Genomic DNA, 72,089 nt, shown 5'->3' with positions numbered 1-72,089 from the left:
GCATTATTTTTTGCCTTGATCTTATTATTCTTGGACCTTTTCAGATTCATCTTAAAGCTTTGAAATGACTTAATGATTTCATCAATATTCATTGTATCAATATACTTAGGGTTCTCTATAATAATCACTTTGATAAAAAATCATTTAGGCACCTTGTAAACCATCTTGACATTTGAATACTCCTCGTTAAGAGCAAATGCTTAGTTAGAAATATTACACAGTTTTGCAAAAAACTCATATAGTGACTCATCCTTAAGCATTCTAATAGTTTTGAGCATGGTTGTTAATATTTGTAGTTTGGACTATTTGATGGTGGAAATCCCTTTGTGTTGTCTCAAAGATTATCTAAGCTTCTAGAGTTGTAGTAAATTTGGATATCCTCTTAAACTCTAGAGAATCCACACTATTAAAGATGCCATTAAGAGCTTTTGATTTTGTATTAGCTAGTTTATCTTCCTCACACACAACTCTCTAAGCTTTACATCCAAAGACTTGATAAATGCCCTCATTTGGGCTTTCTAGTAGGCATTGTTGAAACCATCGAGAATATGAGATCTCGAGATTAAGCATCCTTCTATCTTTAATCAAATAAATAATAAGATCTTCACCTAATACGTCAAGTGACTACCTCTGATACCAATTGTTAGTGTTGAATTGCTTTCATGTTGTAAGTTAAATTGCGACTAAAAAAACAATTGAAAAAGTAAAACAACAGAGATGGATACAAGAATTGATTACACAATTTGAAACCTTTTCCTACATTTGTGAGGCCTTTCTTAGAGAGTAATCCACTGTAAATCAACATTATAAATTTTGATTTAAGTTCAACTCACTTATCAAGTTGCAACCTTACTCCACTATTTCAACTATGAGCATTCTCACATTAAGACTTTCCCCTTGAAAGCTTTGTTACAAATTGAATATCAGAACAATTTGTTTTCAAATATTTTTCACTAAAAGAAATTCCTGTAATGAATAGAATAAGTGCTCTTTAATTTGTACATAAACACACCAAACAAGTTTTCAATATATGAGTTTTTTACTCGTAATCTTCAGCTAGTGTGAGCTAAAAATACCATTGAAATTGTGCTTCAATTGATCTTATGTAAGACATAAAGTAAGTAGAGATCTTCCCAATTTGAACTTCTCTTTAAACATAATCTCTTTAAAGATAGTAAATGGATCACACTAGTGCTCTTGAAATAGTATCATTGTTTGATTGGTCTTTATCATAATCCTATGCAATTACCTGTTGCTCAAAATCCTCAAAGATATTTAAGAATTCAAAACAAAAAATTCTAATAAAAGATATACCAATATATAAGACAAGTTTGCACTATATCTAGTTGTAAAGTGAGTTGCAGTTGATGTTGCATTAGGCACTAACAATTTCACCCCTTTACAAAATTTGAGAAGATAGTCTTTCTACTTTAATTTGTCAAAATTTTTTATTAATGGGCATTTGGAACCTGATGTCAACAAGGATTTAAGCACAAAAAAAAAATCATTTGCTACTACATCAGTGGCTAGTTAATAATTTGTTTGAATTTTGTCATCATACTTTATCAAAACTAAGAAGTTAGTTTAGTTGTTGGTAAACACGTAAACTTGGATTGCTAATTTTTGCTAATTTTTTTCATTTATACTTCTCGCTTCCTAAAGTGAAGAAACTAAAATTTGATAAATTAAAGAGACTAAATATTCAATTTTCATAAACTATATGGATGAAATTTATAATGAAACTAATTTGAAAAATATATAAAAGGTAAATTCAAAATGAAATCTATAATTTTTTGAAGTTAGAACTTTACGAGCATATAAATAATAACAATGTAATCATTATCACAAGGATTAAATAGAATAACTAAATAAATTAACTAAACTCATTTAAAAAAGCTTCAACTCACATTAACTCACCTTATTATGAAAAGAAAAAAAAGAATTAACTCACCCACACATAATTTACACATTTGAAATTTAAGGGTGGGTTGAATATATATTGGGTGTGCATTTGGTTCAGTGGTAGTATAAATTTTTCACTCCACATGCAAACCTATAAATTTTCCATGAGTCTTTTTTACATATTTTTTAATTTTTTTACTCTACCCCATGTACATTTTTCATCAACCCAACCCTGCTTGTGAAATTTTAAATTCCACTAGCATTGAACCAAATAATTTCCCACATATATTATACAATGTATAAAATTAAATCTATTAAAATATTTTTACAAATGAGATATATAGGATTAATCCATATATACAACAACTAGTTTGCATATATTTTGCAATGCACCATGCACCAGTTTGATTGTTTGTAGCAACATTTCAAAACACATGCACCAGTTCGAATTTATGTTTCGAATCCAACATGAAAATTATACATCAAGAAATTTCACTTTATTAAATTCATTATTAATACTTTTAAAACAATTTAGACACATTTTAAAATGATTCATTGGTTTTTGAAGGTGATTGGGATTGGGTAAGAGTCTCTGGGGGTTGAAACAACTCAAAATAGGGAAGGGACCCTGTTCTGTCATAGTTGTATTGGTGAAACCTTGGAATTATATTGATAAAAGTCCCTAATACTATTGAAATTTTATTATAGACTTACACTCATTGAAACAACATGCCACTTGTTCTGAAACAACTATGCCTAGACACAAAAATCACCTCAAAGCCCACCTAATTTGACCATTAACATTCTCAAACCAAAATCATGACTTATAAAACTCATATATAAAGTGCAATACACTATTAAAACTCATATTAACACATTAAAACCTAATGGACCCTATTGTAACACCCCTAACCCGTATCTATCGTCAAATTAGGGTTACAGAGCATTACCGTACAATTAAGAACATTTAAGCTTAAAATCATTCAATAATATAGTTACATCATAAACCAATCATATACATACCTTCCCTAAATTGAACCCTCGACACCTTAAAAACATCTTAGAAGTAAATTTGGACCAATTTGAAACAATTTGGAAAGCTTAGGAAAAACATGCAAAATTTGCAAAACAAGGGTCACACGACCATGTGGCTAGGCCGTGTGCCTCACACGGTTGAGACACACGCTTGTGTCTAAGGCCGTGTAACCTTTTAACTAGTGACACATGGCCATGTCCCGGCTCGTGTCCTCACCCGTGTAACTCTCTGAAGAGGGTCACACTGCTGTGTCACACTCCTGTGTGCCAGACCATGTAACTATTTGAGTTGCCCCACACGCTCATGTGCCAGGCTGTGTGTTAAGCCGTGTAACTCACTAACTTGCAACATAAGAAATCAACAGATGACACACGGCCGTGTCACCAAGCCGTATGTCTCATACGGCTGAGTCACATGCCCGTGTGGACCCAAATCTATCTAATATCATGCCATTTCCTAGACCATTTCATACATAAACAATTAAACCAAATATGCACACTTTCAGAGCACCAAAACATGATCTAAGCAAACATAGATTTATCATTTCAAGATCCTAACTCAACTAACCAATATGGCATTCAAAGGCAACATAATTAACAACCAAACATTACCAATCTAGATATGTTCAAATGCCAAATTCCATGCATACAATTCTAAATCATTTAGGTATTAAAACATACCTCATTTAGCCATTCCCTAAACATACAAAACATACCATAAAGACTATTATCAAGCCATTAAAAACTTACCAAAAGAACCATATATACATACACTTTTAAGTGACCAAAATGACTTATCTAAGCAAGCATTGTAAGTTCATCAACAATCCATAAGCATCCAAGCACAAACATAACAAGTTACACTTTTACATATTCATCAAAAACATCACATTAAGCTACCCTATACATACCATTATAAACTTTGGCCAAAATGTACAAAAACTACCGAATTGACTTCTGGATAGTGTGATAGATCTTCGATGAGCTTTCAAACAAATCAAGCTTCCGATAATCTATAAAACATAAGAAAGAAACTACGTAAGCAATTAATGCTTAGTAAGCTCGTATAAACCAAACTTAACATACCATTTCATTTCCATAGTATAAAGCATAAGCATAAAATCAACCATAACCATAAGCTTGACATAAGCCTAAACAACATCATTAATCTACAAGTTAGTACACTTGTTCATATATATATGAAATCATCTATAGAACATATGTTCATCATATATAAACATAACATTTTGCACCTTTAATGTTCCATAATGTCATGATTCAGTACAATTTCATACTTGCCTTTCCGTTCCCTTTCTTACCTGTTGAACCATCTAGAATTTCATTGGATACTCAGGAAAGCTCACACGAAGTGTGCCTTTACATATAACCGTAACTTTTCCTTTACATCATTGCTCACACAAGTTGTGGGTCAGAATGTAAGCTACACGTTGCTGTTCACATGAGTTGTGGAGAATCCACAATAAATGCAGGACCTCAGCCATTGGTAGGGCATTCAAGACTAGCACCCGAAACATAAAATCCCTAATGACATGTCATTTGTATCCTAAGAGTTCTTAAGGTTCAATTGGGACTTAATATTCGTCAATTCATCATATCTTTGATATATTTATACATCAATCCATTTACATTAAAAATAACATAGTAAAAATTCAAATTAAGCAACATTAATACGATAACCGTTCATACGAACTTACCTCGATGACTAAGGGCGTGGAAGTTAAATCGAGCTAATCCAAAGTTTTTACTTTTCTTTGATCTAGGTCTGTACGTGGTTTATCTTGATCTAAATAGGTAATTTCAATCAATTAAATAGTTCTAGTATTCAATTTAATCCACATTTCATATTTATGCAAAATTACCAATTTGCCCCTAACAGTTTAACTTTTCACAATCTAGTCATTAAGCTTATAACTTAAAATCTAACCATGTTAATAAAATATGCAAGGGACCTTGAAACAACCCATATTTATCATCATTTCACAATAAAACCCTATAATTTGTACCTTTAACAAATTAGTCCCTAATTTCTAAAATTTATCAAAATCACTTTACAAAACTTAATCATTTCTCAACCAAGATTCATAATCTACCATTTAACATAAAAAAACCATTCAAGAACATTCATTGTATAACTCTCAACCTTGAATAGTTTTATAAATTGACCCCCGAGTTAGCTAGATTAAGTTAAAATAGACTCAAAAACATAAAAATAACTAAAAACTGGCCACAATCATATACCATGCAAATGCTTGAACTAGTCGAAACCTAAAAGTATGAAAATGGCTTCTTATTTCCATAATTTTTGTGGAGAAACAACACTAAATAAGATGATACTAATTTTACATTATTTTAGTTTTACTTAATTTATTAAATTACCTTTTTAACCCTACTTATTAACTTCAAAATTAACTAAATCATGTCTATATTTTTCCACTTACCTTATGAATGGTATAATTACCATTTAAGGCCATTTAATTTCATTTACATAGTCATTTAGCCCTTTTAACTAATAGAACTCCATTTTTCACTTTTTACGATTTAGTCCTTTTCACCTAGTTAACTATGTAAAGATCAAAATTTCTTAACGAAATTTTAACACGAGCTTAATATATTCCCTTAGAAATTAAAATAAATAGAAAATAATAATTTACTCGTCAAAATTGTGGTCCTGGAACCACTGTTCCGATATCGTTAAAAATGGGCTGTTACACCTATAATGCTCATAAGTTACCAAACTTAAACATCAAGTTAGCATACTAGGCAAGTAAGTAACTCATCAATGATATGATTGATATTCATATCTCTTTTTTATACATTAACCATATATTGAAAAATATATTAACATATCTTGATACGATCAACACACATCCATATAATACGCATACAACTTCAACAATGCCAACTATTTGAATCAGCAAAAGGGACTCCTTTAACTACTAATAACTTAGGTACATGCCAAGACACTTCTAATATTTAGAATGAAATAAAAAAACTTTAATGGAGCTGAGCTATAAAACTTAGGATGCCTTCGAGTTGTACGAACAAGATGTCACATCCTAAAAATCAAGCTAGAAGGAATTGAGTTAGTGAACTGAAAGTTGTCACACCTTGAATCTTAAGGTTATGTTTGTCCATTTATAACAAGAATGACTTATTGGCTTAAAGGTTAAGAGTGAGTTAGGAGATAGTGTAATTGGCTTTGAGACTCAAGTTTGATTCCTCTCGCTCACATTTATTTTTCAACTGATCTTTGTGCCGTCCATATTCTAGCAAATTTGTTCAGATTTCAATTTGACTCAAACACTGAAAATCTCCTGATTAACTTGAATATAAAAATATTTTATCTGATTGATCAAAAAGACTATCATATATTTTTTAAAAAATTAAACTAAATTTTTGTTGAGGCTTTCTCTTTTTTCACTTTTTTTCTCTTCTTTGTTGAAAATCACTGTTTGACCGAACCCTATATGGGTGTTCTAAGGCTGATTTTGATTGTGTTTAATTGTATTAAGTGCAAATCTGATCCGAGGTTATCTAGATCTATAGTGGGGAAGTGTAGACTTTTTTTGGATTAGTGCTACGTATTTACAAATTTAAGGTGCAGGACTTTATTATTTGTATATGTTCTAATCGTGATGCTTATGGTAGCCGAAAACATGGTGGCTATTTTAGGGCATGGTCGAATGTAAATGTGGTTTTTTTAATTAGAAAATTGGGAAATTTTGGTTGTGTTTACTTGCATCCCGAATAGGTTTGCATGTATTTTACTAAGTTGGATGACTTGTGTATTGGCTTGTTCTTTATGTTTGGACATGCATAAACTGCTAATGTATATCGCTTTAATGACCTCACATGTTTTATTGAATGCATGAGGACATGCCTACTGTTCTGCCTCATTGTATGCCTGATAATCATGTTGTTATTTTCTGTATCTTTTGTTTGCATGATTGTAAAACATGCCACTATTCTGAATTAACCGTATTTGATTCATCTATTATGATAAAAATGACATTATGCATTACATCGAGATTGGGTTGATCGAAGATAGAGGAGATTTGTGGAGTTCTAGCGGTATATTCGCGATTTATTGGAGTTTCAGTGGTAAACCCACAATTTTGGAGTTTTGTTCGGAGTTGTAGCAATTCATCTGCATATTTTTCTAGAGGTTCGTCCGTAACACTGTTTTGGCGGTTTAACCATAAAATCTAACTAGTAGTTTAACTGCAATTATTTTTCGTTACCGGTGGTTTAACCATAATGAGCTAAGGCTCCTTCCGATATTGTGTGTATGGTTGGATATGGTGTATAGTGGATGGATGGGTTGGAAAACTACATTGAAATTCATGTACGTATGCAAAAATTTTGGGATATGGTATACTATGTTCATAAATGCTTTTATGGTATTTGGTACACTATTTATTTTTTATTAGTCTCACACTGAGCTTCGTAGCTCACCCCATTAGTTTAGCATCTTCCAGGTAACCCACAAGGTTAGGGCTCGGACTCAGCATTGAGAGGTCTCGTCTCAGTTTTTGCTAAATAAAGTATCTTTAATTTTATAATTTTATAATTGTTTAGGACTGTAATTATTTGTATATAAACTATGGCATGGGGTTTGATTTTGGGATATTTTTAGTATTTTCATGCATGGACGTTAAACAATTGGACTGATTTAATAACTGATCACATTTAAATTATAAAATATGGTTTTACTAACAAATTAAACATGCCATATTTTCCACTACAAAACTAGTTTTCGAAACTATGAACAACAAATTAATAATCAAATATGTTTGTAAAATTAATAACTTTTTAATTGGACTTTAATTAAACTTGGAAAAAACTAATGTTCTTATAAAATAAAGAGAAGCAAAAATATTTTAAGAATTAATTTTCTAAGAATCTGATCATTTTTGTTACTGTGACATTTCGATGGTCCATGTTGCCTTCAAAATCGGACCATAACTTCTGGGTCGGGTTAGGGTGGTAGATCTATAGTTACTTGATACCTGCACACAAAACAAACATGCCTACACACTGAAGATTAGATGCTTAGTGGTGCTAGTATAATTTGAATTCATTATATAAATGTATGTAATATATATCATGCTATTAATTCATCATGGCATGTCATCTAATAAAGTCCATTATAACAAGTTATATTCTTAATAGCATTGCCTTAACTGTTATTAAGAACCTCATAGTTTCAAGGTATTTCTTGTATGCTAACTTATTGATGCACCCTTAGGGCTTTGCATCTTATTTTCATATATAGAATAATTCAGTTCATTTACGTAGTATCATATTCCCCCCGGGGCTCTTAGTTTATAATACGCATGGTCTTTCACATGCTTTTCATATGTCTTATTCTTGTTATCGATTATAATGAAACAACCATAGGGCTTTACATTTTGATTTCAAGTATCAAACATCTTGATTCATTTCATAACATCATTCATGTATATATATTTCATACTCAATCATATGCCATTTTCATATCTAAATTTTCATACACACTTTGTACTTTATCCATATTACATTTTTTCCCTTATTAACTGTGTCGCATTCGATTATCTTTTATGTCCCAAAATTAAGGAAAGTTATGATTAAATTGAATGGATTGGAAAATTGATAGGCTTTATTGGGAAATTCAAAAATTTTAGTGACCGAATTGTAATTAGTTAGATCTCAATTCTAGTTTAGTTAGTTTGGAACCAGCTATCTCTGTAGTGGGAGGCAAAATAATTAGCAATGAATGACTTAAATGGACTAAAGAGACGATGTAAACTTTGGATATATATATGTGTGTAGAGAGGAAAGAATTCTCCTGCATTAACTTGTAATATCCCTCTCATCTGCAATGTCTTCATTGGTTACTATGAGGAGGAAGAAAAAGAAATTTAAGAAGGCTTTACATGAGGCAGTAAATATGAGATTTGAGTCCAGGAAGAAGAGAATTGGATAAGCTGGTAAGCCCTAAGCCTCCTTGTACCCCATGGATTAGAGGGAAGAGAAGTGAGAATTCTTGACAAGTTTCTATATAATTATGGATTTTGGGTTTTGAAGATTGAAATACCTTCGAACTGACAGGTAAATGGTTGTTATGCTTAGCTGCCAAAAGGAAGGAGGCTCTGGCATTTGGACAAGTGAAGCTGTCGAGGATAAAGGAAACAATGTGAGTCTCTATACTTAACTTTTGGATGATTTCTCATGTTGTGTTGCTTACTTGAACCACATCTGTGTCTTGCTTGAGTTGTGTCTAAAACCATGGTTGTGTATGAATATGGAGGATAAGTAAGCTGTGTATACATAATGTTACAAGTGAAATTGCTTATTGTTATATGGTTGGGAATTATCGAATAGATGCATGATGTACTATATGTGATAATAACTAGAACAATGAATTATATGAAATACATTATTATATTATATGCGGTGTATGAAGGTAATTCATCTTGACGGGGTAGATGAATTTAGGAATAATTGGCAGAATGCAGAAATGGATGGATTGTTAAATGATATAGAGGAGTATGTCAATTTCGTGGAATGTAATCAATTGGCTTGCTAGAGCGACATTGTGACGATGGTCTATCGACTCTATGGAGTGATATCGCGATGGCGATTATTGAATGGCTCATTAGAGCGACACCGCGATAACTGTGCATTGATTTTATGGAGTGACATTACGATGGTGGTATTATACAGGTCCTTCGAGGTGACACCGTAAAAATTATTATCAGATCCTTCGGGGTGACTCCTCGGAAGAGGTTTAGTGATTCACTAGAATCTGGAGTCTGCCAGGACATTAAACATGGGATTCACAATATGTAAGACATTAGTTATGCTATGGTAACATATGGAGTCCGCTAAGACATTAAACATGGGTTCATACTATGTAAGACCATAGCTGAGCTATGGCGTAAGATAAAGTTTAAGAAAATGTTTAACCAAAAAGCTGACAGGACAATAAAGGAGATAGTTGTATAACTCGTACGTAGAGTAGCATGATCGAACGAATATGGTGTGTTTAAGAACACAAGTAAACAGATTAGTCCAAGAATCCGCCAAATATTGAAGATAAGAAAATTGGATGGAAATGTCTAAGGATGCATGTAAGCTTGTTGACGAGGGGATTTATGAAATTTTTACGAAAAAGAAACTAGAATATGCGATTCTAGACAATGCAGAGGAAATAAGAGGGATAAATATGTTGAGGTATGAAGTATTCGTGGGTATGAGTCCGCAGGTTTTTGTGAGTAAACCAAATTTTGGGGGTGATAATAAGATGATCAAGCGAAACCTAAGCCTAAGGGTATGTGGGTAAAAAGGTAGCCAAAAATGTGTAAGTCCACCAAGGTTCACTTGGAGGTAATGATCGCTCGAACGGTTTGATTGGTAGTTTACCAGAAATCTATAGAGAGGAAGGAAGTTGACCATGATTATGTAACACAGGATATAACACATGGGCTAACAGAAGAAGAAGTCTGCCAAGGGCTACCTTAGGTGGACAGTCCATCGGAAAGTAGCAAATGGTATGGTTCGTTAGGAAATATCTATTAATTTCAAATTTTCAGAAGATTGGAACAAGGAAAACTAATATCTTAGGGCTAGATTGTAAAGTACGAATCCATTAGGAACATTAGGCGTTTATTCAATTAGCTTATCATCATGTTAAGAGTTGTGAATTTGGACTTGAGGAAGTGTTAAGGTGGAAAATCCTAAGTTTAATCTAGTATTGGATGAACGGATAAGGGTAAGGATTCAATTTTAAGGAGAATATAAGTGGAAGACAGCTATTGTTCCAAGTGTATGGTTAACTGTGAAAGTTAGGCTTGTTAAGGTACAAAAGAATATGGGATGAGGCGGAATCAGGCTAGAACAATAGAGAACCATTATCGTAAAGGACGCACTTAAGTCTAAGATAGAGAATAAGTCCGCCAACAGTGAGCTGCGAAAAAGGGCAGGGCATCAACCACGCCGATGAAATTTGCGAAAGGCAAATGATAGACAAGGAGTTTGAATTCTCTATTTTAAATTTTATTGCTTGAATTCTATGGAATATTTTTGTTGCACTGTTTCATAGAATATCATTAAGTTCATTTGAACTTATGAATTTACTGCTTGTTTGGAGGATATATGTTCTGACTTGGAAACCAAGTGGAGGGGTGCCAGGCACCTCCAAATTTGAGAATTAGGCGTGGAAGTTATTCATGTGTATTGAGGGGCTCCCTTAGAGGCCATGCCTTGGGGATTAAGTTGAATGTAACAATTTTAAAATTTTAATTTAGAATTGTAAACATCGCTAAGATTATTAAGGTAGTAAATTTTTAAAAGTTATATTTCTTAATATGGTAGAGTTAAAACACTTAAATAAATTGTTCGAGAAATTTTGGTAGGTTATTAGGTAGTTTGTGACATTTGATATCCAATCCCGTTGATAGGGTCGGGTATAGGGTGTTATAAACCAAACACGGACTAAAGAAAATACACAAATTATTCCACCATTACACCAATATACGTTCATTGACACTCATTGCTCAGGAGTTATGGATACGTTCCTATAGACACTCAGTGCTTAAGGGACATTATCGATATGTTCTCACAGACACCTAGTGTTCTGAAGAACTATCTACTAAAAGGCACTTAGTGCTAAGTGATACGTTCCCATAGCCATCTTGTTTGATCTAATGCCTTGAGTGTAGTATATTCGTTTGTAAACTTGTAATTTTTTTTCGAACAGATTTGTTAATAAAACATTTTATGGATTACATAAACATACTTCGTATAATTGTCCTCATGTGGTTTTTGCATGCATAGAAAAATAAAAGAAAATATTGGATCACTGGTTGTCTAATGTTTAAACTAATACTAAGCGATATTACATGATCAGATTGTAATCCGGAAAGAAAGTGTGGCCCCCTCAAACTGGTTGGGATGGACTGAACCAAATCCAGAACATCACATTAGCCACTTACGTGACTCTCGTTACCAATCACCAAACACACCATAAAACCACCTATCACACCAAGCAAATACATGCTTAGTGAAGAAATTTTAGATATACAAGCCTAAAACATGCTTTGTCTAACACAAAAACTGCATAATATAAACAAGGGTAAAATCATCATTTTGCATAACATCGACAAAAACTCGTAAATCATGTATTTAATCCAACAAGTTTATTGTATATTTTATTTTGAATCAGTTTTGAAAAATTTAGCTCAAGCCGTTAAAAGTCATTTTATTCCAAAACGATGTTTAAAGACTAAAACATAAATTTTACAAAATATCCAAACAAACTATTTTATGAGAAATTCATCATTTAAAAGAATGTCATGTAATTTTTCAAAACATTTTGTGGTGTTTAAGGCATCCAATTTTATTGTAGAAAAATCATGACTTAATTACAAAAATTACAAAACATGAGCAATTCACTCATCAGCCATGTTGAGACCACATACTTTTTGACGTCCCGACATTGCCTAGAGATGTGCCCTCTTCCCAACGTCAGTTCCATGACACGAAATCAGTAGACCTCGTCATGATGACACACTGCAGTTTATAGCAAAAAAATTGTAGCACTTACATATGACACTTTGACACTCAAATACACATACTGTTTCTGATTTCATGCCATTTTCCCTATTCTAACATGTCATATGGAAAACATAAATCATATAAATCATGTTCAAACATACAAAATCATAAGTAACATACTTTGGCAAACAAATCAATCACCTATGCTAGCATACTTATCTATAGTCTCAATTTAATTTACTCAACATATCAAATTTGCATATAAGGCCATTTAAAAGGCATAACAGGTGCATACCTTCTCATTGGTCATTTTGCTTCTGTCAAAGCATTCAACAAGTCATTTAAACCATTCTAACCAAAAATCACTATGGCACATTCATGCTATTCAACATAATATCCAATCACTCATCTAGCATACTTCATGTAATCATCCAAGCAATATAAACATGCAGAAAACAGTTAATAAAAGTCTTTAAACAGTTAGTGGAAATTCCATTTACAAACTCAAAACCAAAATAAAGTCTAATCCCTTAAAATAAACCCACATTGCAATCCCTTAAAAACCAAAAACCATCTTACACGCACAACCAATATGCTTTCGCCTTGGGATCACAAGCTTGCTCATTTCACCACTCCACACAAGCTATTTCTCTACAAAATAGACACAAGTGTGTGAGCTTAAACAAACATAGTGAGTGTTTAAGATGCTACAATAAGTCACAAAAATAAGAGTTAAAAACAAGCATGCTAAATACATTTATAACATAGCATCATCAACTATCACATCACATTAATACATTGACAACTGGTGAATATGAAAATGTATACAAATACTGCTCATTGGATACTCGAATCTCCATCACACCATGGTTCAAAAGAGTCTACATGTCCCAAGTAAGTGTAGCATGAAGCTAACATTCTCCAACACACTAACATATCCAAATGAATGAAGAATTGCTCTACATTACCTTATCCCTAAAAACATGTCCTAATATCAAACCAGATAAATGAGTACTCAAATCCTATGGCATGCTAACTATATCTAATGTTTTCAACAGTTCACAAGGCCAACATATCCATAACATATTCATTTTTTGGGTTATGCACACTTACACATATAATGGTTTTCATGGTCAAACACTTATCATATGTTCACATAATGCACTTCAAGTGCTAACACTTTACTCATTGATCCAAATACACTCTCATATTAGTTATTCACAAGGCATAATCAGACATATATTCACATTATACACTTAAAGACGTCACAACACATGTAGGTTGTTTGCAAAATAACAAAGCTCAAGTAAGAAAACTTACACTTTGGACTTAGATTAGATGATTATACCACCTAAGCCCCTTTAACTCACTGATTTGTGAGTTAATTATAGCACACCAAAACACTCACATTAGCAACTTGTTTCAATGACAAAGCTCAAGTAAGATTTTGTTTGCCTTTATCCTTGCCTGTAGAGGCTCCCAAATGAGTTGGCAGTTTACATACACATCAAATACAATACAAAGGCATTACAAATAGTAGGAAACACAATTAAATCATTCTAAAATCACATATCAAAGCCTATCATCCTCTATACAAAAAACTTAGTTAGTTTTGCCGAAATAGCAATTTCGCCACTCAAACCTTATTTCTAAGACTTAATTTCGCTTTCGATCATCCTAAATATCATCTAATTACATATAGAAAACTTTAATTTTGTCTAATTACACGAATCTCACTTTTCCAGAAAAATCAAGCTTAATGAACTTTAAAGAGGGAAAATCGTCCAATTCCTTAAAATAACTTAAAGACTTGTTAAATTAGGTGTAAAAACCTTTTAATTGCATCAAAATAAGTTGAAAATAACTTTGAAATAGTAACTTAACTTATTGCGAAATCTACCATTTTCAAGCCAAAAATTAACTTAAATTAAGTGATCTTTTGAAATCTTGATTTAATCAATTAAAATCAATTTGAAATAATAACATACTTAGTTTAATCATAAAAAGTTAGAATGTTACCTCAATTTGACAAAATCGATGAGCTATGGAGTTAATTTTAGCTAAAACGTGTGAAGATCTTTTGAGAATTTGAGGATGAGCTAATTTCGGGAGAAAAACTTTAACTTGGTTTATAGGAAATTTTTGAATGAGAAGTCGAATGGGAGGGAAGGAGATGGTGGGGGTTGTTAAATAGGAAACCAATTTTTAAAAATTGCGCAATTGCCCATTTAACCACCTCGAGTTTCCTCCCTTTCCAAAGAGATCCTTAATTTTCAATTAAACTATTTTCTCAATTATTTTCAAATTCGATCTCATTTTAAAAATCTATTTTAACCAAATTAATTCCTGGAAATTTTATTTTAATTTCTAAAGTTAAATATAAAATTCTAATTATTTTAATATTTTATTTTATTTATTCCTAATGATTTTAATTATCTAACTTAATTACAGTTTTCGGTTCACTAACCCCCGATTTACTAACCTAATTCTACTAACCTGATTTTTGGGATGTGACAACTCTCTCCCACTAAAAACAATTTCACCCTCGAAATTACCTGAACCAAATACATAGGGATATTGATGTCTCATTGCGTCCTTAGCCTCCTAAGTAACTTCTTCAATTTTGTGATTACACCACAAAACCTTAACTAGATGTATGCTCTTATTCTACAATACCTTCATCTTACGTGCTAGAATCTTAATCGATTCTTCCTCATATGTCAAATCAGGTAGAACCTTCATCTTTTTAATAAGAACTACATGCGACTGATCAGATCGATATTTTCGCAACATGGACACTTGAAACACGTCATGTATACGCTCAAGTTTAGCCGGTAACCTGAGTCAATAAGCTATCGGTCCAATCCTCTCGATAACCTCATAAGGTCTAACTAGTCTTGGACTCAACTTACCTTTACGACTGAACCTTAAGACCTTCTTCCAAGTTGAAACCTTAAGGAACATTCTGTCCCCAACCTGAAACTCGATATCATAGCATTTTAGATCTACATAAGATTTTTTCCTATCAGAAGCAGCCATCAATCGATCACAAATCAGTTTCACCTTCTCTTCCGTCTTACGAATCAGATCCGGATGAACAATTTGTCTCTTATCCAACTTGGACCAACATAGCGGAGTTCGACACTTCCTATCATACAACGCCTCAAATGGTGTCATCTGAATACTTATATGATAGTTTTTATTGTAGGCGAACTCGACTAAAGGCAGATACCATTCCCAAAAACCACTGAACTTGATGACGTAACTGCACAACATGTCTTCGAGTATTTGAATTACCCTATCTGACTGACCATTGGTTGGAGCATGATAAGTCCTATTGAAACTAAGCGTCAACCCTAAAGCTTCTTGTAGACTCCTCCAAAACTTGAAGTAAAACACTAATCACTATCATAAATGATGGAAATTGGTACACCATGAAGTTGAACAATCTCAATTATGCACAACTTGACTAACTTTTGCAACGAATAATTTGTACGTACAACAAGGAAATGATACTCTTCAAAAACCGATCGAAAATCACCCAAACAAAGTCCTACTTAGTCGAGGTTAGAGGTAAACTTGAGACAAATTCTATCGTAGCTCTCTCTAATTTCTACTTCAGTATCTTAAGCGGCTGAAGCAAACCATAAAGATGTTGATGCTCCGCCTTAACCCTCTGAAAAACCAAACACCTCGCCACAAAATTTGTCACATCCTGCTTCAAACTAAGCCACCAATACAACTCCAATAGATCCCAATACATCTTATTACGACCGAGATACATAGCATATGGGCTAGTATGCTCCTCGGTAAGAATCACATGCCTAAGCTCCAAAACAATAGGCACACACAGTCACCTCAAAAACTCAAAATACGATCAGAATTCAACTCAAAGTTTCCACCACTACCTTCTTCAACCTGTCGACTCATCCTCACTGAACTGTCATCAACCAAGTACCTCTCATTGATATATTGCGAAAAGGTCAACTTCACTTGAGGTTCAACCAATAGGCCACCATCATCAGTCACACTAAGACATGCAAACATCTCTAGCAGCTCAACCATCGATTTCTGGCTCAAGGCATTAGCAACAACACTCGCTTTGCTGAGATGACACTCAATCACACAACCGTAGTCATTTAGTAGCTCAATCGAACGTCTCTGTCTCTAGTTCAACTCCTTTTGCATGAGGAAATGCTTAAGATTCTTCTAACCGGTGTAAAGGATACACCTCTCGTCATACAGATAATGCCACCAAATCTTTAACACAAAGACCACTGCAGCTAACTCAAAATCATAGGTTGGGTAATTACACTCATGTGGCTTCAACTGTCTCGAGACATATGCTAACCCCAAGAAACTTCAAACCTTTATGACGCTATTCAAATGTTTCCACTCAGAAGACACCACATGCCCTAACAACATCAACTCTCTCAACAATAATTCACACTTTCTCAACTTAGCATACAACTGCTTCTCTCACAAGATTTGAAGAACAATCCATAGATATGCATCATGATCATCCTCGGTTCGAGAATACACAAGAATTTCATCTATAAAGACAAGTACGAGCTGATTTAGATACGAGCAGAAGACACGGTTCATCAGATCCATGAACATTACTGGTTTGCAACGAAATGTCCAAGCATACACAATCATTATCAAGTAATAAGTAAAGAGAGTATCGTGTCCACAGGGATTGTGTTTAAATCGATAATTGTAAAATTAATGTTCACAAGTTGGTTAAGGAAAACACAATATTTATAAGGTGATGGATGTTAGAATTAAATTAATGCAAATGACAAGTTTTAATAACAATAACATGAATAAGCTAGAACAATTACAACACTTGAATCAATTCATTCTTTATCATGTTCAACAATATCGCGGAAAAATATTCCTTGGCAACTCAATCATTCATTAACTCTGAATATCATATAAGTTCTTTCGAAGTCTTATACTTAGAAAAACATGTATATATCTATGTTCATATTTAACTAAGGATTCCTTAGAATTTATTTGAAGTAATAGGGATGAGTTAGGTTTAAAACAATTTAATCACATAAACCTAAATTTATGCAAGGTAATAATGTTCTCTCGAATTATTACGAACATTTGATTTATTCTGGGTCGAATATAAATTAAGCATGCACCTTCCAATTATTGTGTCCATTAATCACCATCTGATTAGGAGTAAGCAATTGATTCTAATGCATCCAAACATATTTTAATGCATGAATAACATGAATGATTTTAATTAAACATGAATCAAATGAGTTTAATCAAATCATTATAATTATTCTAGCTAAAACAAATTAACTCATCATCATTGATGGAAAAAAATTAAACAATTTGCAATCATTTTGAATACATAAGAATAATTTAAAGATAAATAAAGAAGAATCTCTTGATGAATTCGGTGATTTCCTAAAGACTGATCGTGGTGGCGTCCTCCAATTCTTGTGGTTGCTCCTTTGCAAATCGCTCCTCAAGGTGGTCGAACAAGAGAGTTTTTCTCAAGGAAATTCTAGCTAAAAGAAATGGAAAGATGTAGAGCTTTAGGCGTGGAAGAGAGAAGAGAAAGATGAGAGAATGATTAGTGTTGAGGGATATGTGGGATGAGATGAAAGGTGAATGGAAGGGTTATTTATACTTGAGGGAGATCTTGGGAGTTTGAGAAAAATGGCATGCACATCCCTTGAGAATCTCCTAATCATAGCCGACCATGATTTGTGGGATGAGGGGTTGATGGTTACTTGACTTTTTGACAGATTCTTCCTTGATTCATGGCATGGGGTTGGATGGCAATCAAGGCATTTTTTGGGGGCTAATTTGTGATTTTTTATAAATGTAGGGACCTTCATTTTAATTATTCCAACGCTGATTTTGGGTTGCTCTTGATGTCTTGCTAAATTTGGGCTTCTCTTCCCCCTTTAGGACAGTTTGGCAAACCAATTAGAAAGCAAAATCATTCTCTTTAACAACCATCTTCCAAGTTAGGTCAAGGCAATTTTTATGAGCATAATTAATCAAATTTACTGTCCATAATATTGGATAGGTAGCTCACTTGCATGTGTTCCCTTGCTTACTCCCAACGTTAAGTAATTTTAATGGTCCAAACTGCAACATTTTCACAATGAATTTTCATGTAGCATAGTTCAGTTAAATTATGTAAAATTAACACCTAATTATGTAAAATTACAAAATTTACTTAAATTATGTCCAATGTTTCAATATGAACTAAAATTAAACAATTAGCTATCTACATGCTCATAATTTGCATAAATTTTAAGTAAAATGGTTCTAAATAAACCTATCTAATTTAGACTTATCAACTGCAAGGGCATTAGTCAACCCGAATGGCATGACCAAGAATTCATAGTGACCATACTGGATCCTAAACGCAATATTCATAATATTAGATTCCATCACATTGAGTTGATAATAACCGAATCTCAAATCAATCTTTGAAAACATAATTACACCTCTAAACTAATCAAACAAGTTGTCAATCCAGGACAAATGATACTTGTTCTTGATGGTCAACTTATTTAGTTGTCGTTAATTGATGCACTACCTCAAAGTACCATCCTTCTTCTTCAAAAACAATATCGATGCACCCTAAGGAGACACACTTTGTCGGATAAATCCTAGATCCAACAAATCTTGCAACTGGATCTTCAACTCATTGAGTTCTACTTCCCAATTTGGTGGCAAATTGGGTAGCTCTTTAGAAAATAACATCAGGAAAATTCCTTACGGTACAAATATCCTAAACTCTCAACTCACTGGTCCTCAAATTTAGCACATAAGCTACGTATGCTTATTCACTAAGTATCACATTGAAACCATGGAATGACAACTCTATCAGATCTACAGGAAAAACATACCCTTGAATCATCAGAAGACACCTATGGTATACCCTATTCACCAAAACATTTTCGCCCAACAAACTCATAACAGTCACACCTAAAATGATAATATCTACCAGAATACCCAACTCACTAGCTAGGTCACTCAGAATATATAAGTGTGTAGAACCAAAATCAATCAACGAAAATAAAGAATAGAACGTAGAGTGAAAGTACCTACGATCACATCTATTGTCTCTCGATCTTGTGGTTCCCTAATAGCATATAAACGAGTTAGACCTCTGGAGTCGGTCTGTACAATTATAATCTGGGCAACGGTCCTCTGTCCAATCAATCTCCCAGTACCTCTACAACCACGACCTCAACCTCTAGCAAATGTGAACATAAAACTCTATGTCTAGGACACGTAAGCCCTCTCCGGACAATCCCTCAACAGATGGTCCTTTGAACCAAATAAAAAACAAGATCTAGTCCTTTTCCAACACTCTCTCGGATGCCTACGATTACCGTGCCCACAAAACTGAAATCCTAAACCTCCCGTCAAACCTCCATCACTACCCTAGTTCCTGGATTGACCTGATCAGAATCCTTGTTGAGTACTCCTACCCAAACTCTATGACTCACAACCTCTCTTTGAAGGTCGTCCCGATGCTCCAGATTAATTAGAACCCCTCTTTTTGAACTCTGTCACAACTGATCTCGGTGGCTCAACCTGTGTTTCCTCTACTACCTTAGCCTTCTAGACCATATCATTGAAGGGTTCAACTTGTGCGCTACCAAGTAAGCACAAATGATTTAACATATTACATATCAACCTTTAAACACATTAAAGTTGCACCCTAAGACTTGAAATTCACCAACCCAAAATACCCTATATACATGCCACAAAATCAAAATAACGAGTCAAAATCTACCAAGAAAGAAGCTTGATAGTGTGAGCCTGGAAGTTGATCCGTCTGCCTAGTTCCTCACAACGTTAACTACATAAAACAAGAAATGAAGAAAGTAAGCTTATTTTGCTTAGTAAGTTCATAGTTAAATCTAAACCAACTTACCTCACTAAATTAATTTAATTTAAACACCTAACTTAAAGTAACCTGACATTCAATTTATGAAATAGGTGAGATTTGCATAAGATTAAATCATCACATAAATCATATTCACCGTGAATTCAATCAGGATAATATATATACACATTCTATCAAGATAGATGATGTTTACTCAATAAAAAATCCTTTGTATATACTCATTTAGTTTCATTCACCTTTTTTTATAATTAATCTCATTTTTATCTAACCCGATAAACTATAGTAACATCACTGGACACTCGGATAACTAAACCACATTAGAGAGCATCGTAATGCTATACAGAGACACTGTAGTTCTAAAAGAGGCACGATTGTGCAAATATGTGCACTGTAGTGCAACCAAAGACGCCAAAGTGTAAACAGAGGCACCAAAGTGCAATCCCGTAGAAGCGCGTATTCTAACCTTATTAGCATGCCAATCATATCCTAATCATTTACTATGTTCAAACGGGCATTTAGTAGAACTCATCACATTTACAAATCAGAGACAATTCTAGATAAGCAATGCATATATTGCAATAATTCATATTCATTCAGAAATCATATCATTCATATTTCACAATATTCAAAGTTCACGATTTAGTTCGTACTCACCTTAGCTTTCGTTTATAACAAATTGATCTCATCGCATAACATTTACAAATTATATTTTCAAGATTCTACGGCAAATAAAATCTACAAATGCATTTTAATACAATATGAACTTACCTAATATATTTGGTTAATGACCTGATTTCTAGCGACAATTCTGCAATTTTCCCTTTTCCCCGGTTTTTCTCTGTATGGTTCAATTCTTGATCTATATAATAGTTAAATTAAATTTATCAATTTCAAATACATTATCATACTCATTTTTATGCATATGACTCATAAATTTTATTTTATAAATGTTCCCTGAGCTTTTACACTTTGTTAATTTAGAAACTAAAACTGAAACTATTAAATTGTCACATTTAATCCCTAGTACACAAAATTAATTATAATATCATTCTAAATCAGCCTTCAAACACTTGGAATTTTATAGCATTTACATGCAAAATTTTACATATTTTCACATTAGTCCCTAAACTCAAAACTAACAAAAATTCCTTTACAAAATAGTCCTAATTAACAACAAGTTTACGAATTCATCATTTAACACCAAGAACATGTAAAAACCATTAATGGAAAGTTTCAAAACCTTAACAGTTTTATGGAATAGTCCCTAGGTTAGCTAGATTAAGCTACAACATCTCAAAAACATAAAAATCATGAAAATCGGGTTTCAACTACTCACCATGCAAGGTAAGGAAGAGTGACCAAATTCCTCAAGCTAACAATAATGGTGGTTGGATTAAGTGAGGAAGAAAAGATGATAAATCCAAATAGCCATCCACTTAAGTTTTATGTTTAATATATTTTAACTAATTTGTTAACTTAACCTTTAGCTAAATTATATTATAAAATTAAGTAGAAACCTTCCACTAATTTAAAAATGGAAAATTACCATTTCAATCCTTAAAAAACATTAATCATACATTTTAATTAATACTGATTAATGGTGATGAAGTTTTAGTCTTTACAATCTAGTAATTTTTCTTTAATTAATTATTCAATCACTAAAATTAATAGACAAAAACTTAATTTAACTCCATAATAGACTCGTAAATATTATTTACTGGCTCAATCATCGAAAATCAGGGTTTCAAAATCACCTTTTTTGGTACTATTGAAAAATGGGATGTTACACTTAAGACTTAGATTATATTATTAGACCACCTAATCCCCCTTTAACTCACTGATTTGTGCATTAATTATAGCACACCAGACCACTTACCTTAACAACTTGCTTCAACGGCAAGCTCAAGTAAGCTTTTGGTTGCCTTTATCCTTGCTTGTGGAGGCTCCCAAATGTGTTGGCACTCTACATAAACATCAAACACAATACGAAGGCATGATAAACAACAACAAAGACAATTAAATCATTCTAAAATCACATATCAAAGCCTTTCATCCTCTATACTAAAAACTTAGCAGTTTTCCTGAAATAGGAATTTCACCACTCAAATATCATTTCTAAGCCTTAATTTCTCTATCGATCATCCTAAATATCATCTAATTATAGATATAAACCTTTAATTTTTCCAATTATATGGATCTCACTTTTCAAAAAAATCAAGCTTAATGGATTTTAAAAAGGAAAATGACCGATTCCTTAAAATTACATAAAGACTTGTTAAATTAAGTGTAAAAAATTTTAATTGGTTCAAAATAAGTTGAAAATAACTTTGAAACAATATCTTAGCTTAGTATTATGAGTTCAATAATTTTCAAGCCAAAATTAACTTAAAATCAAGTGATTTATTGAAATCTTGATTTAATCAATTAAAACTCAATTTGAAATAATAACATGCTTAGTTTAATCATAAAAGTCAAAATGTTACCTCAATTTGAAAAACTGAAGAGCTATGTAGGTAATTAGAGCTAAAACGTGTGAAGATCTTTTTAGAATTTGAGGATGAAAACATGAACATTCTTTAAAATTGAAAGAAGATTTTGTGTTTGAAGAGCTTTAAAATAAAAAAGGATGAACTAATTTTGAGAGAAAAGTTTTAATTTGGTGTTAAATAGGCAACCAATTTTAAAAAATTGGGCAATTAGATAACACCTAGCTTTGGAGGGTTCTGAATTTATGTGTAAACCAAAATAATTTGAATGGATTAAACCTTTTCACCCAATTGATGCTCTTGGCGTATACATTGGGCGAATAGTTGACGTTGGAGTGGTAGGTAATAATTGTTATCTGAAGGTGCGTATATGTGAAGAAGAATTTTGGTAAGATCATCGATGGTTTTGGGGAATAGGTATCGTTAAATGAACAATACATCAAGTTTGCTTAGTTACTGTACTGGTCAAGTTCTAACAACATTGACAGGAGTGAATGAAGAGATTGGTTAAAAATATATTAAAAGATGGATTCTTGCATAAACTTCTCTACAACTATAAACCATTTATTGGGCAGATTAAAAGGGATTGCAACATGTGTGTGTTCCCCCATGAGAACATGAGATTTTATATATTGATAAAGGCTTGGGAAGGAAAAATGAGGAGTTATCTTTTTCCATCCATTCTTAGATACTAGAATTGATTTACCTTGGAGCCGAGGATAGATCTTCCTTGTTAAGATGAAATTAAGTATCGAAGTTCTAAAAGAAAGTTATTTCACATCCTGGGTAAGTATTATGATTTTTGCATGTTAACTTCTGTAATGATAAGTTGTTCAAAGGGTGAATAGGAAAATGGTGAAGTAAAGCTTTGCATGAGGATTTTCTAGCTATGAGATGATGATAAAGATAAAATTAATTAGTTCTTATGGTATTTTTATGCCTTGCAAGCATTGGATTGTTGAGGTTTTTGGATGGATGTTGAGATCTGGAAATTAAGTTGTTATTCGTGGGTACCAGGTGAGTCCCTAAGTCGACTCTTGCATGTATGTTGTTCATGTAAGTGCTTATATGAATGGTGATTGAACTATGTAATCGACTTGGAAAATTATGGTATGGTGATAATTTTATTGCATGTGTTTTTGAAGGATTTTGTATGTGTAGTATGTAGAAAATCTGAAGCGTGAGTTAGTGGTTTGAATCTTGAAAGTTAAAGTATGGTCGTATGGGTATGTTTGGAAAAATGTAATGAGATGTGAAACCATTTAGGTGTTTTTGTGAATCAAGTGTTGAGTAATGAATGATGCCAATGTATGAAGAGTTTGTTAAGTGAGTCTATGTCTATTCACCATGGTGGAGTCTAATGGGGTTCGACGAGACTAAAAACACGATCTCTGATATGAATGTCTGAAAGGAAAATTTCATGGCCATGACACCATATTATGTAAGACCATAGCTAGGCTATGAAATCATATGGAAAAGAACGAAATGAAGGTGATTACCCAAAAAGGGGTTCTCTGCGTGACCCAAGACAATGATGGGCAAACCTTACGAAATGTGAGTCTAGACGAGTCACTATCATGAACAACCCAAAAAAAGAAAGCCTTTGTGGCGATCTATGAAAAGGAAACTTTTATGGCAATAATTTGAAAGCAATGCCTCCATCGCGAACTCTGAAGAAGATCCCAACATGATGCACTCTAAAGTAATGGTACTCATAACAAACTCGGAAAGGAAACACTTGGTGTGTAAGGATGAGAATTTTAGTGGCAGACTCTATATCAAATGGTTTTGGCGTAAATAACATGGTTTACAAGTGCAATTGGATATATAAAGGAAGCGGGGACTTTTAAGGAGGATTCAAATAGAATAATTGAAAGATATATCTACCATTTGTATATGTGATCAATCATGAATTATCAAAGGAACAATGACTTAGAGTATGCATTCAAGAATAATTGTGGTTGTCTGTATGGGCCTCTGGAAAATAAATTGGCAAGGAATCATGAAACTTCATAACGACGAATGTGAGTGATGTAATGAAGACGAGAAGGGTAATACATGAGCTCAGAGTAGGATACGACAATTATGGCATGATGAACGGAGCTTTAGAAAATTATTTACCAAGAGACAAGATGAAAGATAAGCATAAAAGATGGCTATTTGAAATTTTAGATTCGATATGCAAACATGAACCAGGTAATTAGTGTTTATCTCACTAAGTTCTTATGAACTTACCTTCGTGTATTTTGTTACAGGTAAAATGGGATAGGTCTATACCAGGTGGGGCGATGCCAAGACTACGCCAAGGGCGTGGCATATTGGGCTATTATGCATATAGAACAAGTTGGTAGCATGAATGCAGTCAATAGCTTTGCACAAAAGTTTATGTATTGGAATGTTGTAAATAAGCTATGAGATTAGTTAGAATTTCCTTCTAATTAATTTACCTAGTACTACAATTATTATTAACTGATGTATAATCACATATGTTTCAATTTAGGCAGTATGTAAGTTGTATTTATTGAAATTTGTACAAGTAGATTGAGCCTATGTTTGTACTAGAGTGGTAACACCCAAGATCTGGGTCTTATTTATTGGATCAAATTTGGGGCATTACAAATTGTCCATTTAAACACCTCTAATTTCCTCCATTTTCCAAATAGATCCTTGTTTTTCAATTAAACACAATTTCTCAATTATTTTCAAATCCAATCTTATTTTAAAAATATATTTTAACCAAATTAATTCCTAAACACTCAATTTTAATTTCTAAAATTAAAATTTTAATTCTAATTATTATAACGTTTTCTTTTATTTATTCCTAATTATTTTAATTATCTAACCTAATTACGATTTTTGGTTCACTGACCCCCGATTTACTAACCCGGTTCTACTAATCTAATTTTTGGGATGTGACAGACAACACATATTAGTAGATGAATCTAAACATATCCTTAGTCTAATCGAAAATGAGCAAACTGATTGAAAGACTAATATGTCGTCTATCAAGTCCAATTGGGGAGATACTTTGTCTTGGGCATCGGAGTGGATGACTCCCAAAAGATAGTGACATAGATGTGACTGACTGGACTAAATGTACATCGAACTGGACCCAAGAAGAATAGATCCTGGATCTATTTATGGATTTATTCACTTATGACATCCATAGTGCGACATACTTAAATCATAAATGGATGATAGACTATGTATGTGTGACCCGTATACTTTGATGTAAGTAAAAGCCTGTGTTCAAATAGATAAAGAACCGAAAGCTGGTGCATTGGGTATACGAATTTTGCAGTATGTAGCTTAATTCACAATAATAGAATTCATTGCCCAAGACATGGTTAAATGATATCCTCTCATTGGCATTACATGGTTGATGAGAGTAAGCGTGGCCACAAGTCTTTCATCTTTGTGATGAATGAATTGATTATTATTTGATTGTAATTGAATTTTCATGAAAGAAGATGTAGTGGTTCTCATGAGATAAAATAGGATCATTCGGGAGAAAAAAAATTATCCCAAAGAGATTAAAGATATCTAATGAGAAGGTCATTGGACGAGCACTAATAGAGTTGCTTTTATAATGGTATGTCTTCAAGGAGAGCTCAGTCACGATACTATAGTGGAATGACTTTGTAACTATGTGAGTTTATAATTAATAGATGAAAAGTTGTAACTTAATTATAAATAATTTGATCCTTAATTGCATATGTCCAATCGATCCCTCCGCTAGCTCGTTCAAACCAAAAATGAATTGCATGTTGAATTAAATGAACAGAAATCGATAGAAATGGTAAAATTTGAGAAATGGGAAACATTTGGAAATGATTGTGGTTTTCTCCAATATAAAAATGACCTAGAAATGAATTTATAGTTTTCAATTAAATGAAGTTTGAAATTGAAAATAAATCATTTTGGTTATTGTAAATCTGTTGAGTGTAAAACTATTAAATATATTTTATCATAGATTCTTTTACGATAAAGTCATCATGATTTTAATGGAATTAGAATTGGGTTGAGAAAATTCTTTAATTGAGAAATTAATTGAAGATGTTTATTTTTGGAAATAGAAAAAGAAATATCGAGTTGGATCGAATTATAAATTACTAGGTTAAAAGTCTAAAAACTAATAATTTGTCTCGATATGGGAGAGACCTAAAATCCCCTCATGTTTAAGAAATGGATGGCGCACCCTAGTTTGTTTAACTAGGATTGTGACCCCACCTACTCCTAGTTAGACTAAGAGTATGTTTTTCTATTGAAATATACTTCAATAATTCAATAAGGCTTTTACTTCTTCTCCATATAAATAGATAACATAGGTAGCGATAAAAAATACAACTTTAAGATATCGTTACTCTGCCAAAAAATAGTGAGTGTTTAATCTCTAAGTATTAAATGGATTTTCCAAAATACTTATAACACCTTCACTCGACCCAATCTCCAAACCTAGGTATGGGGAGTCACAAATGGACCCGATCTGATTCACCAAATTTAAGCTTGACTATGTTCAATATAGATTTTCTTACTTATCAGCAATTAGTCTTACAACAAAAACTTTAATTAGAGTTAACTATCTCGAAATTTCTAATTCTAGAGAATCTACTTAGATACAATGTAATGGACCCCGAGGCGATGCCTCTTATAGTACCTCATTTCTACGCATGACACTATACTAACGGAGCTCCTTGATCTAACGTGGTTTGGCTTGGTCCCTCCTCGAGTTCCTTATTCTACAAATCTTGCAACCATAGGTCAAACCTCTGTAAGTCCCAAAGGAACACATGAGTCTCCTAACTGGAACACTTGTACTTAGACCTGTCTCGTAGGGGTAATAAAATAAAATAACTAAATGCAATTAACTCTCTGGTTGTGCAGATAAATTTCTCTCAATCTGACTCGACAGTTTCTGATTTATTTTTGAACTTATCCATTGGCAAATAGATCACTAAGCAATCTTCCCTTGAAACACCCTATCACCCTTTTGAACTTAATCAAAGGTTCCTTGGACGACTCCTCATTTCTATGGACTTTGTCCTTCCTTTAGTTGGTGTCACATCCCAAGTCTAGTGGGTCCAAGATTTAGATGTATTCTAGTAAAATAATTTGTTTGGCAAAGTGTGATCTGCCCAATTATTTCTTTCAGCTCATATCTGTGGGCATATAGCAACCATCATGTAAGTAATTGATTATTCAGATTATTTTGTTATCTAAAGAGAAATATTTTGTTGAGTGGAAAGGTAATTATGGTAAGGGTTAATGCTAAAGGCATAGTATGCCTTGTCTGTCTACAGTAATGTGCTAGTTAGGTTGTAAATGACTTGATTAGGAACCAGCTGGATAGACTGGTCTGATATCTATAATGCAAGATTCTCATTTATGTTTCTCTCGAATCTATAAGCCATTAAGAAAGAAAAATTCTAAAATATGTGACACTTGTTAAGTTCCACTAAATAGGATGGGTTATATTTATATGTGTGAGAAGGGTTCTATAAAAAGGATCGTCTCTCTTGGATATGTTACTCTCTGATTCTTTTTCTTAAGTCTAATTGTATCTCTTCCTCCCTAAGTTAGAAGCTAAGGCTCTTAGTTTAATCAGTGATCATTCCATCTCTGGTTGTTTCTACTAGTTCGCGAAGGGTGTCTATGTATGGAAGTTTGAACTATTGTAGATGAGTATCAGGTGAGCCTCCACCCTGACTCTTATATGTGAAATGTTCTAGTAGAAGTATATATATAAAAAGATGATGATATCTATGACAATTTGTAAGTATATGAGTATAGTAGAGATGAGATATGTGTCGTAATGATATGTATAAAGTTTTTTTAAATAGAATGTTGATTGGTGGGCATGCAGGTAAAGTTTGATATACGGAAAGTATGAATCAGTCAGGAATACGAACAAACCCGGTTAAGTGAATGCTGAGAAATGTCCCTTTATGATGCCTCTAGTAGAGCAAATATATTGCTAACCAGACTAGTAGATCATGATATGAAAACAAGTGTAAGACCATGGGGTTGAGACTCATGGCATCGTATGATATGAAAACATTCATGGTGTAGCCTCCAGAAAGATTAAGACTAGACTGGCATATCACGGTACATTAAAGTATGCAGATCCATGTCGCTGAGACCCATGGCAATACATAATTTAATGAATGCTCATGGTGTAGCCTTCTATAATACGTAGATTGAATGGTTAGATCTCGATACATGAACTTATGCGTAAGTCCATGAAGGAGAACCCCATGGCACCTTCTGTGAAAGTCTGTCGGGACAGTAAACACGTGATTCTATATGTTGCCCTTGTGGTGTATTCTATTTGGCCCTTGTGGTGTACTCTAATAAGTCTATATGGTAGAATGGGATTATTCGCCCTTAACGTAAGATCTTGATAAATTATAAGTATTCTATGATAGACGTTTCTCTAGTAAAGTTAGGATACGTTCGAAGATTAATTTGGTTGAATTGGATTTCAGAAGTAATCGAATAAGTTTTTTTTAAAAGAAATTATTGAAAAAGAAATGTGTATTTGCAAGTTGAAAAGGGTATCCGTCATGGTAATCTATTAATGTTGAATATGAGAGTGTTCATAGTTATGAAAAAAGATAAGGAGATGTCAATTTGAGTTTTTCTATGTTATATAGTGCTGAAATTTGAGTATCTAGTATCCACCATATCTGAACAGTATCATATCTTCTTTTAAAATCTTATGGAACCTGAGTTATTGTATTTCTGAGTATATGAAGTTTTGTAATAAAGATTGTGTGGAATTTATCTGGATGACCTGTATAGTTCATTATCAGTGTGAGCTTGTAGGGTACCAAACAAGAATATAATCTGATTAGTAAACTGATGGTATTCAAATCTACGTGAGTATCCACCAAGTGTATATGTATCTATTAATGAACAGTATCCGTGATTAACCATTCTAAAATAATTTTATGTATAAAAAGATGGTTTGAATGAGTAGACCCTGAAGACATATTCTTAGGAAAATTACTTCTGTAGTCTCAAGAGAGAAAGGAAATTTATAGAATGTTTTGGAAGAATTATAAGTCAATCAAGTAGATAAGAGAGAGCTAGTTTGCTAAGTATGGTAGTTGGCTTTTGAACGAGACCAAGATTATGAACGTGTTCGCCCAAAAATAATGAAACCAAACCTTTGATATGAGAAATGAAACTAAGAGCGTCTCCAAGTATTTTGTATTAAAACTCACTAAGTTCTCTTTAACTTACAATGTTTGTTATTGTTTCAGGTGATATGGTAAGAGAATGGGCCAGGAGCACGCCAAGGTAGTGATGAAGTGGGTTATTATGCATATAGTGAAAAAGTGGTGTATTGTAGTATCATAACCTAAGAGTCAGACTTTAATAATTGTTTGTATTGTAATGAGCTGTAATTGGTCTGATTTAATATTTTATTTCTAAAATACTTTCCTTTGTTTCTTTGATATTAAGTCTTTAAATGAAATGATAACGAAAAATGTAATAGCCCGAATTTGGGGCTAGTCGGAATAGTGGTTTCGGGACCACAAATTCGACGAGAAAAAAAATTATTTTCATTATATTTTTATGGTCTACGATTTCACAAAATGATTTCATGAAAATTTCTTTCGAAAATTTTGACGTTTGGGCACTCAGTTTAGTCAAAAGGACTAAATTGTAAAAAGTTCAAAAGTTGAGTTCTATATGTTAGAGGTGACCAATTGTTATGAAATTTTAAATTGGGGGTCTTTATATGGTAATTAGACCATTGGTTAAGTTGGTGGACAAAAATGGGTATGGTTAGGCATGTTTCCAAAGTTTTTCATTAAAGGCATTTTGGTCATTTAGTTATTAAAATGAATTAAAAACAAACTTAAAAGCCAAGTTTTGTCCATCTTCAACCCCTAGGCCGAAAATTGCTTGGAGAAACCATGAATAGGGTTTTTCAAGCTTCCAATCTCGATTGTAAGTCCGTTCTATCCCTGTTTTTAATGATTTTTACAATTTTGAAATCCTCGTAACAAGATTTACCTATTTTTACCATTGTTTTGAAATAGGGTTTGTGTTTAAAAATTTACCCATGAATGATATGCATGTATTTTGATGTTTTATAGAAGAATATAAATGTTTGGAGTGTGATAAACGATTTGTACTAAGTAATTTTCGATGAAAATGCCTAAAAGGATTAATTTGTAAAAGTTATAAAATATGTCACAAGTGTGTGAATAAGTGAGTATTGTGGACTGCTATAGTTATGAAAATGGTTCAGGTAGGCCTAAAATGCAAGGAAATTGAATAAAAATTATTTTACGAGCCTAGGGGAAAAATCATAATTGAAACTTTAGGGGCAAAAATATAATTTTGCCAAAATATAATTTTTGGACTGGAATGAATACTGTGAAGGTTATATAAGGTAAATGTATTGTTATAAATCAAGCAAGACGAGAAATTGAAATTGATCGATAAAAAGAAAAGTGAGAAAAAGTGAAAAATTCTCGAATAAACCTTTGGAATAAAAAGGGATGCGAATGAAGTGACAGAAATGATGACATGTGTGACACAGATTGTGTGTAGGCCACTATGTAAAAGTGAAAGTGATGGTTACGTGTGTAGTACTATGTGCAGGCTACTACGTGTACCGGAATGATAGGTCGCATGTGTAGTACTATGTGCAGGCTACTATGCGTACCAGATAGTTTCGGTCACGTGTGTAGTACTATGTGCAGGATACTATGTGTACCGGAATGATAGGTCGCATGTGTAGTACTATGTGCAGGCTACTATGTGAACTAAACATCATTGATTAGTAAGGTGGTTGCTATGTGCTGATTCCACCAGACATCATTGATTAATAAGGTGGTTGCTATGTGCTGAATCACTGAGTATCTGTTATTATTCCGAAGTGTTCATCAAGAAATTGACTAAGTGTAATTGAATAATGAATATATGTGTGGAATTGAATTGAATATTGGCTTAGAAATGGAAAAGTGAATTTTGAATTGAATTGTGATTGAAAGTGAAATAGTGAAATTATGAAAGAGTACATTTAGCAATAAAATAGTTTAGACAGCAACAGTTGTGTGACTTTGAAAAATCACAAAAAATGGTGGAGATTGAATTAGAGGCTAAATAATATATGAAATTGAAGCTAAATGAGTCTATTTTTCACATAAAAGAAACAGAGCAAGGAAAAGAGTTATATATTTTGAGATATTTGAAGTTTAGTTATACAGAGTCAGAATGAGTTCAGAATCCTCTATTTTGACTTTGGAAAATTGTAAAAAAAATTACAAAAATAATTATGGTATAAAGTTTATATTTTTAGAATCATCAATTAATTTATTTTCAAGAGAAACAAACAGAAACAATATCCGAATTCTGTACAATGAGATGATTAATTTTTTGTGAAGAGAGGTCAGAACTATCGAGCAGTGAAACAGGGAAAACTTTAAAGAATAAAATGTTCTATTTTGCTAAACCAAAAATTCTGAAACTTTTATGGGAAGAAGATATATGAATCTAGTTTCAGGGGAAATTTATGGATCTTAATTTGGAGTTTTGTATCTCCAGGTAAAAATAATTTAGTGACTCTGACTCGAATAGACAGCTTAGAATATACATGTGAATGAATAGTAAAATTGTAGTTAATGTTGTTTAAGTGTGTTATACACATTAAGGATGTGGAATGGAGAGGAGGAGGAGGAAAATTGGAAGAACATATGAATTATTTGTGTATAATTGGCCATATGCTCGATTATAATCGATAAACGATTGAAAATAAATGATGTTTATAATTGTGCATTATTAGTTATAGTTAAAGTTCATGTGAGAAAATAAAGTTTCATAGTATGTGTTTGTGGTATACTTGGTATATGATTTGGTATGTAGAAATGTCAGAAATGATTTATGAATTAAATCATGTTGATAAGTTTGATACATAAATAAATATGGTGCTTATCCATGCTTATAATGCTTATATTATATGTTTATTTGGCTAGCATGTTTGGTGTGTATGCTTAGGCTTTGGCCAAGTTGTGGCTGGAGTATGCCACATTAAATTTATAAAATTATGCATTGAGATGGTAAATGTCTAGATGGAAATATGCTTGTGATCATAAAAGGGTGGTAAGGTTTAAAGTTTGTAATCTTTATTAAAATGGTTTATCATGTGGTTAGTCTTCAAAAAGACTAGAGTGCGACTATGGTTGAGTGTAATGTTTATATCTTGTGTGATATGCATAGGAAACGGGAGTGGAAAGAAAATGAAATACTAGGTTCATGCTTGAAGTGTAAAATGATGCAAAAAGGGGACGTTAAGTTAAACGATAAATATGTATTAGTATTGAACTTAATGAAATTGAATTGTACGTGAATTAAATGGAAATTGCAAATGATATTATTTGAATTAAATGAATTATTGTGGTATTGAAATGTATATTGGATTGAGAAATTGAATTGAATCGTGAACATGAGAATCGTGAATTAAATGAAATGGAAATGAAGTATTGAATTGCATAAGTATGTATTGGGTCTTAGAAGCCCTATTTGTTACAAATATAGTATTTTGAAGTTATAACGTGAAGATTTATAAAAGCATGTTAAAAATTTGAAGAGTTTAAATTTGAATGAAATTTTATAACTCAGTTTAACATGTTTATAAGTGTATGTGTTCTGGTAATGCCTCGTACCCTATTCCGGCGTCGAATATGGGTAAGGGGTGTTACAATGTGACATTACCAGATTCGGTCATAACGTTTAGACCGGATTTGGGATGTTACAAAAAATGTTTTGAGTAATGAGTGTATGTATACGATTTTGAATATTTTGTTAAGTATTATCTGTAGTAACACTCGAGATTTAGACCCGGTGAATCAGGTCGGGTTGAGGGCATTACACTTAGATTCTTTCTTTCATCCCTACCTAGTGTGGATTCTTTTTCCCACCATATGCTTATAAGGTGATCCTCTGGCCTACGTTCTTAGTGGCCCTTCTGGTTATGTCCACTTTGGTGAACATTCCACACCTAGTTAGCGCTTAGCGGACTCCTTTCTCTTCTCGTAGTCTTGAAGGACTTTCTTTCATTTTAGCCGATGGGTATCTAGCAAGGGCCCACGCCACTCTGGCGAACTAAGTCTCACTTGGGTTAAATAAGGTTTGAATTCATCCTTATAACCTGTCTTATTTGCGCTACCTTGCTCTTAAACGTATCACAACTTCTACTATGGACCGTTTCGGCCTACTGTACTCAGCAGATTGTCACCAGAGTGACCATCTGAGTTCACAATTTCCCTTACTTGCTAATTTCCCACGAAACTAGCCATTAGACTAGTAATTCCTCAATTGTTTCCACTTAAAGAAGAATGGTCCTCACAGACAAATCTATCTCCCAATATTTCCTTTTTTGGTGACTCTATCTAACATTGGGTTCTAACTAAACCCTCATTTCCTTATAGACTAGGCGACGTACTCTCGATCAACCACCAGCATGGTGGGTTCCCTGAGCACCCTTTGGAGAATCTTAATGGCAAATCCTTATTAGTGATCCTCGATTAAACCTTCTTTTGTTTTTTTGTACACCAATAACCAGTAGTGCGTCATTTCTTATGATTGATTCTTCCTAAGTTACCTCCCGTATGCCTTACCAGCTTTCAAGATTGTTGTTTCTGGAAAACTACTTCCACTGGGTAACCATCATTTCATCAACACTTACACTTTTTTTTGAATTTCCTTTTTCCTTCGTCCGCGTGACTTCCCCCAGTTCTCATCTTGGAAGAATATCCTATTTTAGTGTCCTGGTGGACTACCGTGTTTACTATCTAGGTGAACTACCCCATGTTTGTTATCTCGGTGGACTATCTCATGTTTATTGTCCCGATGTACTATACTAGTTTCCAAAGCCTAGCTACGGTCTTACACCATATAACCCCATGTTTAATGCCTAACAAACTTCATTGGTCTCCATAGCCAATCTATAGTCTTACACCTTAAACCTCTTGGAGGTGTCGCCTCGAAGGACTCTACCACCGTTGCAGTGTCACCCCATAGAGCCTATTGACCATCGTCGTGGTGGTAATCTATGGAACCTAAATACCTTGATCATGGTGTCTTCCCAAATTACCAATCGATATCATTTCTTTTCACATTTTACTTTGATGCTTGAACACCAAAGTGTCCCCAACGCAAGGCCCAAGCTTCACACATCACATTTTGCTCCCAGCAATCCTAGATGGAAAAATATTAATGGAATTCCAATTTCCCTATTCCTCCATCCATTCATCCATTTTTTTCATTCCTAACATTAATGTTCGAACACTGCAGTGTCCCCTCTACAAGGCCCAAAGCTTCACTCATTACAGTTTGCACATAGTAACACCATATGGAGGTATCTAACAAAAAATCCCCATTTCCATTTCCTATCTTCATCTATCCCGTCAATAATTTTCTGTTGTACCCCACTGTTATGATCATGCAATACACGCATTTTAGTTATATACTAGCATGGAGTACGCTATCCCTTTAAACATGGATTTCTAGGTATTTCATGCATATGGAACTACGTGGAGGATACTATACATATCAAAAAATTTTATGCATGCTTGGCATTCGAAGTTAGCAAAATTCGTGCATCATTACAGAATCATGTCAGCCACACAATATTCCAATGATGGAGTATAAAAACTCATCTGATGCTTCTTCACCTTACCAGCTTAACTTTTTCGAACACCATAGCTTTCATCGTCCTGGCAGCTAAGCATGATAACCAAATCATGAGTTAAGCTTAGAATATTCGACTTCATCTAATGTACTTTTATCTGGGCCGAGTTTGGGCAAAATTATGATAGTTTTCTGTTCGGCCCGACCCTGCGCATGGACACCTCTAGTGTATTAATCTTTGCCATACACTTTATTTTAGTACATTAGATTTATACATATATGCATAATTGATAACTAATCATTTTCTTTGTAAATTCTTTTCTTAATATTAGCACATATATAACAAAATAAACTATCATAATTTTAATCATTACCAATCAACTCTTCCATGAACAATTTCAACATGAGATAAATATCATATTCATGCTATAATTTATAACTAATACTTCTATATGTTGGATCCGGTGTCCTAAGTGTATTATATTCATTTGTAAACTTTTAATTTTTTTCGAACAGATTGATTAATAAAACAAATTCATTGATTACATTAATATGCTTTTTATGACTGTCCTCATATTATATTTTCACGCAAAGAAAAATGGAAGTAAATGTTACTAATTGGTTGTCTAATGTTTAAACTAATAATAAGTGGTATTACGTGGTCAGATTGTAATACGAAAAGACAACTTATATTAGTAGACAAACCTAAACATGTCCTTAGTCTAATCGAAAATGAGCAAACTGATTGAAAGACTAATATGTTGTCTATCAAGTCCAATTGGGGAGATATTTTGTCTTAGGCATCGGGGTGGGTGACTCCCAAAAGATAGAGACATAGATGTGACTGATTGGACTGGCAGTACATCGAACTGGACCTAAGAAGAATAGATCTTGGATCTATATATGAATTTATTCACTTTTGACGTCCATAGTGCGACATAATTAAATCTTAGGTGGATGATAGACTATGTATGTGTGACTCGTATGCTTTGATATAAGTAAAAGCCTGAGTTCAAATAGATAAGGAATCGAAAGCTGGTGCATTGGGTATATGAATTTTGCAGTATGTAGCGTCATTCACAATAATGGAATTCATTGCCTGAGACATTGGTAAATGATATCCTTTCCTTGGCATTACATGGTTGATGAGAGTAAGCCTGGCCACGAGTCTTTCATTTTTGTGATGAATGACTTAATTATTATTTGATAGTAATTGACTTGTCATGAAGAAAGATGTAATGGTTAGCATGAAATGAAATGGGATCATATTAGGAGAATAGATTTATCCCAAAGAGATTAAAAATATCTTATGAGGGTAACACACTAATGATAAGGTCATTGGACGAGCACTAATCAAGTTGCTTTTGTAATGGTATGACGTTTGAGAGAGCTCAGTCATGATACTATAGTTGAATGACTTTGTGACGAAATTAGTTTATAATTAATAGGCGAAAAGTCGAAACTTAATTATAAATCATTTGAGCCTCAATTGTATATGTCCAATTGGTCCTTTCGCTAGCTTGTTGAAACCATAAATGAATTCCATGTTGAATGAAATGAGCCTAAATGAATAATTATGGTGAAACGGAGAAATAGGTAACATTTGGAAATAATTATGATTTTCTCCAAAATGAAAATTAAAAATGAAAATAATTGAAAAAGAATTTATGTTTTTTGAATTAAATAAAGTTTGTAAATGGAAATCAATCATTTGGTCATAGTGAGTCATTGAATGCAGAAGTATTAAATATATTTTCTTATAAATTCTTTTCCGTAAAGTCCTCATGATTTTAACGGAAATAGTATTAGTTTGAGAAAATTATTTAATTGGAGATACATTGAAGTTTATTTTTGGGAAATAAAAAAACAAATATTAGGTTGGATCAAATTATAATGTATTGGGTTAAAAGCCTAGGAAGTACTTGTAATTGGACCCAATATGGAAGACGTCCAAAAGCCCCTTATGCTATAAGGTGGGACGACATGTAACACCCTTAACCCGACCCAAATCACCAAGTCTAAATATTGGATGTTACAATATAAACACACTTAGCATAATTTTTAACTAGTTTGCTTATAATCCTTTTCAACATACTTCATACTATTTTAAGAAAGGTGTCTAAACAAAAGAAATAAGGAAAACTTTCAGGAATACATATTATAATACATTACAACACAAAAGTTCGTTAAAGACAGACTTTTCTTAGCATAATGTACTATACGCCATATTTCTAAACTGGCTTGTATGCATTATAACTTAACTCGTCATTTCCTAGACGCATTTCTGGCTTGGTCCATCCTGGTGTACTTATTCTCACAGTAAGGCCTGAAACAAGAACAAACACTTTGTAAGTTCACGTGAACTTAGTGAGTTTTTAACACATAATACCTTCAAATCTTTCTAATTGAATTCCTCAACTTGCAAATTCTGGATGACATCTCTATCTTTGGCAGATACTTTCATAATATCTAATATATACCTATACGCCAACTATCATACTTAATGTATCAACTCTCACTTCACACCTTCACTGACTCCAGATCTTACCAAATGATGTAGATATATATCTTCTTTTCTCGTAGAACAACAAAGGTACTTCTCAAAAGAATTTCTATACAGAGTCCACTTTCAATGGATTTCGTCTTCAAACAAACCTTTAACATTTTTCCCTAGAATGGTTGTTCAGAGATACTATTCCTTGGTGGATACTTTCAAACTGACCTTACATTTGGCGGGTTCCCATACTCAGTTTGATAACTATCAGACTACCAATCAGATCATATCCTGATTCAACCCCATAACAAACACATACTAATGATTAAACTTTTCAGATCATTTAGAAGAATTCCAAATGTCTACGTTACATAACACAAGAGCACCTAAATTGAAAAATGGCTAAGACCCCAGAACAAGACATGATACTATTTAGATATGTCATATACCAGATAACTCAGATTTCAACGCTACATAGCGTAGACGAACTCAGACCAACGAACACTTACACATTTCATAACTACAAATACGCCCACATCCTATATTGGCAGAGTATTATGGAAGATTCCTTATTTAGAAATACAAATACATGCTTTGTTTCAGGTAACATCCCTTAAGACTCATTCAATTTGAAACACCTCTAACTCGTATCCATTGCCAAAAAAGGGTTTCGAAGCATTACCGAGTAACCATAATCTAATTCATTCATTTCAAAAAAATTCAAAAATCACAATATAATTCATCATTAACATGCATAAAGTCCCTTATTTAAGCCTTTGAGGGCCTAAAATCCCTTTAAAAACGACTTCGGACTAAATCGGGAACATTTGAAAATTTTGAGAAAAGGTTAGAAAATTTTCACTACAGGGGTCACACGGCTGTGTGTCTAGGCCGTGTGGGAATTCGAAGTAGGGACACACGGTCGTATCCTAGCCCATGTCCGTGCCCATGTAACTCATTGACTTGGGTCACACGACCAAGCCATACGCTCGTGTGTAGGCTATGTAACCCTTAAAATGGCCTCTCACGCCCATGTGTCTAGCCCCGTGGACCTAAAATATGCCTTAAACCACAAGTTTACCATTTCCTACTTTCTTGGACATTAGGAAACTCAAAAATCATTCATTTAATCTATTCAAAACAAGATCAAACACACTCAAAACATGTCAAAACAATCATCCTGGGTGTCTAACTAATGTACCCTCATTGGTACCACATTTATATCATCAAAACATATCATCAATGCATCATTCAAACCAAAATTTTAAACATACCAAATTCCATCAATTTGGCCTAACTCATATCCACCTAAAACATCGACTTATATTCACATACACATAACAAGTATTGGTTCAAACAACATGCCAAATTATGGCTTCAAACACAAACATACATTTATATACTCAAACCAACATTACACTTATAACTTCATTTATAATTCATCCATAAAATAACTATCAACTAGACATCTTAGGTACATGGCAACACAAAAAGATAAACATCACCACATTTGAGATTGGGATCATTGCTAGATGCTGAATCGATAATCAAAAAAGAAGTACCTAACCTGCGCACGAAAAATAAAACCGTACGCTAAGTAAAACTCAGTGATAATTCTATAATCCGAACAATTAAAGACATAACAATATATGAATGCTAAAACCAAATTATTCAATCAAATTATAACTAAGCATATCATTACAAGATATCATCCTTTCAAATTCATACATATTATCGCATCATTCCATATTGTATTCAATTTTTCACATGATTTCATTCTTAATTTGGCTTTAACAATAATTTAAATTCCCATCACGATCTATATAAATAGCTTCCACATATCAATTAACATTTCATTTATACAATGGCACAACTCATTCCATATTCAATTCATGAGCACATAACTCATATTTTTCTTTTGTTCACAACAATTTCACATTTCATTTTTCCATCTAATATCTCATTTCCATTACACATATTATGTCATTTTAATATCAAATATAGAACTTTATTATTTATTTACCCCTCTTAACACGACTCAGACTCTGACAGATACACGGATCCAACCAACACACTAGTTTGACACCCAGTGCCTCATTGGATAAATCTAAAGTAATAACTGCGCCCAGCGCTATATAAATTGACACCCAGTGTCTCATTAGTTAAACTGAAGAAAATTGGCACCTAGTGCCTCATGGACATGAATTCAAAGAAATCCCTAAACTCTTCCTATCCTATGGCATGCCATCTATATCCGACTCAGTCCGATACAGTTAATAGGGTTTAATTTCACATTTCAAATACAACCTATATCCAATTCTCATATTTGCACATATATTCATTTCAATTCAAATAAATCAATACATTCATAATGTATATACCAATTCAATCCATTTCAATCAACTATCAAAATGTCAAATACTCACCTCAATCACTTACCATATGCATTAAATCAAATTACAATAATTAACAACTAGGTTCGGATTTATAGAAATAAAAATCGTGGATTCCGAGCTATTCGACGTCGATTTTATCCTTCCCCTTTTTAGTCGAGGATTCCAGTACGACGTTAGCTACGGAATTAAAACAATTAAAATACATCAGTACAACACAATTAAATTTCACATTGAATATTTCAATTTTTACTCAACATTTGCTTAAATTCCAATTTAGTTCTTAAATTGAGACTAATTTTTATTCTTCACAATTAATCCTATATTTTTATACTAATTTCACTTTAAGCTAAATTTAATTCCTATCTTCAATTAAACCCTTAAATTTTGAATTTTTCACAATTTAGTCCCTGTTACTCAAAATTTAATATTTATTCTACAATTTAATCCTTTTTTTCATTTGTAGCTTAAAAATATATCAATTTAATCCCTAATACTAAAAATATTTAATAATAACAACATTTAAAATCTTAATCAATGCTGAAATTACAATATGGGTCGAGTAGCCCTAGGTGTCGGGATCCCAAAAATATAAAAATACAAGAAAATGGACTAAATTGACTAACCAATTGAAGTTTAAAATTTTAGAAACCCTTGACCGTGCATTCTTCCTTCTCTTCTTCTTTCTTTTTCTTTCTTAATTTGCATGTCTTTCTTTCTTTCTTTTTTTATTCCACTTTCTTTTCTATTTCATTTTATTATACTTTAATATTTATTTATCATATTATATATTATATAATACATATATACATACTTTTAACTTATAATTATTATAATATATATAAAATAATTTACATACAATTTATATATACATAACTCACTAATGCCGTCCACTAGATAAAGTAAATGCATATTTACTACATTAGTCCTTTAATTAATTTTTAATCTATAATTCAACTTTTATCCTACACGCGATTTAGTCCTCATACTATAATAACTTTTAATTCATTTGAATTCACTTAACCAAAACCTAATTAACTACACAACTAACTTCGTAAATATTTAATAAAAATATTTATGAATTTGATTTATGAAAAAGAAGTCTCGGGAATGTACTTTCTGACACCCCTAACTATAGGGTCGTTGCACAACTTCATCACAAGACTGAAAAAACCAAGTTGCATTCAGATGTATCAGATCCTTATCATAGAATTATCTATCGAATAAATCTCAGAACTTACCTAGATCTTACCACAAAGGTGGATAACCAAATTCTACCACGTAGGCATCCCTGTAACGCCCTCCACCCGACCTGATTTACTAGGTCAGGATCTCGGGTGTTAATACACATATTATTAACAAATTTAACAAAACTGTCTAATATTTCTCATTATCATAAATATTTATTTATTATTCTAGCTAAATAACTTAACGTTCTAAAACAGGAGAAATATTTTAAAATAATTAGTTACAATAGACTTGACATGAATCATTATAAAATCGAAGTTTATTAAAGACATATAAAGATGATGTAAATCTTAGACTATGTCACTTTTCCGTTGTATGCATAATAGCCTATTTCGACACTATATTTACATATTCCTAGCATTGTTTCTTCAGGCAAAGTCTATCCTATATACCTGTTTAACAATAACAAACCTTGTAAGTACAGTAGCACTTAGTGAACTTCATTACAAAGATACCTTAATGGATATTTTCCATTCTTCTATGAATTACCACGCACCAGCCATTCTTTTGGACCATTTGTTTTGGGCTAATATCACTACAGTTTTAACATACACTTATACGCCAACTATCGTGCTCTTATCATAATCATATCTTCCTTATCTAACTAACTAACTAGCGATCCTTCCAAATATTTTCCCACATTTCTTTAACAAGCATATATTTTTAAATAGAACACATCCTCGGAGTCCACTTTTAACAACCCATGCTTTAACACATACAATTATCTTAAACGGTAGTTCACAGACATTTGTTACGGGCGGATACATATATGTTTGGCCGTAGAATAGGATACCATTAAATTCACACTCATACATAACTTGATTCGATACCATAAATACCCATACTAGTGATGGTCCATAGACCATTCATGTGAATTCCATATCATTTTATTTCAGAATCCCATAAGCTCAAAATAACATTGACCCAAATTTAGAATAAATTTTAGAAGAAAATACAATACAATTCAGAAAATACAATACAATTCAGAAAATACAATACAATACAATACAATACAATTTAGTTATTATCTCAATTGTTGACAACCTCATGCAAAACCTTGCACTTACAACTTAGTGTTCAAATACCACATACAAACTTACTTATTTAGAACTTAGCATACAAAGCTGAATTACTTACCTTGAGATGGAATAACCGCTCATCGTTAAAGAACCATAACTTCTAGATTATCGAGGAAGAGATACATTCAATTTTAAGGAAGAAATTGGTGAATACCACTTAAGGAAGAAGAAGAAGAAAAGAATAACCTCTTTTAGAACACATCTTACGTATATAAATATGACTCAACTTACTTAGTGAAATTTAACAAGTGTCATACATTTCAGAATTTTCTTGCTTAATGACCTACAATTTCCTAGAGAAATATAAATAAGTACCTTGCATTCACAATTATCAAGCTAGGCTATCTAGTTGATTTCTAACCATGTTACTTAAATCTAACTAGCATAGTATTCCATACAAACCAGACGTATTATACCCTTGGCAGTAACTCAATCCATACTTACTCTTTATCGCATAACACAAACATATCCTTAACATAACAAAATATATTTGTAAAAAATCTTTACTCATTGATGTGGCGGTTACAATACGCCCACATGTATATGCTATAATAAGTTATTGGGTGGATTTCATTTCGCCAAACAGACTATTCTTCTACTACTATATGCCAAAACTTTAGACTTGCTAAACCTGGGTGTTACAATCCCTGAATACGCCACATAGATGTTGAAGAATTCACCATAAAGGCTACACAGAGTATGCCACTAAAGTTTAGCAGATCATGTCACATAGGCAGCACATAGAATCATGTGTTTACTATCTCGGTGGGCTTTCATAGAAGGTTCTATGGGGCAACACACAGAGTCACGTGTTTACTGTCCCGACAGACTTTCACAGAAGGTGCCATGGATTTCTCCCTTTTGGCTTATACATATCTTCATGTCATGATCTGTTAGTCTGATTTACATATTATGGAATGCATTACCATGAGTATTCTCATTATCATATTATGCCATAGGTCTTAGCCACATGGACTTACACATCCTCATGTTGTGATCTGCTAGTCCAATCTTCATCTCACTAGAGGCAACACCATGAGTATTTTCATTGTAATATAATGCCATGGGTCTCTACCATATGTACTTATGCATATCTTCATATCGTGATCTATCAGTCTGGTTAGCAATATAACAGCCCTACTAGAGGCATAACAAAGAGATGTTTTATTCAAAAGTTACTTAGCCAAATTTTTTCACATACCTAATTGATTCTTAATTTCTCATATTATATATCGCAAGCAAACTTAAATAACTTCTTACTCAAATAGTACATCACAAATATCATCCTTACTCATACAAAATCTTTACATTACTTTGCATACACATTTACCAGTTGTTCGAGATATTATCATCATATATCTCGAATTGAATAGTCCACATGTAGGAGCCAAGATAGTGACCCACCAGATACTCACCTATATTGTACCTTGAAGCTCCAAACCCGAACACTCTTTTTGAACCAACAGCAGCAACTGCTTAAATAACATGATAATTTTGTTTTTTTTATGGCAAGTCATTTAGAAAGATGGGAAGGTTGAATGTAACGTGGTGTAAACACCATCGTATGTTGGTTATTATGGAAAATTAGAAACAAATGGGTTTTTCACCATGCTGATGGCAATGAGGAGTGTCGAGTGTTTTGCCATTAATAAAATGTGTGGTGTAACGAGAGGTAGTCGAATTTTTCATAGCAAATGGCAGCCATCTAGTGCGAGCTGGATGAAAATTAATACAGATGGATCGACAATCGATGGTGTCGTTTGAGATTCATATGGAAATTGGATACATGGCTTTAGAAGATTCATTGGGAGGGGATCCACAATTAATTTTGAATTTTGGGCAATTTTACATGGGTTAGAAGTAGCACAATCCGACAGCTATAGTAAAGTGGTTATTGAGAATGACTGCTTGCATGCTTTGGAGATGGTTAAGGAGAAATTAGAGAATATTTCATCAAAGACACTCATTCGAAAGATACAAGAAGTATGTGGTTGTTTTCAACTTGTGAAGTTCCAACATGTTACAAGGAAAAGGTAATGAGGTGGCCGTTTGGTTGGTGCGATATTGCCCCTATTCTAATTCAGAATTAGATAACATTGAAATTCCTAATTCATAGGTTAGGAGATTGTTACTAGAAGATAAACTAGACGCTACTTATGTACAGGTAAGGTAAGTTGATTTAAGGCACTTGGTGCTTTCTGTTATTTATCAAAAAAAAAATGGTTAATGCAAATGTACATTGTTATGTAATATATACTAATTTTTTTACATGTGTATTTTTAGTTTAAATATATTATATTGATTTGTTAAATTTGGGTAAAAATTTTGAATACATAATTTGAATATTTAAATATAAATATATAATATATAATATTTTGTTAAAATTTTTAATATATGTATTTATAATTAAAACATTATTTAAAATTTGAAAATGAAAAGATAGTTAAAATTGTATAATTTAAAATTCATATTTTTTATAAAATATATATTGAGTTATATATTTGATTTATTTATTAAAATGTTTTAATTAAATAAACATGATTTTTAACATTAATTTATACGTAAAAGATTAAAAAATTAGATCTAAATGTGAAGGATGTGAAATATTATATACCGATTTTAAATATTTAAACTAAATCTATTTTTTCAATATTTTTAAATATTTTTTGAATATTCAAATTTAAATATTAACAGATCTCAATCTTAAAAATTAAAATCTTTTCCAATATTTTAAAATAATTAAATTATTTATTTTTAATATTCAAATTTATAAATTTGAATTGAATCTACATGTTTTACATTTTATAATTAAAATACAATTTTTAAGTACATTGAAAAGTACAAATTTTAAAAATAAATTTTAATTTTAATAATCTGTTTTAAAACTTTTTACTATTATAATAATAGTATCTCAATAATAATGTTTTTGTTTTGGCTACTTTTAAATAGTTAATAAATATTTAAATATTTTTTGCGTATTAATTTTTATTCAAATATTCTTAAATTTTAATTAAATATATGCATCTAATTTTAAACAATTGTTTCATATATTTATTGAAATAATTTATTCAAATTATAATTTTAAAAAATATTTGAAATTTGTATTTAGATACAATTTTGATTAGAAAATTTAAAAAAAAACTGTAAAGTGCTTTAATTATTTTTAGGGTAAACTACATCGCAGGTCATCCTAAAATCGCGTCGTTCCTATTTTGGTCACTTTAAATGTTCTTTTTTTTGTCAATTTAGTCACTCTAATTAAGATAATTACTTGAATTGGCCAATTCCATTAAAAAAATTGTTAATCCACTAACAAATTGCTAATGTGGCATTTTTTTTTTACTTTTGACTAAAGCTGGGGACCTCTCTATAATTAGTCCAAATATTTTTTTTTATTTGCAACATGAAGATTTCAATGATGTCATCATGAATTTTTGAATCCTCTTTAAAAAGAAGGAATCCAATGCAGCGACAATGAACTATGACCATGACTATGATCCCACCTGCCAACATAACACCACCAACCATTCTACTGTCAAGGATGGAGATCAATTTACTACAAGCCCTTAAGGCTTGCATTCAAAAGATCTGCACCCATCAACCTATCTGATGGATTGCACCAGGTTATTTGATAGGCTCTTGAATTTGTAGAAAATTTCCTTTGTAGGCATTGCCCTCTATGGCATGCCTTTGGGGGTCATTGTCTAAAATGTCTTCAAAGGATGGCATGCATCAACACTATTCTCTATCCATTTACATCTCTTCCACTCATTGCTTACTGTACATTACCAACAATTCGTCTTCTCACAAGGAAATTCATCATACTAACAGTAACTATCTATTCTATTATTTTTTACTTAATGCGGGTAATTTTACTTATATTTCTTGCTTCACATTGATGGCCAACTCTCAAACCTGGCAAGCATTCTATTTCTCAGCCTTTTCCTTTCCATTATAGTGATAGTCATGCTTGAGCTCCGATGGAGTGGTGTGAGCGTTGAGGACTTGTGGCACAAGGAGCAATTTTGGGTGATCGGAAGGGTTCGGAGAGAGGGGAGGAGGAAAGGGGGAGGAGGGAGGGCCCCCCTAAAATGAAATCTTTTTCATTTAGGCCCCTTTATAATTTATAAAATTTTAAATTAGTAAATGGTAAATTGCACTTTGACCTCCCAAAAATGATAAATTTTTTATTTAATCCTTTAAAAATTATAATGATATAGGCTATTAAAATGGTGAAATTACATTTTTTTACTATAGTAAAAATATATAATTTAATTCCGACCCCCCTAAAAAAAAATTGGCTATGCCCTTGTTTGTTTGTAGTCTTCCAAGAATTTTTGAAGATACTGGCAGGGATTGACATCAACTTTGAGGTCACGACCAAAGTAGTTGATGACGTAGAGTTCAGTGAGCTATACATAGTGAAATGGGCGACACTATTGGTGGTGGTGGTAGGGTGGCGGTAGTGTTACGCAGAACAGGTGGACTCATCGAAAAGGGGTGGATCATAATCATGGTTCGTTATCGTCATGTTGGATTCCCTTTTCTTAAAGAAGATTCAAATGTTGATGATGTCACTATCGAAATTTTCATGTTGCATTTAAACAAAAAAAAGTATTTTGGACTAATTATATATAAGTCCCTAGCTTTAGTCAAAAGCAAAAAAAGCGTCACATCAACAATCTATTAGTGGATTAACGAATTTTTTTAATAGAAGTAACCAAGTCAAGCAATTATCTTAATTAGAATTACTAAATTGACAAAAAATATTTAAAGTGACCAAAATAGGAACAATACTATTTTTGTGTAGTTACCTATACAAAGTTAAGATAAAAATAATTTAAAGTTTTCACCTTTAAATAGTTTTAATATTTTCCTTTCCACAATGTTAGTGTACCGTTTACTTGCTAATTTTTAAACAGAAAATTAGTATATGAATATATGATATGATTACGTATATTTAAGAAATATATATTTGATAAGTTAACAGGTATATATTGTTAAGTTTATATCTTAAATAAAGTCCACAATTTCTTTAAAATTTTATAGTAAAATTTGAAAATAAATAGATATTATATTGTTAATGTTTTAATAAATATTTTAAAGTTAATTAGATAAAATTTTCAAATTTAAATTTTAAAATTGAAAATTTGAATGAAAAAAATATTTTAACAAAGTAATATATTTAATATTTAATAATGGGGAGCATGTTTGTACTAGTTATATTTTTCATTTATTTTAAATCACATAATCAACACATACAAAATTAGAAAAATTGAAAATATCAATTAATAAAATATAATCTGAAATGAAATACGTTAAAATAATAAAGAAACTATAATATTACATTTATGAAAAAATTAGATAGTGTAATTTTGTAAATACGTAAAAATATACTTTTAAAATCGAAGCTGAAGTTTTTTTTTTAACAATCTCATTATAGGTTCTTATCATATTTGTTCTTTTTGACACAATGCCTAAAATTATACATTGCCCCTCCCTAACAAATAAAGAGGAGGATAATACGTTTTAGTGCACTCGAACTCATATTTTCCTACATTGGCAACAATTTCCATACCAATTGAGTTAAGACTCAGAGATGGAATTAATTAAGCATAAATCATAAATAAATTGGATTGTTTTTTTAATTTTAAGTTAATGTTTTAATACAATTTGAACATAAATATATTTTATTATTTTATTATGCATATATTTAAAATTGAAATTTTGGATAAACTTTTTAAAAAGCTTGAGTGAAAAAATATTTGAGGAGGAAAGAATTTAGAAACACAAGAATCAAACCCTAGACCTCGTCCCAATCAACTTGAAACACACACAACAAATTTGCCACTGAACCAATGGCATGATTGATCATTTAGAGAGACTATCTATGTAAGTTCACCTTGTTATATGATATAATGTATCAGATTAGATTAGATATTTGAATTAGGGATACATCTTAAAATTACACATGGATTTTTATTTAATGTGCAATTTGATACATGAACTTTGATTTGGTGCAATTATACACATGGAGCTTTGATTGTGGTTCAGCTGTATACATGAAATTTGATTGTGATTCAACTATACATTTAAAGAAATAAATATTTTGAATGAGATGGAAATGAAACATTGACTTGCATGAGTATGTATCGGGTCTCATAGGCCATATTTATTAAGATTATAATATTTTGAGGATATATTGTGAAAAGTTATAAAAGCATGTTAATAATTTTGAAGTATTTAATTTAGATGAAATTTTATAACTCGGTTAAATACATTTACAAGTGTATGCGTTCTGGTAATGCCTCGTACCCTATTCCGGTGTTGGATACGGGTAAGGGGTGTTACATTTAGTGGTATCAGAGCTACGGTTTAGTCGGTTCTCGGACCAAACGTAACATATGTGAAGTTTGGAAATACATGCCATTATATAACCTGTGATAGTGTGATATCTCTCGACTCTGGTGAGATTTGTTTTACTCATAAATAGGACTGCTTTCTCAACTGAGCTAATTTCGATAATGTTGAAAACGATACTCAAGTATATGAATAAGAAAAGAAAAAAAGAAGAATTAAAAGATCAAATTGAGTAAAACGCAGGAATGAGTACTTTCGTTCAGTGATATGTGATAAATTGACGGAAAATACCTTGGTTTGACCATGGCAACATGTGAAAATGTGATTATGTGATTTTCGTGTAAGACCATATCTGGGATATGGCATCGGTAAGTGATATGTGATTCTGTGTAAGACCATAATTGGACTATGGCATCGAGAAAACGAAGTACTCAATTCCGTAAGACGTTCTCTAATTTGACAAATTGTGGTAAGTGTTAAGCAAATTTTATGTGATAAACCATATTGAACAGTGAAATTGAGCTCAATTATGTGATCTCATCATTCAGAGATTGTGTTTGACAAGTTATGTTAATAAACTATGTGTATGTGAATTTAAGTGACAGAAATTAAACAGCTAATGATTTTGAGCTCTTTTACATGAATTTGTCATTTGAAATTGTGATTGATAGGAAGAATAGTGAATTGCATGCTTATGTATGGATATATGTATTTATCTAAAATACAAGAAAATGATGGTTATTGATATGGCTATGAAATGAACAAATGGTGAAAACTATAAGGCCTAGTTGAATATCTTAAACTGGTACTTGAATGTAATAAAATATTGTCCACACGGATAGACACACGGGTGTGTGACCCCTATATGTGATAAAATATATGAATGAACTAGGTGGTTATGATGGTATTACATTGATGATGAATGTTAAGTTATTTATTTATGTATTTATGAGAATAAGTTAGAGGCTTTATGACCTCACCCCCTTTATCAGTGTTGTTTTATAACGAAATTTTTACGAGAATCATGTTGAATAAACCTATAAATGTGAAGTAAAGAGTTCAGTGGTCAAATAATTAGTAATGCAAACAGAGTTGAGCCTAGTGTAATAGATGAACTTAGTTTTAAAAGAAATATCAGATTGTTAGTGAATGGAATAATGTGAGGTCCGTGATAACAGAATTAGTGAGAGAAATGAAAATTAAGTGGTAAAAATGCCTGTGTGTGACGATTACAATCGAAATGAACACGATGATTTTTTTTTTGGATATTCTATATATTCTTTTATTTTCAGAGATATGTGTATAATTGTGCAGTTTCTAATGGACTTCTTATGTTATGAGAATGTTAGTTAAATATGATGTCAGACGAAAGCCTTGTTGGATTGGCCGGTTTGTGATTGGTTATTGTTCTGTTTTGCATGCATATTTAGAAAGTGTGTTGTTTTGCTACGATGAAATTCCAGAGCTAAGATGTGGTGATTCTGGTGATTTGTATGCTAAAAGAATGTTGAAAGATTGTGTGTTTGAGTTATATGTATTTAAGCATGTCCTTAGCTAAGAGAATAAATTCTGTGCATTCATGAGTATGAAGACAGATAGTTAGAATGAAAAAAAAATCTATATTTCAAAAAGTATGATATAGAGATATATTTATTAAAAAAAAAGATATATGAGATTAAATTGATTAGTGATCATGGAAAGTTAGTGAAAGTGTTTCATGAGAGTTGGAAGTAACTTCTTCTGGTAAGATTTTCGGGGACGAAAATCCCTAAAGGGGGAGAGTTGTAACAGCTTGATTTTGGGTCTAGTCAGAACAGTGGTTTCGGGACCACAAATCCGACGAGGAAAAAAAATGTAATGGCCTGAATTTTCAAAGGTGTCGGAATGGTGATTCGAGATCACTAAATTCGACAAATGAGTAGGAAATATTATTAATTTAGTGAGTATAAGTTAAGTGTGAAGTTAGGAAAAATTTTGAAATAGTGAATAGTGCACTAGAAATAAATATTAAAATAATTAGAATCAAAAACGAGATTTTGAGACCTCAGAGATTTTAAACCGAGGCATAAATATTTTTATAAATATTTATGGAGTGTTAAAAGTTGGTATTAAAGTTTAGTCAAGAAATTTTAAAGTTCGATAATTAATTGAACAAAAGGACTAAATTGTAACAAATGCAAAATTATAGTAAATGATTAAATAGCTTAAATGATAAAAGGAAGAGGGCTTAAAAGGAAAATAGACCCAAGGTCTATTTGGGCTGGACGGCAAAGGCAGAAAATCAGGAGAATTAAGGGCAAACTTGGAATATTGCAAAATTTACTTAATAAAGTTAGGACCAAAGTGGAATTATCTAGATTTCTCTTCATTTTTTCTGCATTCTCATCAGCTAAAACACCATGGAAGGGTTTCTTCAAGCTGGTTCTTCATATTTTTACTGTAAGTAAGTTCAATTCTTGATCATTTCTTGAATTTTTTGTATTTTTATGACTTTTACAACTAGGCCCACTTGTTGAATTCATCAGTTTTTGATTTTATGAAAAAAGTTGAAAGTTGATATGAATATGTGCTGGAAGTATATGATGATTTATCATGAAATTAGAGCTTTAAATTGTTCATATGCTGATTTTATTGAAAGAATTGAATAGAAAGTGAATGTTTGGGACCTAATAGTAAAAGAGTTTGAAGTTAGAGCTATATGTGGAAATTCTGAATTTCAATAGTTGTGCAATAACTTATAATGTCTAGGTAAAGTATTAATTGAGAGAATTAGATCAATTGAGGGGTTAATTGAGAAAGGACTGAATTGTATAAACTATGAAATTTGGGGCAAAATAGAAATCAACATTTTGCACTAAAACAGTTTTGGACAGCAGCAGTAGTCTAACTTTGAAAAATCACCAAAAATTTTAGAGATTGAATTAGAGGATGAATAAAATATGAAATTAAATCTTATTGAGTCTAGTTTCTTATAAAAGAAACAGTGTAAGCAATGAAATTGTAAATCATAAGATATAATGGATTTTATGAGAAAAGGTTAGAATGAATTCGGGTTCCCCTGTTCTGACTTTGGAAAATCATTAAAAATTGTAAAAAAATTATTATGAGTTATAATTTATATGGTTAGAATCCTTAATGAGTCTATTTTCAGAAGAAATAAACAGAAACATTATCGAAATTCTGTACAGTGAGACAATTAATTTTTAGTGAAGAGTGGTCAGAACTGTCAGACAGCAAAACAGGGGTAACTTTAAAGAATAAACTGTACTATTTTGCTAAACCAAAAATTCTGAAAATTTTATGGTAAGAAGATATGTGAATATAGTTTTGGGGAAAATTTACGGATCTTAATTTGGAGCTCTGTAGATCCAGATAAAAATAATTTAGTGACTCTGACTCAGATAAACAGTTTTGAATATACATGTGAGTGAATAGTGAAATTATAGTTAATGTTGTTTAAGTGTATTATACACATTAAGGATGTGGAATGGAGAGGAGGAGGAGGAAAATTGGGAAATGTATGAATGATTTGTGTATAATTGGTCATATGCTTGATTATAATTGATAAACGATAAAATAGAAATGATGCTTATATTTGTGCATTATTGGATATGGTTTAAGCTCATGTGTGAAAATAAAGTTTCATAGTACGTGTGAATAGTATATTTGGTATATGATTGGGCATGAAGTAATGTCATGAATGGTTTATGAATTAACATCTGTTGGTAAATGTGGCACATTAATAAATGTTGTGCTCATCCATGCTTATAATGCTTATGTTATATGTGTATTTGGCTAACATATTTGGTATACATGCTTAGGCTTTGGCCAAGTAGTGGCTGAATTATGTCACGTTAAATTTATAAGGTATGCATTGAAATGTGATTATTGAATAGAAATTGAAATGGTTTGAATTGAATTATTGAATTAAACTGGAATATTGAAATTGGTGATTGATATGGATTTTATTGGAATTGAAACTGAGAAAGTGGAAATTGATATGTGAGACTGATACTGAACTGAATTACGGAATACTGAATATTGTTATGTATATTGCATTGAATTGTGAAATTACTGAAGTAATAAATTATTGTAATACTATGAAACTGATTGAAATAAGTAATTTATAATTGATACTGAACTAAGATGAAAAATTGTACTGAAAGTGAATTAAATACCCTATTAACTCGTCGGGCTAGTCGGATATAGTTGGCATGCCATAGGATATGGAAGAGTACGGGGTAATTGCCGGCTTACTGATTAGGCACTTATGTGCCGACTACTGTTACTGTTATCGATTCAGCACTTTGTGTGTTGAATATCGTTATCGTTATCTCTTATCGTTATCGACTTCGGCACTTTGTGTGTCGAATCTTTATCTTATCATATTATCATTATCGTTACCTACTCGGCACTTTGTGTGTCGAATCTTTATCTTATTATCATTATCGACTCGGCACTTTGTGTGTCGAATACCGTTACTGTTATTGTTATCGATTCGGCACTTTGTGTGTCGAAATCGTTATCATTATCGTTATGATTCAGCACTTTGTGTGTTGAATACTGTTACTGCTACCGTTATTGATTACTGTATACTGGTGTGTTTGGTTGGAATCCGTGTATCCGTCGAGTCCGAGTCAAGTTAATAGGGACAAATGAAATAAAGTTACTGATAAAACTAAATCTGAATGATAAGACATATGTGAAAAGTGAAATTTGAAATAAAGAAATAAGAATGATAGTTATATATAATTAGTTGATAATATTAAAAGATTGAATTGTTTATTAGTAGTAATAATTATAATGAAAAGTATGTGTGTGAATTAATGTCAGATAATGTTAAATTTTATGAAATAGATTTTGATAATATAAAATGATGTAAAAATGAGAAGTGAAAATAAAATAATTTGAAATAGTGAAATAATATTTGAATTTAATTGAATACAAGTTATTGAAAAATATTTATGGATTTAGTATATGAAGTGAGTATTTAAAGACTCTAACGTAAATTGATTATAAAAAACGAATTGACAATGGAAATTGATGATGGATAAATTATTAAAATGGAATGGGAAATTAAAATGAATGTGAAATAATTACTAAAAACTAATGTTGTAAGGTTTAGATATGAAATAGAATAAGTTATTGAATTGAGAATTTCATAAACGTGTTAATGAATGGTATAGTCAATAAACATTGAATTAAATGGTAATTACGTATTAGTGTTAAACTTAGTGACATTGAATTGTACGTGAATTAAATGGAAAATTGCTAGTGATATGATTTAAATTGTGAGCATGAGAAATTACAAATTGAATGAAATGGAAATGAAACATTGACTTGCATGAGTATGTATCGGGTCTCATAGGCCATATTTATTAAGATTATAATATTTTGAGGATATATTGTGAAAAGTTATAAAAGCATGTTAATAATTTTGAAGTTTTTAATTTAGATGAAATTTTATAACTCGGTTAAATACATTTACAAGTGTATGCGTTCTAGTAATGCCTCGTACCCTATTCCGGTGTTGGATACGGGTAAGGGGTGTTACACAACACGTACAAAATTAGAAAAAATTGAAAATATCAATTAATAAAATATAATCTGAAATGAAATACGTTAAAATAATAAAGAAACTATAATATTTCATTTATGAAAAAAATTAGGTAGTGTAATTTTGTAAATACGTAAAAATATACTTTTAAAATCGAAAGTGAAGTTTTTTTTTTTTAACAATCTCATTATAGGTTCTTATCATATTTGTTCTTTTTGACACAATGTCTAAAATTATACATTGCCCCTCCCTAACAAATAAAGAGGAGGATAATACGTTTTAGTGCACTCGAACTCATATTTTCCTACATTGGCAACAATGTCCATACCAATTGAGTTAAGACTTAGAGATGGAATTAATTAAGCCTAAATCATAAATAAATTGGATTGTTTTTTTAATTGTAAGTTAATGTTTTAATACAATTTGAACATAAATATACACATGGAGCTTTGATTGTGGTTCAATTGTGTACATGAAATTTGATTGTGATTCAACTATACATTTAAAGAAATAAATACATTAGTTTCTTTTTATATTAGATAAATATAATTATTTATGTATGCAAAATGTAAACATAAAATGATGTAATATCAATAATTGTATTAGTAATTAGTGAAAATTGAATTAAATCAAAATTTTATTTATAAAATCACATAAAATCGTAAATCATGTATAACACTTGTACATTCGGAGATTTAACCAGATAAATAAAATAAATGAAGAAAACAGTATGTACTTGAATGATGTTGATCCATTATTCCAATTGCAATAATTTAATTAATTTGGTTTTAAGGGTTGTTTTGCTTGCCTTTATATGGATAATTATTAAGTAAAATATTATTGGTTTTGTAAAAGGCTAAAGTTAGTAATCGATATCCATACCAAGTTAAGTTAAAAACAAAAGAAACAACTCAGAAGGGGTGGATTGGATAAATGGTTTTGAATTTGGGATTAGCTCCATTTAAAAAAAAAAAAATTATATTAAACTCCTGAATGGAAAAGAAAAGAAAATGAAGCTATTGATTAGTAATACTGTTTGGGGTTAATCAAATATGAAACAGCTTTTATGTAAAGTAGATAATTGGCAATAAAGATGTTAAGTCGGAATGGCTGCCTTTTCTTAATTAGATTAACACCAAGTTTGCACTTGTCATGGTATCATATGATTGTCCTTCTAGTTTCTCAAGCTGGCAATGTGCTGGGGATTTTATTGGGCCACAATCTTCTTTTACATTTACTTCAACATTTTTAAAGAGAAGCTAATAATAGAAGGGAGTGATGGGCAGGGCCCTTGGAAGGCATTGATTAGTGATTCTGGTTTTGTGTTGTGTGGAGTATAATTGTTTTCCTTTGGAAGTATGTTGTAATTGATGCCAAAATGTCCATCATGCTTGTCATATTGATAGCATCTTCCCCTCAATCTTCTCCTCCTTTATAATTTGTTCTTATTTAAGTTGCATTTATTCCCGGATACAAACACAAAACATATATACACACATATATGTTTATAATTTCGAATCTGTCAACATCAACACATTACACAGTCAAAAAATGTATATACCATAAGCATGAGTTTACGTTGTAATAATGGTATGTAGTTAGCTTAACCCATTAATGGAGATAAAACCAAAGGGAAAAGGGACAGACATAAAATTCCAGCCTATTTATTGCAAAAGTTTGTCACTAAGGTCTTTAAACGGAACATGAACGATCTTGATTCGATTCTGTTTCGGATTGCGCTTGGAATTGTTCGTTTTTTCCAATAACCTTCCAAACTTTAATCTCAGTTTCCTCTAGTCTTTTCTAGTGACGATATGATAGTGTTCCCCCCCCCCCCCCCCAAATAATAGAAATAATGGGGTACTTAAACTACAATAATATATCAGACAAGGAGCGTGGATATGTTCTTTCTTTTCATCCACTTTCCTCATCTGCTTTTCTTTTCTTTTCTTTTCTTTTGGATTATTATTATTATTTACTTTTCAAGCAAGATTAAAAATCTAACCCCATCCCTTTTCATTCATTTTTTTTTTGGTTGGGAAGATGACACTTTTTTAGTCTCCATGTGCCTGCCTACCTGCATCACCTTCAATTTGGTAGTGGATACATCATCTAAAACCAGAGATATGCTCCTCAATATCCATCTAATTTGTCTAAACTACACTATTATATTTTGGATTTCCAATTAAATAAAGGTTTTGATTTATTTTATTATTAATGGTTAAAAGATAAAATCATTGCATCCAAATTATTTAACTTCATGTTTTTAGTCGACTGTGTTATGGATAAAAGTTTTTGACAAAGTTATTTTGACGACTCAGTATGCTCTACCTAAATCTATTTTTTCCAACAGATGCAACTAATGGTTGGATAAATTTTGAGCTAATATGTGGATAACTACTGCTACCTAATATGAGAATATCATTTGTTAGTTTACTTAATGCCTATCACGACATTTTCATGTGGTAAGTGAGATTTTTAGCTTGAGATTACTAATGATTTTAAATGATCCTAACTAGGGATGATGCTCCGCTTGAATTCTCTTGAGCCTTGAAGATGCATGTATGGGATTTATCATCTTCAGTCTTGAATGTCCCACAGAATATCTGAATTATACACCAAATTTAGAATTTGTTGGAATTAAACCAAGTTATTTATAAAGTACAAGCCTATTTGTTTTTGGTTCTCATTGGAGTAACACTTTGAACAAACAGCAGCCAAAAGGGGGGAGGTGTCACTCATCTTCAGCCTCATCATTTTGGAAACTCCTAGGACTGACTCTGATGGAGCACATACCACATTCCTTAGCCAAACTGTTTGGGAATATAAATCAGCTGCTACTCCTCATTTTTAAGACCAGAAAACCTGATATCGTCTACAGCATTTCTTAATCTCTGTGGAGCATTCATCGGGTTACAGATCTACTCAATGATGTTACGGCAATCGCACTCAACAATCAGTTTGAAGGAGAACACCCAGTTGGAATTAAGGAAGCAGCAAATTACTTCCTTAACAGCCAAGACCTGGACAAGGTTGGCATCAGCTAAGCCAATGTGCTTCGAAATAGAAGTCATAATCTCACCATGTTCATTACGTTAAATACCTCCGATACCTGCAATGCCAGGGTTGCCAAACGCTCAACCATCCACACAAAAGAAAACATGACCGGTGGGAGGAGCAGACAAAGATGCGCAACCTTTACTCATTGTTTTGTTCATTGTAGGAGTGGATAAATTAGGGGATTTGTACATATCATTGGCCGGACACTTAGCATTCAGAATCCGTTGAAATTGCTTATCAGTTGCGAGTTCAGTTTGAATTACACAATAGAGAGGGACACAAAATTTGTTTATGCAATTTAAAGGATTTTCCTACGTCTATAATGCTTTACCTAGAGAGTAATTCATTACCACTCAGTAATATAAAATGTGATTTATATTTAACCCACTCATCAACTTACAACCTCACTTCTATACATCTATATAAGATCACTTTCCTATTAAGACTTTTCCCTTACAAACTTAGTTACATAAAGAATAATTTGTTCACAAAGTAACCGCACCAAAAACAAATTTCAAAGAATGAACAAATAAGTGTTCTCTTCAAAAGTACATAATGAAATAAGCAAGCCTTGTCTAAATAGATGTTTGAGGCTTTAACTCCCGTTAGTGTAAATGTATCTTCCCTTGAATTGTGAATTAGTCTTTAATAAGGAATTAGAAATAGTCTTTTATAGAAACCCGATTTCATCTATTAGAAACACATTAGTGAACAAAATAAATTAATTATAAATAAACACTTATGAAATAAAATAACAATAAAATGATTTATAATTAATTTATCAACTACGAAAATCAAATAAAACCATAATAAACAGTTGGAATAAATGAGAATCGAGATTTTACAAAACGTTGAGGCCTGTGAAACATAATTTCCTTAAAACAAATTCGGTCGCTCCTTCGGTACTTGGAGTAACGTCGGTCGAATGTCTCCCAGGATACAACAACAACAGTGATCAAAGTAGCAGCACCTCTACAACGATCAACAAACGAACAATGCATTTTTCTATCATCGAAATGTTTGAAAATACGAAAGAGGAAAATGAAGAGTTTTGATAGCAACAGAGTTTCGGAAAGAGAAATTATCAGAGAGTATGAGTGTTCAAAAACCCTTCAGAAATCATGGCCTTTTATAAGCATGGAGAGTTTTGAAATTTTGGAAAAAAAAATATCCACAAAATCTGTCATTAAATCAATTTGATTTAAATTTTTAATCAGATTTATTGGAATTAAATCAATAAGATAAGTTTCCATATATATAAGCAGAGAAATTATCAGAGAGTATGAGTGTGCAAAAACCTTTCAACCCTTCAGAAATCATGGCCTTTTATAAGCATGGAGAGTGTTGGGATTTTGGAAAAAAAATATCCACAAAATCTGTCATTAAATCAATTTGATTTAAATTTTTAATCAGATTTATTGGAATTAAATCAATAAGATAAGTTTCCATATATATAAGCAGAGAAATTATCAGAGAGTATGAGTGTGCAAAAACCTTTCAGAAATCATGGTATTTTATAGGTATGGAGAGTGTTGGAATTTTGAAAAAAAATATCACAAAATCTGCCATTAAATCAATTTGATTTAAATTTTTAATCAGGTTTATTGGAATTAAATCAATAAGATAAGTTTCCATATATAAGCAGATTTGTCTGCTGAGGAAAATAATACGTGTTGGGCTAAAATATCTGCAGGCTCATTTGGGCCCAACTGATTGGAACATTTCGCTTTGCCCACGTCGTGCGAGTGCACCCCAATCCTGTCGGGTTTGGACTTGCACCCCTTACGCGCAAGGTAGGGTTACAAGCTTAGTCATTCAATTACCCTTCAAGAGGGTTCACATATATAAACACATCTCACACTTTGGTATTTAACCAATGTGGGATCTAAGTCTTTACTTTTCCTCAACAATATTTCCAAGTAGCTTACTTTGAGCATCAATTTCTCATTCATCACTCAACCATTTTGAGCATATGATATACCATTGTAAAGGTCTCATGGAGTAGAATATGAAACCATAATAATATGATTCAACTCTCCACCTTTACTTATTGAGAATATGCCTCAAAGTTCCCATAAAATATAATTTTTCCAACAGGTTTCAGTCAAAATAATGTCAACAAATATGACAAGTTGCACAACGACCTAGTTGCAACTATTGTTGCATCTTGGATGTGTAACTGACATTCGTATTCTCCCTCTTAGGCATTTTGACTAAAAACACAACAATAATCACAATAAAGGTAAGAGTCAATCTTTACATTAACATCAAAATAGTACTCCCCTTTTATCCAACCAATAAAAAAATTATAAAATCATTATTGCAGAAGGAATTAACATTAATAAAAGAGAAAAAACATAGTAACTAGTAACATATTATACTTAAATACATGTAACATCCCATTTTTCAGTGATGTCGAAACAATGATTTTTGGACCATGATTCCAACTAGTAAGTCATTACTTTTTATATATTTACTATTAATAGAGTTTCTATAATGTCGTATTAAGACTTAATTAAGACATTTTAACGTTAATTAGTTAATTAAGTAAAATGACTAATTCGTAAAAGTTGAAAAGTTAGTTTCTATTAGTTAAAAGTGTTAAATAGTTAAAGTAATAAGAATTTATGGATTTCGAGAGAAAAATACCATATAGATATATAATGGACCATTATAGACATTATTTTGTTAGTTGTTAAGTAAATTTTCTAAAGGGTAAAAGGTAATTTAATAAATAAAAATAAAACAAAAATAAACAAAAGGTATCATCTTCCATAAGGAGCCACTACCGAAAATTTAAAAGGAAGACACCATTGTTGAAGATTAGATTTGGTTTGAATAGATTGTTTTGCATGGTATGTAAGTTTTTACGATTATTTTAGTATATTTTTCCAATAAACATTATTGTTATTGATGTTGTTTATATACTTTAGAAATTGTTGAATCAAAATGAGCTATGTATTTTTTTATCAAACTTCCGAGATAATTTCGATGGATCGAGTAAAAGTTCTTACATGAGATTTTTGTCTGAATTTCTGATCTAGACCGAGTTCCTGCATGTGTTGCGGACTCAGATGTACATGTGACGCGGATTTAGCCTGAACTGGTAATCCGCTGTCGTTTTACATGTATACCTAGCCCTAGCCAGGCTAGTTTATCTGTAATGTCATTGGTATAGCCCAACTAGGTAACCTGACATATTTAATCTGTATCTAAATAACTCATCCGAGCATTATCCGTTTCTGGACTCGTGTAGTTGATTGCTTTTACCAAGATCCATCGAAAGAATAAAAGTAATTTGATATTAATTTTGATTATTTGTACAGTTAAACGTTTCTGACATGAAATTGTTGGACTGTGTTGTGATAAGGTTGAATTTATTTATTATGTGCAAATGTCATTTAAATGAATTCAGTAAGTTATATGTTAAATTGTGGAAACTTACTAAGTAGTTCATCTACTTAATTTGTTGTTGTTTTCTGTAGATTTTGAACTTTTGGAGTGTGTTGATCGAATTGTCGGAGCTCGCACATATCATCATCTATCACCGGTAGATTTTTGAAGTCTTGGTTGATGGTTATATGTGGCATGTATATAGGATGCTTATTTTGTGAATGTTTGGACATGTTTTGTGTTAGGTTGTAAAAGCTTGTATATATTATAAGTTGGTTCTTTTGAAAGTGTGTTAATAGTCATGTTGAATTGGTATTTAGGTTGATATATAGTGTGAAGTTGTGTTGATAATATTAGTAGTTCTTGATGTTTGAATGAATGGAATGTATGAATTTGTTAAGGTTGAATGCAAATTTATTTGATATTTGAATTGTGGTGTCAATGAGGATACATTGGTTTGGCACTTAGGTTGAATCTTTTGGCATGTTTTATGCTTATTTTAATGTGTTTTTAAAGTATGAAAATGAATTATTTTAATTTGGCTTCAAACCTAAGTGTTGAATAAAAGTTTGCCTTATTTTGAAATCTTTTTAAGGTGCACATGGCCTGGGCTATTCTGCACGACCATGTGTCTTATTAATTTTAGGTGTAGGAGTTTTCACACAATCATAGTTAGTTACACAGTCTGGCCACATGAGTGTGTGGGGAAGCCACATGGCTATATGACCCCTGTTTCCAGAAATTTCAAATTTTTGCATATTTTTCTGCTTTGATTCAAATTATTCCTAGATTGTTCCTAAACCATTTTTAAAGCCTCATAAGCTTGATTTAAGGTCGTAAATGTGATTTTTGAAATAAATAAAATGAAATTTGAATGTGGTTATTTAATTTATTAAATGAGTAGTTTAATGATTAACTAGCTTTGATATGTGTCGTAATACTCTGTAACCCAAATCCGGCGACGAAGACAGGTTAGGAGTGTTACAACATGGCCCAAAATAAAGTTTACCAAAAAAACAAAAAATCAAAAACAAAGTATTATCATTGGTAATGCAATCTGCAATCCACTCAGGTTCCACAACACAGCTCCCCCTGACTCTATTCTCCCCTCTTTCAGTAAAAAGAAATCCAAAAGTATAGTCAGGTGTCATGAGCAAATAGATCAACCTTTTAGTGTATTGCTTGGATTTTCTACCTACTATGGAATTTGATTTGGCTCTATAAGTATTTAATCTACTTTCTAACGCAATTCACCTCCTAATCTAGATGTTCAATCAATTTGGTCCTATTAGTAACAAAGATTTAGGCAGATGCAAAGGCAAACGCAGAGGAAGATGCAAGCCTATTTGTAACATATGTTGAATCTCACATTAAATTTTTATAATTTTCAGAGTCAACAACCTCAATATCGGAGTCAACAGTTGAATGTTTCTTTATGTTCTACTTGTAGGAATATTTCAATTCAACCTTTGAACCTTCTAGAACTTCATCTTTTTACAAAATGTCTTTCTTCTGGTGCCACATGATCTAGTAGTTAAGTAAAGGAAAAGGTAGCATGTGTATGGTATTTTTGGTCTTTACATGATTCACAATCTCATTGAAGATTAGTTTACCAAGATTATTAGGAATAAATGAAACTACATTATACGATAGAGCACCCATCCTTTTGTTAAAAACCATGCACTGCTTAGATAAGAGTCAGATCCTTGTACTAATGGCTTGTAAAGTTACTTATGTGGGTTTAAGCTTTAAATTTTGAAGTCTTGTCCCATGCACATAAGTCTATATGTAGTGTGCATCATTCTTATCTTTGATAGACACTTGGATATTTGCATAAAATTCAAGCAATAGATTCTTGACATAGGGCTTAACATAGAATACTGACAATATAAGGTCATTCTACTCTACCTGTACCTTATAAACCAATCTTCTTAGATATTCCTCTCGTTAATGAATCCCTTGTTAGACATTATTTTCATACTTTGTGCACATTATGGAGTAAGAAAATGAGCCATCTTTTATTCATGTATGAGCTTAACAACTTCCCTTAAAATGTTTGGTACACTAGCAGCTTTCAATGTAACACTCCTTACTCGTCCCAATGATCAGCACAAATAAGAGATGTTACCATGTTACATCAAAAAATTTCCAAGTTTTTATTCTTAGAAATAATATTTTAAGTCAATTAAATAAATTTAATATATCAAGTTTAAAAAAATATGAGGCTTTGGAAACATTTTAAGATCATTTAGATTCATTGCGTAAGTGATTAGAGGTGTTCAGGACATAAAATGAGCTTTTGGGAGTTAAAAATGACCAAGACAACATTTTTGTTGGTGCAGGAGAGGATGCGTTGATATGTTTTGCTACCTCTAGGAGATGTACCAATACATCTCCTTAAAATAATAGCTTTTTAGCTACTGGCTTGGATGTACCGATACATCCAAGCCTAGTTTCGATATATTGGACCCTTAGAGCTAAAAATTGGCCAAGCTTCAATATAAGCTTACCTTTACCCTTACTTGTAGTTGTTGGATCTGGTGCCCTAAGTGTAGTATTCTCAACTATGTACACTTATATTTTTTTCAAAAAATTGATTTAATAAAAATCCATTAATTATGTTCATACCCTTTGTATATTATCCTCAATGGTTTTGCATGCAAAGCAAAATGGAAGCAAATATTAGTACTTTGGTAACCTAATGTTTAACTAATACTAAGCAATATTATGAGGTTAGGTTGTATTATAGAAATACAACTTATATTACTAGATGAACCTAAACTTGTCCTTAATTTAATCAGAAATGAGCAAACCGATTGGAAGACTAATATGTCGTCTATCAAGTCCAATTAGGGAGATGCTTTGTCTTGAGCATCAGAGCAGATGACTCCCAAAGATAGAGACATAGATGTGACTGATAATACATCGGACAGGACCCAAGTAGAATAGATCCTAAATTCGTTTATGGATTTATTCACTTGTGACGTTCATAATGTGACATACCTTAATCCTAAGTGGATGATAGACTGTGTATGTGTGACTCTTATACTTTGGTGTAAGTAAAAGTCTAAGTTTAAATAGATAAAGAATCAAAAGTTGATGCGTTTGGTATACAACTTCTACAGTTTGTAGCATAATTCACAATAGTGAAATTCATAGCCCAAGGAACGAGTAAATGATATCCTGTCATTTGCATTACATGATAGATGAAAAGTAAACCTAACCACAGGTCATTTTATTTGTGACAAATGACTTAATTACTGCTTGATAGTAATTGAATTTTGTATCGCGATTACCTACAAGTGTACATGATCGTTACAAGTATTAAGTAGTCAGTAAAGAGTTATCGTCTCTATAGGAACTGCATGTGCAGATTATTTGCAAAGTTAACTAGGAAACAATTTGAAAAGTAACAAGTAAAGATAATGTTGATGAGAGATCAAAATAAAGATGTGGATGTAATCAAATTTAAGATACCTACAAAATAAAACAAACACAATACAGAAGAGAATAACAGCAAAAAGGTTGAACACAATATTTAACAACAATGACATCAATAGACTAGAACAATTATTTCACTTTAATAAGGGTTTATTGGCAAATTTATTAAGAATGTCACGAAAGATCGTGGAAATATGAAAATTCATTAAACCTAATTCTTCTTAAGGCATAGGCTTCTCTCGGAGTCCTATTACGTCTCTTAATTACCTTACATATATGTCTATGTCAAACTAACCTTGAGATCACCCTTTCAGGCATTATATGCAGTTTATGCATGCAACAATCATCTTTTGATATCGACATGGCATGTACCATCTAGGTCTTTTGTCTATTATATATTACCTCTTCTCAGATTAAATAACTAATTCATTAACTCACAAATGTTGGCCTTACACTCATAAGTATTAACAGGAATTAACCATATGTAACCTCCCCAACCCGGCCTAGACGTTATGGCCAAATCGTGAAGACTACATTAGTCACTGAAATGACTAAGTAACCCCACACACCATAAAAGCCCTATTTTATCTCACTTTGGTAAAATTGTGATCGCACTTGAATTAGTTTGAAAACTTTCACTTAGTTAGTCATCTATACTTAAGATCCATTTTACTAATGATAGTGATATTTTTAGGAAATTCGTTGTTTATCGCTTTGTTTTGAAAAAAAAAACTCATTATCTTTTAATGCAGCTGAAAAATACTAATCATGTCAGGTTTTAGTTAAGTCGACTAACATGCAGTTACCGGTTAACATACATTTATATTGTGTTGAATAAATGCATGCATAATACCAAATCCAAAATCTACAATCCACACACCAAAATAAAAACTTAAGGAAAATCAATTTTTAAAAAAAAGTCTGAATTCTATGATACGTCCGCATGCCGGGTCCGATCCTAGTCTCATTTATTACCTGAGAAGTTAAGACTAAGGGGTGAGCATGTAAAGGCTCATTGTGAGTCAACAATAGTATGAGCTACCGAGATTCTAAAAACGTAAAAAACATTAAAAACGGGGCTTGGAATCACTTACTATGAGCTTGAGAAAGTGAAGAAGCCCTAGCTATGGCTTCCTTCAAGTTTCAGCAGCAAGCAAGGATGATGAACACAATTTTTACATCTTTTTCCCTTTTAATTCTATTTATTTACTAAATGACTAAAATGCCCTTACTAAAAAAATCCTATTTCACTTATCTCATGTCCATTTTTGCCCATCACTAACTAATGTTGTAATTATCATATAAGGACCCCTAATTTATAGTTCCATAACAATTAAATACCTTTAACATATAAAACTCAACTTTTGCACTTTTTACAATTTAGTCCTTTTGACTATATTGAGTGCCCAAACGTCAAAATTTTTGAACGAAATTTTCACGAAATCTTTTCGTGAAATTTTAGGCCACAAAAATATAGTAAAAATAAATTTTTCTCATCAAATTTGTGGTCCCGAAACCACTATTCCGTCTAGGCCCGAAATCAGGATGTTACATAATTCTTCAAGAAATCAATAATTTTAATTTTCTTAAACATTAAAATTTTTACAAATTGGTACATGGGTTAGCTAAATCAAGCTCTCATGACATCAAATCTATAAAAAAAATAAAAGAAAATGACTTAAATTTCATACCTAATCAATGGTCAAAAGTCACAAGGGTTTTGAAAGCTTTCATCCAATTTTTTTTCTATGGTGGACGGTGAGAAATAGGAAGAATAAGATGATATCCCACTCATTTTTGGCTTTTATATTTTAATTAGCTATTAATTAACCTAAATTAATTAACTTAATTATGATTTCTTAACATAATTAAGCTTTAATCTAACTTAGTGGAATTTTCCCATCATCATCCACTATCACATAATTAAAAATGGTACAATTACCATTTTAGATATTTAGCTAATTTCTATTTAGATCCTCAAGTCTTTTGACAATTAAAACTCTCTAACGATTGAACTTTACAGTTTAGTCTCTGAGCCTTAATTTACTATTTAATTGAAAATTTTTGCTCAACCAAACTTCAATATATTTTCATATTATTCACGTAAATACTCAAATTTAATATTTATGGACTTGGTTTATGGAAATAGGGTTTCAAAATTGCATTCTCCGATACCACTAAAAATTGGGTTGTCACATACGTTGTGCAATTTGGTGTGTTTTGGAGGAAATCTCGTGTATCCATGTCATTTCCCTATTGTGTACTATGGTATAAATCAATTAAAATCTTGATAATAATGTTTGTTTATGGCTATGAAATAAAAAAAATTAAAAGAAAATGTGTCAAAGCTTGAGTTCAAATAGATAAGGAACCGAAAGCTGGTACGTTGAGTATACGACTTCTGTATTATGTAGCACAATTCCACAATAGTGGAATTCATAACTCAACCAAAGGGTAAATGATATCCTCTCATTGTCATTATATGATAGATGAAAATTAAATGCGGTCACGGATCATTTGTCTTTGTGATAAATTATTAGATTATTATTTGATAGTAATTGAGTTTTCATGAAGAAAGATGTAGTGGTTACCATGAGATAAAATATGATCATATTGAAAAAGTGGATTTATCCCAAAAGAATTAAGGATATCCTATGAGGGTAACACACTTATGACAAGGTCATTAGAAGAACACTTATTAAGGAGCTTTCGTAATGGTATATAACAAGGGAGAGCTCAGTCACTATACTTTATTGGAATGACTTCGTGACTAAATAGGTTTATATTTAATATGCGAAAAGCCAAAACTTAACTATAAATTATTTGAGCTCTATTTATATATGTCCTATCAATCCCTCTACTAGCTCGAAATAACCATAAATGAATTACATGTACAACCAATGAATGGAAATGAATAGAAATGATAAAATAAGATAAATAGATCGTATGAATCATTATCCGTAGTGAATGTGTTTTCTTGCTAAGTATGAAATTACTTAAGAATTAATTTAAGGTTCTTCAAATTATTATTTAATTAATTATAAATAAATAATTGAAGTTTGAATATGGAATTAAATTAATTAGTCATCATGAGATTTATTGAATAAGGAAATTACATATATTTCTTCATAGATTTTATTACGATATAGTTGTTATGAATTTAATGGAATTGGAATTGGAATTAGAATTGGTTTATGAAAAGTATTTAATTGAGAAATTAATTTAGTTAATTAAATTAATTTATTAAATGATATTTATTTTGGGAAATAAAAAAAATATTGAGTTAGAGTAAATCATAAAGTGTTGAGTCAAAAATCTAGTAAACAAATATAATTAGATCCAATATATGAGAGCTCTAGTCTGCCCTTGTATGTACATGTGGAGTGACAACCCTAGTAGAAAATACCAAGGTGTACCACCCCTTACTCTAGTTGGAGTACGACTGTATTTTCTATTTAAATAATGTTATTTATCAACGACTTATTCAACGAGAACTCTTGTACTTCTCCCTATAAATTGAGAGCACGGGTTGACCTAAAAACATACTAGAAACAACATTCATAGATCATTATTATGCCAGAAAATAGTGGTAATTTATTTACAAAAAATAAATTCTATTTTCTCGAAATTACGAGCTTTACTGGTTTATAGAGAGTACTTACTTTCCTACTGAAAATAAGCAAATAATTTCTTTTTTGTAATTTGGTTCATGTTGCTCGAGCCCACACTTGATACCATTTGTTGTATGAGGATAGCAAAGATGAGCATTTGGTTGAAAGCCAAGATCAACATGAGTTTGCCTCGCACAAAGCACATGTATAATTCTGGTTAGAGTTTATTACTATAAATATCACAAAAGGGCTCGGTTTTCTAACTGTTATCTAAAGAAAATTTTCCAACAACTGGCATCAGAGTCAAGTTGTGTTATGTTTATAATATAAACCAATTCTAGATTTTCTCTCTTTCTTTCATGTTTGATTAAATTAGATAAGATGTGACATTCTTTAAAAATATATGCATGTTTTGGAATATATGCATGTGATTGAATGTATGGATATTATTTTATTTTTGATAAAGTAGTTTTACCAAAAGTTGTGATTCCTAGAAATTAGATTAGGTGTAATTTAGGTTTCATAAATTTTAAGTTATGGAATTAGATCATGGACTTTTACCTCCGTACATGTTTTTATTTATTTTGATTTTAGAATAATTTTATGTGAGCCGAAAACAGACATGGAATTTATGTAACCTGATATTTTTTTTTTTTGCGAAACATGGAGAAATGAGACATCCAAAAATGATCAAGACGACACAAACCTGACCAAATCAATCAATAAGAAACCGGTAGTGGTTCAACCAACGGTGGTTAGCAGTGGTTTGACTAGCGATGGCAACAATAGGGTCGAGTTGTCGGCAACGATGACAGTGAGTTCTCAAGAGCAGTCCAAATTTTCCTTGGAGAAGGCATATTTCTATGAAGATCATATAGTTGATCTATGAAGGAATTCAAAACGTATCCTCGACAAATGCACTCTTATTGTTGGCGTTTACATGTTTCTTTTATTGTAGCATTAGAGTTTATAAGCATTGCTCCTAGTAATGGTTGAAGATCTAGATCAAGAACATAAAAAATCTTTAGTGTAGTTAATAGAAACATCATCTTGTCTTTCCATCTTGTGTAATTGGTCCCATTGAACCGATCCAACTTGATCATATCTTAATGAACATTTGGACTAGAATTTAATTCAGTCTCCATGATTATTTTTAGCAAAATGAAATAAAATGCCTTAAGATTGTTTGAAAATTCTAGTTCAAGAAAGAAACTTGTGACGCAAGAAACAAAATTAAAGAAATATTCAAGAGGCATGACACACTTTCCTTAAAGCTTTTTATACATCTAGGATACAACAAAGTCTAAAACGTCTAAAAAAATAAAATAGTCAATGATTGATAATGAAAATTCTTAAATAATGCTACATATAGCTTTTGCTAACAGGCACTTAATTATTGTCATAAATTATGTCATTTAATGATATTGTATGTCTTTTCATAACATAATTATTGGCTTAAATTGTGTTGTTACATTGCATGTCACAACTAATGCTACATATAGCTATTGCTAATAGGCAATTAACTATTGTCATAGATTGTGTCATTTATTGATATCTTATTTTTTTAATAACACTATTATTAGCTTAAGTTGTGTTGCTACATTACATGACAACTATTCTAATGTAAAATTATATTTTGAAAATATAAATAAAATATTAATCAAAAGTGCCCATCTTTTTAGATAACACTAAATAGGTTTAATCAAATGGGTTTATCACTTAATTTATTTGTTTATTCATAAAGAATAATTTATTTTATACTATTTATTTTTGTTTGTTAATAAAAAATAACTTAATTTATACTATTTATTTTTAACTTTTCTAAGCAATGTGGGGTTCAGATAAATTAAAAAGATTGCAAATTACTAACAATCCTTCACTAGTTTGTAATGTTAGTGATTTAAATCAATATAACCTTTTACACAAATAAATATTATACATACAAGATGCACTACAAAAAATCAATGTCATTTGTTGACAGCCAATAATTCCGTCTTTAAAAACCCAAAAATTCGTTGGTATGGCACCATAGACCCTACACAGACCGTAAAAAACGCTAGCCCGACGAAATGACAACCATCAAAAGAAGTTTAGTCTGTATAGGTTTATATTGATGGATATTAACCGTCGATATATTCCTTTTACCTTATACCTACGGAATGACCCGTCAGTAAACATAGTGCCAATCTCAACCCTTTATGCATATCTTTACCGACAGAGGCTAATCATCAATAAAAAATATAAAAATATTAAATTCATTTTCTGCAAATTGTTTTAGAAAAATTATTTTATTTGATTTTTTCAAATTTTCTTTAGCAATTATATTTTTATAATGAAATATTAAAATTAGTATAATCCATAAAAAATTCTAATAAAATATAAAAATAAAGAAAGAAAACAAATATTTTATATTCATAATGTATAATGAAGTTAACATCAAAACATTATAAAATTTCCTGACTACAAAGTTAACAAACCTTGTTAGAAACACAAAAAGGGTTTCTTAAAACTAAATATGTCTTTGTTAGAACCTTAATCATTAAAACACGTCCCTTGAATTGTCATCTACCACCTCAGCCAAAAAAACAAAATACTAGATTTCTTTCAAATGATTCAAGTCCTTCAATTCTCTCATAGAAAGTTGTTATAACCCCTGCAGTAAGATGTATATCAGTTTATCTAATCAGATGTTTATTAGATGGGAAAAAGTTATTAATTAAATGCTTGTTAATCCCCAAGCATATAACAGAAATCTTTGGCCTCAACAGGAGGAACATTTGCTTATGCATTGCATTGAAGGGATATATCTAATATACTTAAAAGGACCTTGAAGCTTCGTTACTTTATTTATATCTAAATATGCATTCGACTTCTTATATTGTGATTCAATGCCAAGTGGGAATGCATCAAACTAGACGTAATTTGATGACATTTTTGTTTAGTCGTAGTATTTTGATAATAATAGCAACAACGAAAATTTTTAGTTTAGTATTGTGGTTAGCCACTTGTGTCAACTTTCGCACCAGCAATGAAATCAACTATAAGTGATAATGTTCAAGAATGCTCTAACATCAGCTTTACTAGACAAATAATTTAGAAGTGGATAAATCAATGAAAAATGAAAATATAAAAAGCATTACCCATGAAATCAACTATACTCACTCTTTCCAACCAATGCTACTTGTTGCTCAACGAAGTTCAGATCCCTAGGCAAGTACGAAAAGATGTGCACAATATCTGAAGCAAAAACCAATATGCAATCAGAAGGATTACTGAAACCTAAAGTTGCATTTCAAGAGAATCCAAAATCTAGAGTTGATGCAAATGCAACATAGCGAATATCAATGACTTGTAATTCACAGAGGGCAAAATCACCAGGGAATTGTGTATGTCTATGAAAACAGAAGCCTATGGATTAGCCAAGTTAATAGAACCTTTTTAGGAACAATACAACTACAATCAAGTTATTATTACTATAATAATACATAGATAAATGAAGAAAGTGCTCACTGCATTGAGCATTCTAACTGCAGGCTCTATCACTACCAACCATCATATTATTGAAATCCCAATAACACTAAATCCTACCTATTATAAAATATTAAAAGTTATATAAATTATTGCATTAATTATAACATTATTACTAATAATAATATATTAACCAACAGTGACCAAAACCATAAAAGTATTACTATCTTTGCCCTCAAATTTCAAATCAATTCCTGTCAATTTCGACTAATTTTTTCACACGCGCCATAAATAACTCTCAACAACCCATATACGAACCCCTAAATCTCCAAAACCCAACGCAGCCCCTAACAATGTACGAAGAAGAGGCTGAGAAATTTTTAGTAAAGCATATTATTTATAAAATTTACTTTCCTACATTAGTCAAAATTTCAGCAAAATTAATATGAAAAGCTA

General features: G+C 31.8%; 2 protein-coding genes and 1 long non-coding RNA gene across 3 annotated transcripts in view; 1 reads left to right on the top strand and 2 right to left on the bottom strand.

Moving 5' to 3' along the window:
• Window positions 1–15,162: 15,162 nt before the first annotated feature.
• LOC128039938 (uncharacterized) lies at window positions 15,163–15,672 on the bottom strand. The gene is made up of 2 exons (XM_052628878.1): window positions 15,408–15,672; window positions 15,163–15,293 (listed from the first exon to the last, which is right to left on the bottom strand). Exons 1-2 carry the CDS (start codon window positions 15,670–15,672, stop codon window positions 15,163–15,165), a joined length of 396 nt encoding a protein of 131 aa, XP_052484838.1.
• A 9,396-nt stretch (window positions 15,673–25,068) lies between these two features.
• On the top strand, window positions 25,069–47,209 carry LOC128039937 (cellulose synthase A catalytic subunit 8 [UDP-forming]-like). Its single transcript, XM_052628877.1, is given in 5 exon segments — window positions 25,069–25,077; window positions 25,137–25,224; window positions 46,284–46,561; window positions 46,638–46,796; window positions 47,057–47,209. Coding segments are annotated over 5 exon segments (687 nt in total).
• Window positions 47,210–70,550: 23,341 nt separating this feature from the next.
• Window positions 70,551–72,089, bottom strand: part of LOC105794111 (uncharacterized) — a 1,835-nt gene continuing 296 nt past the window's right edge. The window contains exons 2-3 of the long non-coding RNA XR_001133752.2: window positions 71,328–71,402; window positions 70,551–70,818 (exon numbers count right to left, since the gene is read on the bottom strand). This is a non-coding gene — a long non-coding RNA (uncharacterized LOC105794111). The remainder of the gene's footprint in view (window positions 70,819–71,327; window positions 71,403–72,089) is intronic.

This window comes from Gossypium raimondii, chromosome 3 (genome assembly GCF_025698545.1).
Source record: "Gossypium raimondii isolate GPD5lz chromosome 3, ASM2569854v1, whole genome shotgun sequence".
Taxonomy (NCBI): Eukaryota; Viridiplantae; Streptophyta; class Magnoliopsida; order Malvales; family Malvaceae; genus Gossypium; species Gossypium raimondii.
Note: the sequence above shows the minus strand (reverse complement) of the source record. Positions and strands in the feature narration are given on the sequence as shown.

What these genes read in the sequence shown, in the direction of transcription:
- LOC128039938 (XM_052628878.1), bottom strand. Translation starts at nt 15,672, where the DNA reads ATGACACCATTTGAGGCGTTGTATGATAGGAAGTGTCGAACTCCGCTA. An exon ending in CTTAAGGTTCAGTCGTAAAG is followed by an intron (nt 15,294 to 15,407) that starts GTAAGTTGAGTC and finishes ACGTGTTTCAAG; the next exon opens with TGTCCATGTTGCGAAAATAT.